The 62,163-nt window shown below is 38.9% G+C and overlaps 1 long non-coding RNA gene across 1 annotated transcript; it reads right to left on the reverse strand.

Annotated features, from left to right (window-relative positions):
* Window positions 1-24,187: 24,187 nt before the first annotated feature.
* Window positions 24,188-58,443, reverse strand: LOC129643141 (uncharacterized). The gene is made up of 3 exons (XR_008710105.1): window positions 56,518-58,443; window positions 31,043-31,110; window positions 24,188-29,295 (listed from the first exon to the last, which is right to left on the reverse strand). It is a non-coding gene; the product is annotated as an uncharacterized LOC129643141 (long non-coding RNA).
* Between the last annotated feature and the right edge of the window lie 3,720 nt (window positions 58,444-62,163).

The raw sequence follows: 62,163 nt of genomic DNA on the forward strand, positions 1-62,163 counted from the left end.
TTAAAAGTAAAACCCATGTGCAAAAAATCAGATCAGATCAGATCAGATCAGTCGCTCAGTCATGTCCGACTCTTTGCGACCCCATGAATCGCAGCACGCCAGGCCTCCCTGTCCATCACCAACTCCCGGAGTTCACTCAGACTCACGTCCATCGAGGAAGTGATGCCATCCAGCCATCTCATCCTCTGTCGTCCCCTTCTCCTCTTGTCCCCAATCTCTCCCAGCATCAGAGTCTTTTCCAATGAGTCAAAAAACGACAGAATGATCTCTGTTCATTTCCAAGGCAAACCATTCAATATCACAGTAATCCAAGTCTATGCCCCAACCAGTAACGCTCAAGAAGCTGAAGTTGAACAGTTCTATGAAGACCTACAAGACCTTTTAGAACTAACACTCAAAAGATGTCCTTTTCATTATAGGGGACTGGAATGCAAAAGTAGGAAGACAAGAAACACCTGGAGTAACAGGCAAATTTGGCCTTGGAATACGGAATGAAGCAGGGCAAAGACTAATAGAGTTTTGCCAAGAAAATGCACTGGTCATAACAAACACCCTCTTCCAACAACACAAGAGAAGACTCTACACATGAACATCACCAGATGGTCAACACCGAAATCAGATTGATTATATTCTTTGCAGCCAAAGATGGAGAAGCTCTATACAGTTAGCAAAAACAAGACCAGGAGCTGACTGTGGCTCAGACCATGAACTCCTTATTGCCAAATTCAGACTTAAATTGAAGAAAGTAGGGAAAACCACTAGACCATTCAGGTATGACCTAAATCAAATCCCTTATGATTATACAGTGGAAGTGAGAAATAGATTTAAGGGCCTAGATCTGATAGATAGAGTGCCTGATGAACTATGGAATGAGGTTCATGACATTGTACAGGAGACAAGGATCAAGACCATCCCCATGGAAAAGAAATGTGCAAAAAATAGATCATTAAATTAAATATAAATAAATGAAACTCTGATTGTATATATTTTGTGGCTTATGTTCATATTTAAACAGAGGTAAGGGAGGAAAAGTCCCCATATCCTTTGATATAGGGTTTCTTAAAATTTCTCCTATCTTCATGATAGTAGCTATTAAGTTAATGCCTTTACTCATTTAGGAGAGTGAATATCTTTCATGTGGTTGAGCTCACTAAGAATCTGTGTAACTTTCTCTAATTGCTTTTTCTCTTTACTTCTTGTTGTTTGGTTGCTAAGTCATGTCTGACTATTTGCGACCCCATGGACTGCAGCATGCCAGGTGTCCCCATCCTTCGCTATCTCCTGGAATTTGCTCAGACTCAAGTCCATTGAGTTGATGATGCCATCCCACTATTCTCCCTCGACAGGATATTTTTATTCTTTTATAGATTCTTTAGTCACTATGGTGTATTCTTGGATGTTTAAAATTACCTGTGTGGAAAATATATAATTTGATTCATGATGGAATTAATAGAATAGAAAGCGTTCTGCCTCAGGCTTGCCTGAAGTTTTTGATCACTAGAATCTTTAGTGACCCCCAACTCAGTAATCTAATTTTGGTCACTTGATCTGGTAGCCCATTCTACATTCTGAAGATGGTTCCTTGATTCTGGTAGCAGGAATACAACAGTACTTTCACAGCGACTGTTCTTTGAAATGGAAAAGGTGGCCACACAGAGGAATGAATGATGCAACTTCTCTGCCAGTGTCTGTGCTTATGTGATTTAGTTCTTCTCCTTTCTTTCTGATTTCAGCTTGAGATAATTTTTAGACTTTCACAAATACAGCCTTGTCTACAAAACTAGTCACAAAAATCACTCTTTTTCTCAGTGTAGAATCTTGCAATTTTTCGTAGAACTGGCTGGAACAGTTTCCAGGCTGTTGCATCCATGGCAGGTCAATGTGCTTTTTCTCATCTGCCCCAAATCTCTAGATTCTCATGGAAATGTGGGTTATCTCAGTTCCCCCAACTCCCATTGTGCCAACTTTGTTCTTTAAGTTTTTCTTACTGTGTTCATAGAAAAGTGAATGATTATTACTGTTAGCCTGGTGGGCTGCCATCCATGGGATCTTTATGTGGGTATGAGTCACATCTTCCTCTGCACTCGTTTAATTGGGTAAACTGATTTGTCTGCTCTGTAGCTTTAAAAATGCTTAGGAACTTATAAACTCTTATAAACTACTGCTCTTCCTTCTTAAACATCAGAAATTATAATAATGATAAAAACATTTTTGCAGTAGAAAGGGAAAAAAATATTTAAAGGATAATTTGGCAATTTTCCACTTAAGTAATGAAAATGAATTAAAATTATGCCTTAAATTACAAAAATTATAATTATAATATTAATTAACAGTTTCTACTATAGCCATAATCAAATGACTAAGTAGTTATTTCCTGAATCCAACAGTGTTCTTACAAAGAGGTGGAAAGTATTTCTTTTATGCAGGAGCAGTTATTAAATTCTTTCCTTTCACCTATTACGGAGCAAACTGTTCTGGAATTTTATGGCTTCTATTAAGTTACAAATGGAAAAAAAATCAGGTTCAAAACTTACAAAGTTGGATTTACTCCAAGTAAACAAATATATTATTAATTCATTTCATTTTGTAATAGCAAGAGTACCATATTGATAAGTTCTAATAATATGAACTTTATAATATTTCAGAGATATTTTTATGTTTACTCTGACACTTTCATTGGAAGTAGTAAAAGAAAACCTATAGCTTATGAAAAAATAAAGTCTTAAAAACTTACTGTTGCACTAAAAAATAACCAATTTCCATGTAAAGATGGGTATTACAGAGAAGCGAAAAAAAAAGCTATCAGTTGGGGGCTCCAGGCTTTTCAAACAGGATGGTATTTAATTCAGGGAACTTAAATGACTGAAGCGACTTAGCAGCAGCAGCAGCAGCAGCAATGTTTTCAAACTTCATGAGATGCTGGGAAAGTGAAGGCCAGGGCAATGTGTATGAACTCTTGGATCACTCTAAGCTTTTAGAGAACCAAGGGGTCACAGATTCAAGAAAGGAATGCCGATCATCGTATTTTTTCTCCAACATTTAGGAAAGTGATTTTCAGGAGCTCACTGGAGGCCACCACGAAAACCTCCTGTTTTCTGCATGCCTGCATATTTGCCTGCTGTGTCCAGAGACAGGTTCAGATGGCCTCTGCCTCTCTTCTCCATTCTGGATCCTTGCAAAGGCTTTTCATCAGCAGCTCTGCTAGGTGGGGATGTGGTGATGCTGGGAGGCTCTTAGGAGTAGCACAGGACTGTGTGGCCCAGAGGTAAACTACAGCAGGGGTATTATTATGAGCACTCTAGAATCTTTTAATACGGTCGAGTATCTCTCCGTTAGAGGGATCTGGCATTGCTTACAGAAGGAAATGGCATTAAAAAAAAAAGCAGTATCATTAACCCTGCATGGTACTGAATTCCTGGTGTTATTTAGTCGGAGAATGGGGAAGCCCACCCATTTCCGTATTGGGAGGTTTCACCATCTACATTTCTCATCACCTGTGGACACGCATTACTACAAGCCCTGCCTGCATCCTCCCATGCTGATTCACCTCCACACCACAGTTCTTGTGTGTATTGCATTTGGGTGAGCTTCCTATCCTGTTTCCTAATCATTTCTTCCTTCCTTTCTCTCACTCCTGCCTGCTATTTTTCCTATTTGTAGCACTTCTTACCACGGGAATTGGCTTAGCAGCGTGGCGATGGTAAAGATATTTACATCTAGAAAAGACCTGTAGAATCTTTTTCATCCCTTATTGGACTGATGGTTATTTTAATCGAGCAGTTGATGAGCTCAGCATCTTCCCCTCTTAATTGCAGCTTCTTCCTATCTTAGCCAAATTTGTTGTTGCTGTTCAGTCGCTCAGTTGTGTCTGACTCTTTGCAACCCCACGAACAGCTGCATGCCAGGCTCCCCTGTCCTTCACTGTCTTCCGGAGTTTGCTCAAATTCATGTTCATCAAGTTGATGATGCCAAATTTAGGGAAGAATAAAGACTAGGGTGGGATGTATCCTCTTCTGGTTTATCTTACATGCTTTCAGTTCACACTGATGAAGCACCCAGCACTTCTGCCTCAGTTCTTTAGATTCCTCTCATTTTACAGTCTTCATTCATGCTCTGTAACCACCACTCTCGCTTAGGCGTATCCTCTGGACTTGCTGTCACACAGAGTGGCTTAGTATCTGAAACGTGCTCTGACATTTTTTCCCACTGCCTTTTAGTGCCTGTATTCTCCCTCCTGACTGGCTTGTTTCCTGATCTCATCTCTACCTTCAGTTTCCTCACCCATCCTTGTCTTCTGACATATTATTTACTCGTGACTCTTCACAAATGCTATTTCACCTGTGTCTTGGATTATCTCAACTTTAATTTCACCGTATAAAGTTAATTTCTAAAGAAGAAACGACTGGAACCCAATGGATTTTTTTTTTTTTGAACCCCTAGTGGTAATCACACTTAGGGGAAACTCAATTGGTTAAATACACAAATGAACCTAACTCCTTATTTTCTCTACCTTTATTCCTGGGGTGCTGGGAAAAAGCATCATATAACTGTACCTACTAATTGAATGTACACTCATGATTTCTATATTCAACTGGGCCCTTCATTTGTAATTAATCTTTTTTCTAATTCCTAATTAGATAGTGTCTCTGCCTAGGTTTCTTAGAAAATAGTGCTTGAGACAAATATTAGGGGCTATGGTTCAGTACGAGTGCAAAGAAATAAACATTAGGGGAAAGGTGAGTCAGACTGAGAAAGAGGGAATAAAAATATAAGGGGGTTGTTACTGAGTTGGTCACAGCCATGTCATGTAGAATGTCATCAGCAAAGCTGCAAGAGGGGCTGCCTCTCCAAAGAGTCCATGCAAAAGCAGAAAGCACCAGGACTTACCTGCTTGTAGCTGTCTTCCATTGGTCAAATTTCACTCCCTGGGGCATCCTCTCCCTCATTTTTGGGTTCCAGATATATGGATGTTGAGAAAGCTCTGTGGCATCTTGCATCTTCGTATCAGCTGGGAAACCCTGACGGGGGAGGGAAGAGGTGGCTGGCGTAGGTATCAGGTGGCTGCCATCAGGTACAGTCACGGTTGACATGAGGCCGGGGTGCCCAGCACAGGACGTGCCTCTGGTTTTTACTGGCGGCAGTGACTGGCTCTAGAATCGAGGCACTGTCACAGGTTCTTGTCAGAGATTCCACGGCCAGAACACAAGCCACGTGCATGTATCTGGAAAGGCACATCGGTGAATCTGTCACTTTTCTTCTCTGGAGGTTTTCACAAGTTATTACTATTATCAGGTGACAGAGTAGTCCGTATGAGTGACACATTCATAATATTTTGATATTTCAATTTTTATTATTTTTCAAGGACAGAATATCTTATATGTATATTTTATATTATACTGTTATATGAATGTGTTGTATCAAAACAGCTCAATGAGTAGGCTTGGGTAGTGTTAAACCATTAAATTTAATAACGACAGAGACTCAGAAAAGGTAAAAGCCTTGTCCAAAAGTCACAGAGCTATGGTATTCTGGTAAAAAGAACTCTGGACTAGGAAGGAAAAAATGTAAATTTTCATTCTAGCTCCATATCTTCCTTTTACATTTGTTGTTGTTCATTCGCTTAGTTGTGTCTGAGTCTTTGCAGCCCCGTGGACTGTAGCCCACCAGGCTCCTTGGTCCATGGGATTCTCCAGGCAAGAATACTGGAGTGGGTTGCCGTTTCCTTCTCCAGGGGATCTTCCCCACCCAGGGGTGGAACCTGTGTCTCCTGCATTGGCAGGTGGATCCTTTACCATTGAGCCCCTGGGATGCCATTTCATCATTGTTTAACCTGGGAGCACTGATATCCAGACCAACCTGGAGAAATATGCTAAACAACCTCTGGTCTTGCACTGGGCTCCTATTAAATAGCTCACCAACGTTTTATGGAAGTCAGTGTCTGCACTGTTAAGATTGGGGTAGAAAGAGAATGAGAACTATGTGCATTACTTAGCTTATGACTTCTGTGCATTAGAATTAAGGGCAAGCCAGTTTTATCTGTTTATTAGAAAATGTCTTTTGGTTGGAATTAAAAATCTGGTTCCCACTAAAACAAAACATAAGAGAAAAGTTCTATTTCTCTCTCATTTTCTCTCTTTTGATAGTAAATAATTTTGGTTTTTACATTGTAACATTTCATGGTACTAAAGGTATTATTTTATAAACATAAGTCGTACTAATTTCTTTGAGGTTCAAATATGTAAATTAAGGTTAAGGATCAGGATTTTTGTTTCCTGCCAAGAATATGATTTTACATCCAATTTCACAACTAAATAGGCTTTCAGAAAATAACAAAGAACTATAATCAAAGGTAACAGAATTTGGGAAGCCTAATCTGCAATCACAAACAATTTTGGTCTTAAGGCTGAACAAGTAAAAAGAAATAAATGAATGGACCATCATGAATATGTTGGCCTCTTTCTGTTGCCAGGGGATGATATAGCTTTTATGTCTTAAAAATATGCAGGTTGCTTCTTCCTGGTGCAAACAGTCATTTAATAGCAGAGTTATTTCTGCATGTTCAAAGTTGATTGAATTAATCCTCTAGTTGGATTAGTTCAACTGGCTCAAGCTGGATGTTGCGAACCATTCATCCTGTTTGCTGTTTAGTTTCCTCACCATTTCTTTGCATTTACATCAGTCTTATAGCCTAACAGGTGGTGATCTCATACAACCAATTGTGTACATTGGTTATTTTAAGCATTTCTTAATAATAATATTCCAGAATATTTTTATTTCCTAATCAAAATACGAAGTAGCACAAAATAGTCCAGGCTCCTTGCCAGCATGAAATATGGATGTAAATGAAACTCGGTAGTTGGAAGCTGATTCAATGGTTTTTTCTTGATCAAGAAGAGATAATTAGCACATCTACAAAAAGGATATCATTTTTATTATCTGTGGAGATGTTGCCACAATGAACACATCAATACCTGTACAAATAAGAAAGAAGAATGCTACAATTCATTTTCTGAGCTGCTATGAATGGGGAAGAAAAACAATTTGACCTTATCTTTTTCTTTATAATTAGCATTGCTGGAACAACTCTAAAGGCAAAACCAAAAGCTGGTAAAAATATAGACTGGTAACAAGTTGAGAAGAATTTATTTTAAAAGAGACCTGTAATTATTTAAGGAATATACTATCTAGAAAGGCCTGTGCTTTGAAAGTGTGGAACATTGGGGAACAGAAAACTGATTCTTTAATAAGAAGTAACAGAAGGAACCAGAGAAGGCAATGGCACCCCACTCCAGTACTCTTGCCTGGAAAATCCCATGGATGGAAGAGCCTGGTAGGCTGCAGTCCATGGGGTCTCTAAGAGTCGGACACGACCGAACGACTTCACTTTCACTTTTCACTTTCATGCATCGGAGAAGGAAATGGCAACCCATTCCAATGTCCTTGCATGGAGAATCCCAGGGATGGGAGCCTGGTGGGCTGCCGTCTATGGGGTCACACAGAGTCGGACACGACTGAAGCGACTTAGCAGCTGCAGCAGCAGCAGCAGCAGAAGGAACATAAAGCAAGGGACTGGGCTCTCTTAGAAAAACTGAGCTGCCGGGAAAGGAATATATTAACAGCTTGACAATGAATTATGCAAAATGCATCTTTAAATTGCTGCTAAAGTTCACAAGGCCAAGCTCCACAAAGTGCAGAACCAGGGCCTTTGGGATATAACCTTTGATCTTGTGCCATTGTTTATATTCATAAAGATTCTTGGTTTTGTCATGTGTAAAATTATGATAAACCCTATGGCATTCTCCAGTTTGCCAGTGGGCTGTGTTCCAGGATTGTTTGGATCCTAAAACCTAATTAGAAGTACCTGTATAGAATCTCTCTATGTATTGACAGAGGGGGCCTGGAACACAGAAAACCGCCTTCCTAGGTAACCAGTGACCCCCATGGCCAAGAACTTCCCTGGTGGCCAAGGGGTAAAGAATCTGCTGACCAATGCAGGAGGTACAGATTTGACCCCTGGGACATGAAGACGCCTTGGGATAGGAAATGGCAACTCATCCAGTATTCTTGCCTGAAGAATCCCATGGACTGAGGATCCTGGAGGGCTGCAGTCCATGGGGTTGCAAATAGTTGGACATGACTGAGCACACACACACACACACACACGGACACACACACACACACACTTACACTCACATGTGTTCCTCAAGTGTTCCTCAGGGGAGTAGAGATGCTGAACCCTGCCAGTTTAGGGACTGAAGATCATGGGCAGATGGGATTTTCTTCGAATTAAAAATGCTCAGGGCTGTCTCTGAGTCTTGTGTCAGCTCCTTGCTGTCGTCCCAATCTGCCATTTTTTCTAATTAAAGGGACGTGGAACTAATTTGCCAGCTCTTGTTTTTTTTACCACTGCTACTGCAGCTTCCAGCAATGAACTCTCTACTCCTTGACCCACTGGAGGAAAGGGTGCAGTGAGTCACCTGCCCTTCTGTTGCTAAAGAAGCCTAAGGCTTATCTGAGGTTTTATAACATTCATTCTTTGAATGGGCTCTTTTTTACAGGACATATTATGTTTTGGACTCATGATTAGACATTAGCAACATACAGATGGAGAGGCTTAGTTCCCTCCCTGGAAGGAAGTCAGCGATAGACAACAGATAATTAAAATAGTATGTGGCAGTCACTGCACACCCATGAGATGGCTACTGTCAGAAAAGCCAGAACATGAAAGCGTTGGTAAAGACGTCAGAAAACTGGAATCCTTGTGTGCTGTTGATGGGAATGTAAAAGGTGTGGCCACTGTGGAAAACAATATGATGGTTCCTTAAAGAATTGGATCCGTGTGATACAGAAATTCCAATTTTGGATGTTTTCCAAGGTCTCAAAGAGATATTTGTATTCTCATGTTTCATAGCAGCATCATATAATAGCCAAAAGGTAGAAGCCACCTAAGTGTTCATTGATGGATGAATAATAAACAAAATATTACATACATACAATGAAATATTAAAGAAGAATGAAATTCTGACACACGCTGCCAGGTGGATGAACCTTGAGGATATTATGCTAAGTGAATAAGCCAGTTAGAAAAAGACAAGTACTACATTATTCGACTTATATGAAGTATCTGAACTAGTCAAATTTGAAGAAACAAAGAGTAGAATGGTTGCTGCTCGGCGGGTGAGGGGAAATCGGGAGAATTATTTAATGGGTGTATAATTTTAATTTTGCAAGATGAAAAAGTCCTGAAGATTTGTTGCACAACGATGTGAATGTGTTGTTGTTCAGTGGCTAAGTCATGTCTGAATCCTTGTGACCATCATGCAGTGTGGCATGCCAGGCTCTCTGTCCTCCACTGTCTCCCAGAGTTTGCCCAAATTCATGTCCACTGAGTCGGATGCTATCTAACCATCTCTACTCTGCTGCCCTCTTCTCCTTTGGCCTTCAATCTTTCCCAGCATCAGGGTCTTTTCAAACGAGTCAGTTCTTTGCATCAGGTGGCCAAAGTATTGGAGCTTCAGCTTCAGCATCAGTCCTTCCAATGAATATTCAGGGGTGATTTCCCTTAGAATTCATTGGTTTGATCTCTTCGTTGTCCAAGGGACTTTGAGAGTCTTGAGGAGTCTTCTCCAGCACTACAATTTGAAAACATTAATTCTTGGGCATGAATATATGTGAATGTATTGTGTTAATAGGTAACACGATTAAACTGTACCCTTAAAAATGGTCAAGCTGGTAAACTTTATGTTGTGCATTTTACCATAATTAAAAATAAAAATATATAACATATGGCAAATTCTATCATAGATGTATAATGTGGATTGTGAGGATAGAGAAAGACAATACCAACGGTTGCAGGGCTCGGGTGTATGTGTGGAAGAGCTGGCCTGTTAAACAGTGAATAAGAAGCTCCCCAGAGAACGGGCAGAAAGACATCCTGAGCAAAGGAACAAGCAGATCCAGGCAAGATGCAAATCCTGCTGCTCTCTATGGCTGGGATGAAAACAGAGGAGGGAAAAGACAAGAGGAAAGTCCAGATTGTCAAATTACTTAGAATGAATATCTGAACTTGGCATTAATTGGCCCTGCAACTGGAAGTGGATTTCAGTCTTTTCAAACCTCTCATTAGCTTTGATAGCCATATCTTCTTCTGCGCCAGTGAGGGTCACAGTGGAAAACTCGGATCAAAAGGGCATAGCCCCACATAGGCAGGCTCTGCAGAATGAAGTGGGAAGGGAGAAGAGCAGAGAAAGATTATCAGTGAAAATGCAATTCAGAGGGGCTCTGGCTGCCTCATTCAGCCACAAACTGCATTTCAGGCCCAGCAAGGAGGCAGGAGATACCTGTACAACATATTAGATTACTAAGAAAATATTTGCAATGTGGAGTTTTTGAAAGAGGTGGTTTTGTGAAATGGGAAGTTGACTAAAAGGTAATTGTCTTTTGAGACACAGAGTGTTGATCGGTAATATGACAAGACATTATCAGCAATACTGAGCTCAAGGCTGTCACATGATCTGTTTTTTTACTACCAGTTCCCAAAACATTTTGAGCCTGGCAGCTGCTTTCTCCTTCCAGGCTGCACTGCTTGTTGAACCCTTTCTTTCTCAACTTAGAGAGCAGATTCACCCCCTTCTTGTGGCTTACGTGTGGAGCATACACCTAGCCAAATTCAGCCTTTTTCATAACGTATAAGGCCAAGCATATTTCATAAATATGAGTTTTCAGGGAAATCATGGTAATTAATTACCTTAAAATTTTAATTAAAAAGATTCCATTTTAATGGTTATGGGAAAATAAGGTATAATACTTTTAAAGTAAGACATACAACAATGCAATTAAAAAAACACAACCTGAAAGTATAAACTAGCTTCATTCAGAGGTTCTTAGATTTCTCATCATCTCCTCGGTGGGTATTAGTTGAGCGCCTCTGATGGGCTTTCTAATTAGAAAGTTACATGAGTCTATTTCTTGTCTGGCTCAAGGGCTGAAACAGTCTTATGTCTCACTAGTTCTCTGTTCTTATCCTATTATCCTCCCCTTTCCTCATGGTGATCTGGCCATGCAGGTCTGCCTGTTCCTCAAACACACCAGGCCTGCTTCTGTTCAGAGGCTCTGCATAACTGTTCCCTGTGCCTGGACTCTGCCCTCCGATTGCTTTCTGGCTCCCTCCTTTGAATGCCATCATCCACATTCACCTTGTTAAAACTCTCTCTCTCTCTCTCACACACACACATAAATTCTAGGCTCTTGCCCTACTTTATTTCTAGAACACATATCCTCATTAAACATACTATACTAATTTAGATGTGCTTTTTATAATTTGTGTAATGACTTTCTCCTGGTTTCCAGAACTGGATCTCTGTGAGTTAGATGACTGTATGATGTATTATATAATCTAGGATACTTTGACAGTGCATTGCTTTTTATTTACAGTTATACTAAACAGCTGTTTTATGCATACAGGGGTGTGGTCATTATGTTTGTGAAAGCTGAGGTTTTGACTCTACCAGTACCGTTTTCAGTGTTTAGTTAGCTCATGGTGCCTAGTATAGGCTCACTGTCTAGCTAGATCATGGTTCCTAGTACAGGCTCATGGTGCCTAGTATAGGCTCAACTAATACTGTGTTGGGTGTTGAATTTGCCACTTCATGGCAAATAGATGGGGAAACAATGGAAACAGTGAGAGACTTTATTTTTTTGGTCTCCAAAATTACTGCAGATGGTAACTGCAGCCATGAAATTAAAAGACAATTGCTCCTTGGAAGAAAAGCTATGACCAACTTAGACAGCATATTAAAAAGCAGACACATTACTTTGCCAACAAAGGTCCATCTAGTCAAAGCTATGGTTTTTCCAGTGGTCATGTATGGATGTGAGAGTTGGGCTATAAAGAAAGTGGAGCACTGACGAATTGATGCTTTTGAACTGTGGTGTTGGAGAAGAATCTTGAGAGTCCCTTGGACTGCAAGGAGATCCAACCAGTCAGTCCTAAAGGAAATCAGTCCTGAATATTCATTGGAAGGACTGATGCTGAAATTGAAACTCCAATACTTTGGTCTCCTGATGTGAAGAACTGGTTCATTTGAAAAGACCCTGATGCTGGGAAAGATTGAAGGCAGGAGGAGAAGGGGACGACAGAGGATGAGATGGTTGGATGGCATCACTGACTCAACAGACATGAGTTTGAGTAAGATCCGGGAGTTGGTGATGGAGTGGGAAGCCTGGTGTGTTACAGTTCATGGGGTTGCAAAAAATCGGACATGACTAAGAGATTGAACTGAACTGAACTGGGTGTTAAATAGATGAATAAATTTTGAGAGAGACCTAGGTTCGAATCTACATCATTCCTTGCTTTTCATTGGTTTTCCTGACCCCTCCTTCCCTCTTCTATCCTTTCTTCTCATTGCTAATTAAGCAACAAGTCACTCTACTATCTAAAAAACTCCATTATCATCCCAGAAGTTAGAGTGGATGCTCCAAAAATGCTTAGTGTGACCTGCAAATCCTGCCACCATCTTGGTTACTTCAATCTTCTTTTCAGTACATTTCTGAAAGAGAATATACCACTCGAGATTCTTAACTTGTTCAAAACATCCTTGTTTCCCACAGTATCAAGCTCATTCACATAGACACTTTTGCACAGTGCTATCTCTTCTGCCTAAAATCTCTTTTCCTCCCTTAATTTTGCAAACTCATTGTTCATCTTTTAAAATCTCACTCATGGGTCACCTTGTCAAGTCCTTGAGACACCCAAGTATTTTGTTTGGTAATACATATATTACCTCTATATTTTAAAAGAATAACCTCTAGGTATCTCTCATATTTGTTACAAGATAATATATTTCAAAATATCATAGGATTTTACATCTCTCCCTCTTGTGTGTGTCTACATTAAATTCATTTCATATTCTAGTGTATTTGTATTTGAAAGACTTTAGTATTTAGTTTGTATTTGATAAAGACAAACTAAAGACTTTAGTTTGTATTTGAAAGACTTTAGTAAGAATTTCATACTCTAGTGGTATAAATGGCAAGCAGTTCAAGTATCACTCTAATGCCACAGCAGAGGGTTTGTTCATTAGCATAGAGAATACTCAAAATAGTTTTTTTTTTCCTTTGTTTAAATGTACAGTTCCCAAGATAAATAGCTAGCTAGAAAAAGATTTATGGACTTTGCTATCCCTTTGCAAATGAAGTGCTGGAACCTGGCAAATTCGGCAGGGTCATACCTTTAGTGTTGAGTCAAAGTTTTCAATGCCTATTTGGTCTTTTCACCCCACTCCTGTCAGGACTGTTCTGCCTAATCTAACTTAAAGGTTAGCCAATCTTGTCATTAGAATGTAACTGTGATTCTCTTAGAGTAAACCTTCCATTTCAAGTGCTTCTCAGAGTGGCTGGGGCAGAGAGCAGGACCTCACTGAATCTTTTCTTTATTTTAAGTGCATGACTATTTTGAAGCCCCTTTGCTTTTAAATGTTTGAATTTGCAGCAGGATTGGTTTGAAACTTGTCTTTAATTTTTGACCTGGTTAAAAAAAAAAGTTCCTACCTGCCACGTATTGCTGGAGAAAACAGATATATAACCCCATAGATGTTAGTAAACACATTTGTTAGGGTCAGTCTGAAGTGGTATTAGAGTGATTCAATTAGGGTTGGGGGGCAACTCTCACCACCAGGGTTGTGAACTCTTTGGATGTGAGCTCCATGGATCCTGACACATTGGTGAGCTGCCTCACAAATGCTTGTTGAGTGAATGAATGGAGACATACCACAGAGATTGTTAGGGTTCAGTTCCAGACACCACACTAATGCAAATATCTTTCAATAATGTGAGTTTCCCAGCACATTTAAAAGTTATGTTTACACTACATTATAATCTATTAAGTATACAATAGTATTATGTCTTAAAAAACAATGTACCTAACTTAATTACAAATAGTTTTATTGCTACAAAATGTATTACCTGTGAGTTGTACCTTCTGTGAGTTGTAACCTTTTTGATAGTGGAGGATTTGAAATATTCTAAGAATTACTAAAATGTGAACAGAGAGACAGAATGAGCAAATGCTGTTGGAAAAATGGCACCAACAGAGTTCCTCAATGCAGAGTTGCCGTGGACCTTCAATTTGTTAAAAATGAAATGCCTGCAAAGAGGAATAAAATGAAAAGCAATAAAGGGAGATATGCCTGTAAATGAAATTATTAGACCTTTAACATTAGAAACAGTGAAAGTCAATATAACTGAAAAGACTGAAAGATAACAAAATTAGTAGGGTCATAGTGGGAGCAACCAACAGGGAATCGAAGATTTCCAGGGTATGAGACTTTCGGTGCTAACACTGGTACAGTCCTGGGAAATAAAGGCTTGGTCACCCTGCTGTGCCTTTTTCTTGTTTTTATTTAAATATTTATTCACATTAAAGCATTTAAAAATATGCGAGGTAAAACTGAAGTGACTAATGATTTCCTGGTGCATATAAATTCTATCTAAAATTCTTAGAATTAAATCACAACAAGGAATTTCTGGATGTTATCAAACATTGTTTAATTTAGGTAGACACAAATGATTTTTTATATTCTCTAGTATCCTCTTAAATTGAAAGATGTTACAGATGGTTCTGTGACAGAACCATCTTATGTAATAAGACCCTTTTCTTTTGTAAAGATCTCTATGGTTTTTAAGACATTCCAAAAAAATGCAATTTCATCTTCACAATAAGCATTTAAGGCAGGAAATACAGGACTGTGAAGAAAGCTGAGCACCAAAGAATTGATACTTTTGAACTGTGGTGTTGGAGAAGACTCTTGAGAGTCCCTTGGACTGCAAGGAGATCCAACCAGTCCATTCTAAAGGAGATCAGTCCTGGGATTTCTTTGGAAGGAATGATGCTAAAGCTGAAACTCCAGAATTTGGCCACCTCATGCGAAGAGTTGACTCACTGGAAAAGACTCTGATGCTGGGAGGGGTTGGGGGCAAGAGGAGAAGGGGACGACAGAGGATGAGATGGCTGGATGGCATCACTGACTCGATGGACGTGAGTCTGAGTGAACTCCTGGAGTTGGTGATGGACAGGGAGGCCTGGCGTGCTGCGATTCATGGGGTTGCAAAGAGTCGGACACAACTGAGCGACTGAACTGAATACCGTTAGTCCATGGGAGTTACTGTGAGAATTCATCTAAGAACTTGGAACTCTGAAAGAGTTTAAGTCTCTAACATATAAAAAGACACGACTTCTATGAGACCCTAGGTATCAGTTTCCTAATTATAGATCAGCTATCAGTATTAATATATATCGGGAATGCTTTTACTAAAAACAAACAAAAACCAGAGTTTCACCTAGAAGTGGCCTAAAATGCCAATAAAGTCATTTAATGATCTATCACAAGTTTAGACTGGCAATTCAGGGTTAGGAGTGCCTTGATGATGCTACTAAAACCCAGCTTTCTTCCAGATTTATATTCTGTTTCAAGTGTATTGGCTTGACTCCTTTCTTCATAACTGAGTTTGCCTGCCCCTGGTATCAAGAATACAAACGTTTCCCCGGAAGAGTCCAGCAATCTTCAGCTCATATCTATCAACCAGAAGTGCGAGAAGCTATGCCTACTTCCAAGAGAGGACAGAGAAGCAGGTGTTTAACTTCTTTACTAGCAGTAGGCTAGTGAATGGGCTTGGAATTAGGCATCATCTTAGCCAGTCAAAAAACTAGGTTTTCTGTGTAATATTGATCAAACCTTTTAACCTCGTGTGTGAAAAAGATCATTATAATTTTATAGTGGACATCTGTTCTACTGCATGCCCAGCATCCCTTCTTTGCTTTTCAGGGGTCAAATCTTTCTCATTTTCAGTCCCTGTGGGTTGGGTGGAGCTGACCATCACTCCTGACCAACAGGAAATCCACGTAGCCCTGGCCACAGAGCTGGGTTGGGGATGGATTCACAACCCCAGCCTGACCACACCTTAGATTCTTACTGTAGCTCTCGGGAAAAAGGGGTTTTCTTACACCTCCGAGGTAGGTTTATTAAGTAGGAAGGCTGGTAGCCCACACTATTGGTGACCCTGATTGCTATCACACAGGGAGAAGGTAACTGAGAGTAAATACAGTGGAGAGACAAGAGACAGAGACAGAGAGATAGAGGGACTATATCCTGGTGCCATTATTTAGCATTAGAAGCCACCTCTGCCTGAAATTAGAAACTCCCTGTTTCTGGCATAATTGCATAACTTTCTATTTACTTGAGCTGGATTTTCTTCCACTTACAATCCAATCATCTTAGGGCTATTGTTAAAACTGCTGTCTACCACAACATATAATCATGAATGTAAATGATTTTTATAAACTCTAAAGTGCTATATAAAAGTGAGGGATCATTTCTCGAAAATAGAACATTTCTCCTGCTTAAAACTCTAAATCCGATGCCAGATGCATATTGAATCACAGAGGGGCAAGTCCTAGCCTCACATACAAACGAGTAATTTCTACTCTCAGTTTTCTTGAAATTCCACATAAGAAAACTCCTATTACAATGGCAACTGCCAGCTTTCCATGACTGTGAAGTAACAATGACTATTTTCTGCTTCTCCTGCCCTCTCGCTCTAAGAACTGTCTTCACTTTATTGAGCAGCATAGTTTTCCCAGGTGACTCAGTGGTAAAGAATCCACCTGCCAATGCAGGAGACTCAGGTTCAATCCTTGGGTCAGGAAGATTCCCTGGAAGAGGAAATGGCAACCCACTCCAGTATTCGTGCCTGGGAAATCCATGGACAGGGAACCCTGGTGGGCTACAGTCCATGGAGTCAAAAAAGAGATGGACATGACTGAGCACATAGTTTTCTTTGGCCTTACAGGGCCCCTGGGCAAATATCTTGTATTTTGAGATTTGTGAAAATGCCCAGATATGATACTTTCAGGCTCCCCATATGCAGAATTTTCTTCCTTGCCTGGTTTCTCATGGCCAGCTTCTATACTCAGATCACTCATTGGCCTGTGCTCTTCTGCTTCGGGTACCTGGATTCAGACTCCAAATCTTACCAGTGTTTTCCCAATTTAATGGTAACCTGGATGCTCAATACAAGCTAGTTCTTCAGCTTCATTCAAATAATTTCAATGGGAAAACTAGGTTTTAAAAAGGGACTACTCTGTCTCTTATCACTTACTATTTCCCATATAGAAATGTGAACTAACATGAATTGGAAAACCCAGAGCCAATTTGTATCACCTCAATATTTGTAACCCTCCTAGAAACCCAGGGATCTTATGAGGAAGCCTTTTCTGTGACCATTTTTGCACATATAAGGGTGACCTGGAAAGCTCCAATAGGTTGAAGAAGGTCTTGCCTGAAAACAGTTCCTGAGAGTCTGCTCTGTGGTGCAGCTTCTTGTCAGTAAATCTAGTTAGCCATCACTTTATCTATCTATCTATCTATCCTCTATCTATTCCTTTCATCTGCCTCTCACCTGTCTGAACTATCTCTATTATCATATCTGAATTTGGGACAGTTACGCTTTTAAAACCTTATAACTCAGAATTCTTGCTGATGCTTTTGGACGTGATGATATCTGATTGTATTTTAGGGAAACATAAGGGAAATCATTTTGGTTTTTTAGTATCTTAGGCTGAGATGTTTTTATTTTGTATCTTCCATCATTATTCAGCATTTAAAAGATTCCTAGAAAACTGTACTTCAAAATAGAAGCTTTCAAGCACATACTTAGTTTAGTATACTTGAAGAGAACTTTTTAGATCAGAATTAAATCAGGAAATTTATCAAGTGGTTAAAAATAAGGTAATTGAATTAGTTTTGAAAGAAATACATTGAGGTATTTAGTAGTTGCAATACATTTTTCTTGATGATTATGTCTTAGGCTTAAGAAATTTATCTTATTATAATAATATTATAGAGTAAAACATAAAAGCCTTAGATCTGAGCAGCAAGTATTATGCATTTAGCAATTGCTAAAGTAAAGGAATTACATGATAGATTCCAGCTCACATGTAAAAGGAGGAACACATATTTAAAAGTGCCCACAAGTATAATCTATACTCCAGATAGTAACAATGCTCCAGAAATTCAGAGTAGGTCTATTTTAGGTTCTTGTTACCAGAAATAACTGTTTCTGAAACAGCTTAGATTTCCTCCAGGTGAAAAGTTAAAAAGCCAAAGAAAGAAAGATTAAACATTTTGCTCACAGAAAGCAATGGGCGAAACTTACCCATTTCCAGGTTTGAGTGCGTGGAATTCTCAGACTGAATTCAGCAGGGGAGACCAGGCATGGTGGTTGGCTTCCAGCATTCCATCCCACTGGAATGAGCATTTTGACTTGACTTCCAGGGTTAAGGTTGTTATCTACTTATTATTTACTTTCTGGTTCAGAGTTGTGTCATAAAGACTGGCACCATGGTTTTCACTGATGTTAAGAAAGGCCTTCCAGAATCTCACAGGGTTAATAAAATCTGATGGGATATTTCTTATGCTAATGGCTATTTAGGCACATGGTATTTCTCACAGCCAGGAGACAAATGTTCCCTGAGGACAGAGGTGTGTGGTTAGCACAGACAATCAGTTAATCTGGCTTTCTAATCCTAAGGTTTGCACTGGATTTCCATACAACCTGCAGAGGGAGATTAAATTGTCAGCACTCTAATCAACCAGAATTTAAATATGGGCTAAGTCTAAAGAAATCATTTTTGTCCTGTGCTCTTAATTAATACCTGTCAAGAGTCTGGGGAAAGATTTGCTACTGAACATAAGGAATTATTTGGACATAAATCCATATGTTAATTTCTAACACATTTACCTGTGGATAAAAATATGGAAGCTAAGGTCCTGCTTCAGGGAATGACAAGCCAAATTATCTACTTTATTGCTATAATTATCATTAGTTAACTAATTAATTTTTTAAGTTTGTGGTAGGGGTTTGATATATAATTATGGTTTTAATAATATTTTTATTGATAAATGTATGTCTTTATTTTCAGAATATTAGCTAACATTTATATAATACCTCTTATTGCCAGGAGTTGTCCAAGATATATAGGTATATGGCATATAGAAATATGCATACATATCTCAATATATATGTATATATGTGTATACCTTTAGGTATGCATATATATGTATTTTTTTGTTCAGTTGCTCTGTTGTGTCCAACTCTTTGTGACCCCATGGACTGCAACACGCCAGGCTTCCCTGTCCTTCACCATCTCATGAAACTTGCCCAAACTCATGTCCATTGAGTTGGTGATGTCATCCAACCATCTCATCCTCTATCATCCCCTTCTCCTCCTGCCTTCAATCTTTCCCATCATGAGGGTCTTTTCTAGTGAGTCCGCTGTTTGCATCAGGTGGCCAAAGTGTTGGAGTTTCAGCTTAAGCATCAGTCCTTCCAGTGAATATTCAGGATTGATTTCCTTTAGGATTGACTGGTTGGATCTTCTTGCAGTCCAAAGGACTCTCAAGATTCTTTTCCAACACCACAGTTTAAAAGTATCAATCCTTCAGTGCTCAGCCTTCTTTATGGTCTAACTCTCACATCAATACATGGTTACTGAAAAAAATCATAGTTTTGACTATACGGACCTTTGTTGGGAAAGTAATGTCTCTGCTTTTTAATACACTAAGTTTGTCATATGCATATGTATATCTCAAGCCCTCTGAGGTTTATCATTGTATTCATTTTGCACATAATAAAATTGAGCCACAGAAATATATTGTCCAAAGTTACTGACTAAGTAAGAGGAAAGAAAAGTTGGGATTTAAGCCTGGTCAGTCTATTAGCAGTCTATAATATGATAATTAAAATACCCTTCAGTTCAGTTCAGTTCAGTTGCTCAGTCATGTCCAACTGTTTGCAACCCCATGGACTGTGGCATGCCAGACTTCCCTGTCCATCACCAACTCCCAGAGCCTACTCAAACTCATGTCCAGTGAGTCATTGATGCCATCCAACCATCTCATCCTCTGTCGTCCCTTCTTCCTCCTGCCTTCAATCTTTCCCAGCATCAGGGTCTTTTCAAATGAGTCAGTTCTTCCCATCAGGTGGCCAAAGCGTTGGAGTTTCAGCTTCAGCATCAGTCCTTCCAATGAATATTCAGGATTGATTTCCTTTAGGATCAATATGATAATTAAAATACCCATAGTTAATAATAATATAAAACACTTATTAAGGATTAATATGTAATAAACATTTCCTTGGGCACCAAAATCACTGCTGATGGTGACTGCAGCCATGAAATTAAAAGATGCTTACTCCTTATAAGGATAGCTATGACAAACCTAGACAATGTATTAAAAAGCAGAGACATTGTCTGTATAGTCAAAGCTATGGTTTTTCCAGTAGTCATATACAGATGTGGGAGCTGGACCATAAAGAAGGTTGAGCCGAAGAATTGTTTTCTTCAGCTTTTCAATTATGGTGCTAGAGCAGACTCTTGAGACTCCCTTGGATTACAAGGAGATCGAACCAGTCAACTCTAAAGGAAATCAACCCTTAATATTCATTGGAAGGGCTGATGCTGAAGCTGAAGCTCCAATAGTTTGGCCACCTGATGGGAAGAGCCAGCTCATTGGAAAAGACCCTGATGTCAGAAAGATTGAAGGCAAAAGGAGAAGGAGAAGGCAAAAGGAGAAGGGGGTGGCAGAAGATGAGATGGTTGGAAAACATCACCAACTCAATGGACATGAATTTGAGCAAACTCCAGGAGATAGTGGAGGACAGAGGAATGGAATAAGTTTGGCCTGCTGCAGTCCATGGGGTCAGAAAGAGTTGGGCATGACTTCGCGACTGAACAGCCATAACTTTCATAATTTTCTTTTGTTAATTCATTTAGTCCTCAAATCAAATCTATAAAATAGGTTTTATCATTATTGTTCTCAATTTATAAATAAAACAGTAACTTTCCCAAGGTTGCATAGTTAGTAGGTAGATGATCCAGGATTTGAACAGAGGCAGTCTGGCTTTAGAATCTATGGTCTTAATTGACATGATACTGCCTATTGTTAACAATAGTACTAAAATAGTATTAATACTGTATTTATCAAAATGGTAGCCATTAAGTGTATTCATAAGTATTATGTGCTGGGCTCCAAGTTCATATTTAAGCAAACTTATTCCATTTAAGTATTTTTAGAACTTCCAAAGTAGGTGTTTGAGGCTCATTTTAGAGATGAAGAAGAAGAGATTAGAGATTAAATATTCCCAAGATCTCACAGCTAATAGAGGGAAAACTAGAATTCAATTCTGTTCTTTCTGATTCCAAGGCCTATGTTATTTTGCCCACATTTCACATTGTCTGTCAAGTTTCTGCTGCTAACATGCTCTATTACAGTAATAGTTGCTGAGGGCTTTGTACAAAGAATAATGTATTGGGAATATGAAATGCTCAGAAACTGCAGGTCTACAAAGGAACAAAACTGAGCTAGCATTGTTTTTAAGAAGGGAAATTATAGAGTAGTAAAATTTGACTCTATTGAATGATATCAAGGAAAATAAAAATCAACTAGATAACCAAGTTATGAAAAAATAAACAAGAAACTAAACAATTAACAATTATAAGTGGCATCACTGATTTTATTTTCATTAAAACTATTTTTAAAGTAAGCATGTGTATATGCCTTTGTATCTGATACATATTATGTATTTACATACATTTTTGATACACATTCAAAATCTGTCTTTGATAAATGACTTCTCCAATTAATTTTCACTATAAATAATATTCAGTTCAGTTCAGTCACTCAGTCGTGTCTGACTCTGCGACCCCATGAATCACAGCACCCCAGGCCTCCCTGTCTATCACCAACTCCCAGAGTTCACTCAAACTCAAGTCCATCGAATTGGTGATGCCATCCAGCCATCTCATCCTCTGTCATCCCCTTCTCCTCCTGCCCTCAATCTTTACCAGCATCAGGGTCTTTTCAAATGAGTCAGCTCTTCACATCAGGTGGCCAAAGTATTGGAGTTTCAGCTTGAGCATCAGTCCTTCCAATGAACACCCAGGGCTGATCTCCTTTAGGATGGACTGGTTGGATCCCCTTGCAGTCCAAGGACCTCTCAAGAGTCTTTTCCAACACCACAGTTCAAAAGCATCAATTCTTTGGCATTCAGCTTTCTTCACAGTCCAACTCTTGCATCCATACATGACCACTGGAAAAACCATAGCCTTGACTAGATGGACCTTTGTTGGCAAAGTTATATCTCTGCTTTTGAATATGCTATATAGGTTGGTCATAACTTTCCTTCCAAGGAGTAAAGTGAAAGAAAGAAAGTGAAGTCACTCAGTCATGTCCAACTCTTTGCGACCCCATGGACTGTAGCCTTCCAGGCTCCTCTGTCCATGGGATTCTCCAGGCAATAGTCCTGGAGTGGGTTGCCATTTCCTTCTCCAGGGGATCTTCCCAACCCAGGGATTGAACCCATGTCTCCCGCATTGTAGACAGAGGCTTTATCGTCGAGCCACCAGGGACGCCTCCAAGGAGTAAGCGTCTTTTAATTTCATGGCTGCAGTCACCATCTGCAGTGATTTTTGATTCCACCTCCCCTCCCCTCAAATAAAGTCTGACACTGTTTCCCCTGTTTCCACAAGTTATATCTTACAGGTTTGAAAAGTATAGATTTAATTATTTTATGCTTTATGATTTAATGGACTTTCTTTTCTTAATAACACCCAAAGGTCATTCATTCATCTTTTTTTTTTTACATATGTTGTTAGTTGCTAACATGTGTACTTGTGACTTTGCATACATATGAGAAAGGTGGTAATGCCACTTATCCCAAGAGGTAACATATTTACCCATGACTTAAATGGACTTCAACACTTCATCAATCATCTTTTATTTTTCCAGCTGCCCCGTCATGAAAGGTGCTGAATCATATATTCTCAAATATTATTGTTTTGAACCTGGAGATCTTTAAAAAATAGCTAAAGCAATTTGTAATATAGAATGAATTAAATAAAGATGCATATTTAATGACAACTTGAGGAAAATGAGATATAAGTTGGGCATCATTTTTTAAAATATGCATAGTCCCTAGATAAGGATTCAAAAAGTAATGTAAATGGGACCATAGTAACTTTAACTATTTTATTAATTCCCAGAGATTTTGTGTATTAAGTCATGTTTGTTTATTAGTACTTGCTGGTCTTTAGACTAGGAGGGTCAGAAGTGGTTAAACCCTCAGACTTTGAGGGTTTTGTGTATATTCTTAGGAATAAAGTGTAATTGGCTTATGTGTGTGCTTATTCAGTCATGTCCAACTCTTTGTGACCCCATGAACTGTAGCCCACTAGGCTCCACTGTCCATAGAATTTTCCAGGCAAAAATAATGGAGTGGGTTGCCATTTTCTACTCCAGGGCATCTTCCAGACTCAGGGGTTGAACCCTTGTCTCTTGTGTCTTCTTCATTGACAGGTGAATGCTTTACTACTGAGCCTCCTGGGAAGCCCAATTGGCTCATGGGAATTCATAAATATAATCACTTTCAGTATGGCCTTTTATATATTAATTATTGCCTTTATTTGAAAATACTCATTGAGCTTGTATGTGAGTTATTTTAAAATTAATATATATACCTTTTAAATATTTACTTGTTATATCTGTGAATAAATCATTAACTTTTTTTATTATTACTACTACTTTTATTGCTGTCACTACTAACCCTTCCCTACCTAGTATCTGTTCTTTAAATGCCATTTTTCCCTATCTTTTTCTTTTTTTAAATTGAAATATAGATGATTTAAATATTGTGTTAGGTTTAGGTGTACAACAAAGTGATTCAGTTATATGTACATATATAGCTATTTTTTTCAGATCCTTTCCTCTTATAGATTATTACAAAACATTAAGTATAGTGCCCTGTGCTATATAGTAGATCCTTGTTGGTTATCTATTTTATATATAGTAGTACATGATTGTTAATCTCACACTCCTAATTAATCCCTTCCCCTCCTTTCCCCTTTGGTAACTGTAAGTTTGTTTTCACCACCTAGTGTCTTGAAGGAAATAATAGACCATCCTCAGTACTTTATTTTGAAATTTGAATGTTTCTTAGGATGACATTTTTTAAAAGGAATTTCTGTTTTGAAGTCATTTAGTCATTTGTGATCATTACTATTGGAAAAATAATGAGCAAATGTTCCTGGATGACAGAATGGTTGTCAGAGTCAGGTTTCTGTCAAAACAAAACTTTATTTCCAAATTGAAAAATAGAATAATCTTGATTTGGAAAATGTTTATGCTGTACCTATATTTCAGGTTTATGCAAGAAAAATGTCAAGGCAAAAAGGAGAACATTTCTCCCTGCGAGCAAAGATTTTGTGAGCTGATAGAACACTCTAAGAAAATTACATACCAAAGATAAGTAGGGGAGCATGCAGCTTGATGTCTGGCAGGCACCATGGTTTAGTATATTTTACATGAATCAAAGCTTTAGCTCTGTGATCTGGTAATAGTTAAGACTTTAGCCTGTTGATAGCTTGAATGACAATGACTGGCATCTACTGTACTGATTCTAGGAGGTAGTTTGGCAACTCGAAGAATACAACTTTGATTCTAAGCCTTCCCAGAAAATGTATGCTCTCTGAAGCATGTGCGGTGCTGTAATGTCTGCTGTTAATTCTTCACACACCAGCTTTCAGGATAATTGTACCTTATATCTCCATGACACAATATCGATTATCCAGCTTGTGGATTATCGAGGTCTTGTATCAGACTTGGTGCCCTTATTTTGGCTCTTTCACTTTATAGATCCTACCTTGGAACGCACTGAGGTGGAGAGGCACAGCAAAAGTTGAAAATGTCACTTTTGCAATAATTTGCAGTATTTTAAGATTGTATGTCAAAAGCTTAATTTAGTAGGAGTAAAACAATGGTTGCAATCCACTCCAAACTACAACAATCATTTATACTATTCATAAATTTGTAATATGGACAGAGCTGGTAAGGCCAGCTTGTCTTTGTTCTAAGTATCATCTGTTGGAACATATTGACTGTGCCCTGGAGGATTCATTTCCAATATGGCACCCACATAACTGGCAAGTTTGGGATGGCTGGTTGCTGGAAGCTCAGTTTGGGCTATGGGATAGGGTCTCTGTTTCTCTTCACATGTTTTCCCACAGACCACTTGGACTTTCTCTCACTGCATGGTGGCTTGGTTCTGAGAGTGAGTCGTTTGTAGAGACGTGGATGGATCTAGAGTTTGTCATACAGAGTGAAGTAAGTCAGAAAGAGAAAAACAAGTATTGTATATTAACACATATATGTAGAATCTAGAAAAATGGTACAGATGAAACTATTTACAAGGCAAGAATATAGATGCAGATGAAGAGAACAGATATGTGGACAGAATCGGGGCAAGTGAGGGTGGAACAAACTGGGAGATTAGGATTGACGTAGATACACTACCATGTGTAAAACAGCTAATAGAAAGCTGCTGTACAGCATAGGAAGCTCAGCTCTGTGCTCTGTGATGACCTAGATGGATGGAATGGAGGAGGGTGGGAGGAAGGTCCAAGAGGCAGGTGATATATGTATACATATAGCTGATACATGTTATTGTACAGCAAAAGCCAACACAACATTATAGAGTAACTATACCCCAATTAAAAAAAATGGAAGTGAAGATGTCTGAGTCATCACTGATTATACACTATTCTATTAATCAAGCAGTCAGATACCTCAAATTCAGGGAAGAGGACATAGACCCACTTCTTGACAGGAGGTGTGTCTGGAAATTTAGGTCCATGTTTCAATACTGCTACATAAACTGACCTAAAAAAAAAAGCAAACCCTAACTTTCAGATATCCAGTTTATTCATATATTTGAAGTCCCTAATGGAGCTAACTTCTCATTGCAGCACCAAACCCAGATGAGAGATTTCAGTACAGACGCTAAAATTCTTGCTATGATTTTTCCTGTTCTGGTTTCCTCACTACTCCCTGAAGGCCACCAAATATTCAAACAATAATGAAAATGCAGAGTAAATGTAAACGTCCCCTTCTTCTGAAAGCTGCACCTGAATGAAATAAATAGGGGTCCTTACTGATCTCTAATGAACCCTCAATTTCCTCTGAAATAAGCCAAGACCAGGCAAGCACAGAGCTTCTGCCTGCATGTACATTACTCCTTTCTCCTCCGTAAAATAGCTTGAGTTTTTGTTAAGTAATTCTACTTTCCTACCACATGTCTTTTCTCTGGAAAGTCACCTCACCCTCAATTCCAAACATATATCTCAAAAAATTGTTTACAAAAGATCATAAATGATATTGGATCCCATCTTTTCTTCTACATACGTAAATGACACATGTACATGTTTTGTTCCTTAAAAGGAATCACAGGGCCAATGATGAGAGAATTCAAAGAATCCATGCCCAGTGATGCCTCTGGATAAAAGGCCTGTGATGAGCAGTGAAACTGGGTAAATCTAAATAAGGATAGCAAATACAACCAGTGTGATTTCCTTCATATTTTCTACATTTGGCCTTCAGAGGCAGGGTAATGAACTTTGGAATCAGACTATGTTAATTTGGATCCTAGCTCTGTAGTGCTGTACTATTGGGAGACCTTAAGACAATGACAATTTCTCTGAGAATTGATTTCTTAATTTGTAAAATAAAGCTAATATTACCTAATTCATAGGCTTGTAATGAAAATTATATCAAATAATACATAAAAACATTTAGCATAATTATAGTATATAACAGTATATAAACAGTGCTCAATAAATACCATTTCTAATAACAAGTTATGCTTCAGTTAATAGACATTAAATGAAAATATTTAAGTTTAATTCATATCAGAGGCAAGAATATGTATGTTGTTCAAATTACTACTGCAAAAGAGGAGTAGACATATACTCTACTTGCGTCTAATTTTATGAATGAGAAAGTACATTTTTGTTATATATTCTGTTCATTTAATAACTAAGTATTGAGCACCACATTTGGGCCTGGTACAGATCTAGCACTAAAGATATAAAAATGAATGAAAGAGTAAAAAATAAAAAGAAAGTTTTGCTCTTTGTATTACATCATAAAGTAATAAATGCTATGGTGAAAAATACTAGAAGGAAGGCCAACAGGGAATGTTGCAGGGAAGGATGTCGCAATTTAAACACAGCAGGAAGGGCAGGCTTGACTTGAGAAGGTGATATTTGGTGAAAGGTCTGAAGGATATGAGAGACTGACACGTGTGTAATACCTGAAAGAAAAGCATTCCAAGCTGGGGGAACACTAAATGCTAAGTACCTGAGATGGGAAGGCCCAGAGGCCAAGAGGGCTGAACAGACAGAGAGAGGGGAAAATTAATTTAGAGGAGATTACAATTGTAAGGAGATCTACAATTATAGGCCCTTTCTAGGTATTGTAATAACTTTGGATTTTATCTAGTATGAAACAGAACCCATTGAAAGGCTTTAGGCAGGGTAGAAGTGAAGTATTAGTCACTCAGTCACATTCAACTCTTTGTGACTGTCTGGACTATAGGCCCATCAAGCTCCTATGTCCATGGAATTCTCCAAGCAAGAATACTGGAGTGGGTTGCCATTCTCTTCTCCTGGGGATCTTCCCGACCCAGGGATAGAACTCAGGTCTCCTGAATTGTGGGCAGATTCTTTATCATCTGAGCCACCAGGGAAGCCCTAGGCAGGGTAGAAGCATGATTTAATGTAAATTTAAACCAAGAAAGAAATGATACAGTTTACGTTCTACATTAGAACCACCAATTAAAATATGACCTGCCATTGATTTTAAGTCATATGCCAATCTCAGAGAATCCTAAAGTGTGAAAAATAGTATATCTTAGAGATGGAACTCAGTATTTAGGAAGTAGATTTGTTGATGAGTGGGATGAGCACGAAAACGGAGAAGTCAAGGGCAGTGCTACAAGATGATTTTAACTTTGCTTGGGCAACAGAAAGGATGGAATCACTTTTTATTTAGACAGAACCATTTCAGAAGGATCTTTGGAAGGCCATTATGATTAGACCTGGATCTTAAGACTAAGACCTGAGGACCTCCAGTGTTTGGAGATCACAAATGGTGCAGATCAGCAAAGGAGGATAAGTGGCCATTGAACTAGACGGAAAACCAGGATCGTGTGGCAAACTGGAGGTCAAGAGAGCAGTCAGCCTTTTTCAGAATGGGGCAGTGACTCAAGTGTTAGAGGGGAACTGGCTAGTTTAGTCCAATCACATGAGATTCAAATCCTAGTATTTATAGGGAGAAGGGGAGGAGAAAAATTCAGAAGCAGCAATGAGGCTGAGGAAGATGCCTATTTAATTTCCAAAGAAAGATGCATAAGAACCAGTGTCTTCAGAGAAAAAAGTAAAGGAAGTTACTTTTAAAACAGATTGAGGATATAGGGGATTAAATGAGATTTAGATTGAATGAGCTTCTGGAGTTAGAAATTAGAGATGGAAAAGTATATTAAGAAAAAGTTAAGGGGAGAGAGAGGCTTCCTGGGTAGCTCAGTCAGTAAAGAATCCACCTGTGACTGTCTGTGTTGCAGGAGACCCAGGTTCAATCCCTGGATTGGGGAGATTCTCTTCCCAAGGAGAGGAGGAAATGGCAACCCCTCCAGTATTCTTGCCTGGGAAATCCCATGGACATTGGAGCCTGGTGGGCTACAGTCCATGGGTTCACAAGAGTTGGACACGACTTAGAGACTAAACCACCACCACCAAGGAGAGAGAGAGAGGATATTCAGAAACGGATTAGTGGCTAGGGTACTAGAAAAAAATAGGAAAGGCTGGGCTTCCCGTGTGTCTGAAATAAATAGGGATATAAGACACAAAGATAATTAGTCATGATGGAGCAAGGCACACAGTGGGGCTGAGATCTCTGGAGTCTGCACGGCTCTGAGTGTCCCGTTTCACTTGTACTAGTAAAGACCTGGAGCTCAGTGGAGAGGTGGTCAGCTTACTTTTGACTTTTTCTGCCTTGGCCCCTCTCCATGGAAGCTAGCAAAACAAAGGTCTTATTCTCAGCATGTTCACGTCTTCTCCACCCTGTGTTAGATAAACTTAAAAACATCATGGTGGTGCTGGGGAGAGATCATTGGAGAGACTACACAAAACATTCCTAGAGATTCTCTGAGTGGTAAAATCATAGACTGTGTTTTCTTCTTGGGCTTCCTTTGTGGCTCAGAGTATAAACAATCCACCAGAAATGTAGGAGACTGGGTTCAACCCCTAGGTTGGGAAGATCCCCTGGAGGAGAGCATGGCAACCCACTCCAGTATTCTGGCCTGGAGAATCCTCATGGACAGAGGAGCCTGGCAGTTTTCTTCTTAGACATGTCTCTGTGAAAAGGAATTATGTATATAAATCAGCATGAAATGATTATGGTTGACATAAATAAAATAAACATTATGGAAGGCATGGAGGAGGGTTGCATATAATCCCCTTCTCTTTTTAAACCTAATTCTGGATTTCTTGGTTATTAGCTTCTGAAGGGCAAAGTGGTTTTCTTTTCAATTCTGTGTCTCAACCCCTAGTGTGAAATAACCACCCAATAAACACTTGTTGAATGAATGAGGTGGGATGCATGCCTTGAAGTGTGAGAAACCATCAAACAGAAAGGCAGTGTAGGGCTACGTAAAAAGATGTACTACTTTTGCACAGTCTAGTTCAATTATGGAGCTCATTACTCAGGATAAAATGTAAATTTATGTAGGAAGGGTGTGATAACAGATATCGTATCCAGACAGAGGCTGGGTGTGATTGAGGGTGTAGCTCCAAGTTTTTAAGAAAGATATAAAGTATGAGACAGTTCTACTTATTACATCACAAGCCTTAATGATGTTTCTCAGACAGGATAAAGAATTTGAGTGACCACGTCCCTGAAGGCATTTTTATTCACTGACACTAATCACATTCTTAACTTTGGGGGACATTTTATTGTTCATAGAGTATTATATGTTATTTATTGTCATCATGGTTTTGACTCATTCTGACTCATTTACCTTTATTCTAGGCATTCAGGCTTTAAAATTCATAATCAGGTCCTCAATTGTCAAATTAGTTTAATATAATGAATTGCTTATACTACCCATTTGCATGCTGGATATACCATTTATTTTCTAAACTAGAACATTCTGGGACATCTCAAGAAAAAGGCACTAAATTTTAAAGTTTTCTGGCCTTCTGAAATCTTTTATGTGCTTTATTTCAGTGAAAAGGACCATTTAAGCCTTGGACCCAGCACATTTGTATTCCTTGAAAATGTTTCCAAAATCTATATCAATGTATTATGTATACATTTGAAATGAGGTTCCACACTTCGTAAACCTATGTTCTGTATTAAACTTCATCTGGGGAAGTCTGTATCAGTTTTCTAGGGTGTAAAGTGATGGAAAAAATGAATCTTGTTTGAATTGATGTTAGCTTGCTTATGAAATAGCCTCTTGGGGCATGAAGGAGAGTGGCTGGAAATTTGTGTCTGCAAAGTAGACGGCAATCTGTTAAAAATTACCTCCAGATAAGAGGAATGAGCTGGGTAATGAAATGATTTCAATAGTATGAAACATTTGTTTTTAATGTAGAAGTCATTGGACACGAGAATTGTCTGCCTATAGCTTTTTTCCTCCCTGACAAGGGATTTCCTGCTCTTAAAAATATCCTTTCTAAATTTCTGTTGAATTGTTTGCCAATGCAATCCAGAAATCTTGTTAGTCTAAGGTGAGAAAATCGGTATTAACTTTCCTTGTGCTAACATTTCCACTATTGACCTAGGATTAAGAAGCCAAAAGCGTTTATCCCAGAAACGCACTTGAAAATGACTGACACCTGCATCCAGATGAAGAGATATTTTAGTAAATGCCCAAAACAGAAATCCAGCTAAATTGTGAACAGTGATTTGATTTTCATTGTGAATATCATAGGTTTGCCTTATATTCTGAATTTAAAATATGTAATATTGTTCTATACAAAATACCTGTAACCGTGTTAACTCACTCTAAATGAGTTAAACATTTCTTTTCAACTTGCGCATTAAAGAACTCACTAATCCCTGAAAGAAGTAGATTGATTTTAAGACCCTTAACTTACCTTCTGTTTCTTTCCTCTGTACTTTTCCTAGTGCTTCTCTATGAGGTGGCCTCTATTGTGTGTAGAATCTGGGTAAACAGAAAAAAAAAAAAAGCATATGCCTGGTCACCAAGGGAATATTTAAAAAATATTTTCTCAGTTTAATTGGCAGATTCATTTGCAATCAATTTGCATTTTCTTTACTCTGAAAAATGAATTCAGAAGTTAGGTAAGAAAAACAATGTCTCATCTTGAATGCCATTTGCATAAAATACGTCCTAATGTTCATGGTGATTTTACATTGAAAATCACATCATTAGCAAAGAAAAAAATAGGCAAACTTCCAATAGAGTGTGTGTAAATCCTCCTGTTCATCACCCCTGCTCTTTTTCAGAAGACTCTGAATGGCAGGATCTGGTTTTGCTGATGCACCGTTCTCACCAATAGTCTTGTCCAGGAAGAAAACCTTTTATTTCTACTTTCTTACATTGGAGCACTATAATTCCCAACCCAATTTCAAGCCCACCCTAAAGGATTCAGCCAATATCTTCCTTTAACATAACCTTTCTATATTAATATAGACACTTCTGGTACAATTTTGTTTTCAGGGAAAGAGAGAGAGGAAGAGAAGACAGAAGAAGTAGAGAAGGAGGAGAAAGAAAAAATGAGGAGAGGAAGAGGAAGACCATAGGAGAGAAGAGAAAAAAGAGAAATGGGAAGAAGGAAGGAGGAAAATCATGTCTTATTTGCAAAAGATAAAAGAACAACCAACAATGTGATATAAAAATGTCCCAGGAGTAAGAGAAATCATAGAACCCCCCCCCCCACCCCCGCCCCCCTGCAAATGGATACATATTATACTAGTTCTTTAAATATCAAATTCTCCAAAAGCTGAAGAATTGATGCTTTTGAACTGTGGTGTTGGAGAAGACTCTGGAGAGTCCCTTGGACTGCAAAGAGATCTAACAGTCCATCCTAAAGAAATCAGTCCTGAATATTCATTGGAAGGACTGATGCTGAAGCTGAAGCTACAATACTTTGGCCACCTGATACGAAGAGCTGATTCATTGGAAAAGACCCTGATGCTGGGAAAGATTGAAGGCGGGAGGAGAAAAGGATGACAGAGGATAAGATGGTTGGATGGCATCACCGATTCCATGGACTTGAGTTTAAGTAAGCTCTGGGAGTTGGTGATGGACAGGGAAGCCTGGCCTGCTCCAGTCCATAGGGTTGCAGAATCAGACAGAGCTGAGTGACTGAACTGAACTGAACTGATTGGAGAATATCCAGTTCTCCAAACTTAGCCTTGCAAACCTTTCCTTTGCAAGTGTGGGTCTTCTTGGCACTCTGAGCACTCAAAGCAAAATATGAAATAGGGTGTCACATTGGTCATTCAGTTTGTATAGTTCCTTAGTGTTCATTTAGGTATTGGACCTCTAGTTTTTATTCTTGTTTTTATTTTAATGTCTATTTATTTGGCTGGGGCAAGTCTTAGTTGTGGCACATGGGGTCTTTAGTTGTGGCATGTGGGATATAGGTTTCTGACCAGGGATTGAATGCAGGCTCCCTGCCTTGAGAATCAGCCACTGGACCACCAGGGAAGGCCCTCTCATTTTCAAAAGATAGTTTCTTTTTAAAAGATCTGTGTTTTTAAAATTTGCAAATGAGATGGAATATCTGACTGGCTTTGAATGTCTCATGAACTGTATTTTTTCTTTGAATGTCCAGTGTTCATCAAATGACATTGATATATCAATATTTAATTAGTTGTGCCTCTTATTTTGTATCCTGTTCAAATTCTTTCTCTCAATTACATCTTCTTCTAATAATTCTAGTCTCTTTTCTCTGTGTCTCCGATGTGTACCAGGGTCAAAAATGGAAACTTGAAAATGTTTTAACCATTAGGACCTAAAATGAATGGTAATTTCTGGCTAATCCTTTAATAAAACTACTATTCATTATATTTGAATTTTTTTGGTAGCTCAGTACTGTTATATGTCAAATATGTGTATGTGTGTGTGTGTGTGTGTGTGTATATATATATTCAAATGGTCTCACTGATTTGGGTCCTATTGATTCCTTGTCCTATGATAAAAATGAAATCCTTCTGATTATCTTAAATTGATTCTTTTTCTTCTTAAGAAAGAGACTAATTTAGCTTTAGACATGCAAGGCTGGTGAAATTATTTGCATTTATCTCCTCTTTTTGCTTTATGTTTCAAAATCATAGGATGTTTTTGATGATTATAAATGATTGTTTTTTGAGTTACTTTTACCACCTATCATCTCAATATGTGATTATTCTGTTTAGCTGACTCACTTGAAAGTGTATAAAAGGAAACAGCAGCATCCAAAGAAAAACAATAAGAGGCATTACCGACAAAATGAAAATGACATATTTGAGTTGGAAAAACTTGTCTGATTATATCTGAGCTTGAAATTATAATAAGCACCTTTTCATCAAACTCACAACCAATGAGTTGTGAGAAAATAACTCACATTTTCCACCTTTAAGTTTTCTTGGAAGAGAGTTTTTTTCAAAAATATTTTCATAGATTAGATAGTTCAGTTGCTAACTTCTAAGTGAGGGAATAACAGAATAAATTAATGTAAACAAAGCTGGAAACAAAGTAAAGGTCCAACAAAAGGAAAATGGTGCAAGAAATGGTAGTATAACCAAAATAGAAGGCAGTGATTAGAAATCCTGTTATTACAAAGTGTAATGGCAAAGGAAAATTCAAGTAAAAAGGTCACATCTTAAGGATATAGAGATATATACATATATATGTATAAAAACACATTAATTGGTACATACATACATATACCTAGAAAGAGGAGAACAGATACTGAAATGTACACTTTGATTATACCTGCATAGCAGCATTTCCATTTTTCTTTCCATTGCACAGTTTTGCTTATTTTTTCTAGTATAGGTTTTTAATAATCAGAAAAAATTATTGGAAATGCCAAAAATAGCAAGAGAAGAGGCTTAGTGTATTCTATTAATCCCCAAACTAAAACATGTATGTATGCATGCTCCGTCATTCAGTCGTGCCTGACTCTTTGCGACCCCACGGACTGTAGCCCACCAGGCTCCTCTGTCCATGGGACTTCTCAGGCAAGAGTACTGGAGTGGGTTGCCATTTCCTTCTCCAGGGGATCTTCCCAAACCAGGGATTGAACCTGTGTCTCCTGCACTGTAGGCGGACTCTTTACCTGCTGAGTCATCACGGAAGCCCTCCAAACTAAGATACTACAATTCAAAACAAAGCCAAAGGTGTTCATTCAAGGATGAGAGAAAGAGGATGGTTTGACTGAATCACACTGGGCTGTGTCATTACAAAAACCTAGTTCTGATCTTTTGTTGAATGGCCTTGTAGGAGAGTGATAGCTTATGGTGAATGATGTTGGATTCATGATCTACGAAGAAGATTTAGCTTCAGGACCAAGGACTGGGCTTGATCACTCAGAGCTTTTGTGTGGCAGAAGTTTTATTAGAGTGATGAAGGACAGAGAAATCTTCTGACAAAGACATAGAAGGGGGATGGATAGTGCCCCACTTGCTAGTCTTATCAATGTCTTATATACTTGATCCCTTGGAAGGCAAGGAGATCCAACCAGTCAATCCTAAAGGAAATCAGTCCTGAATATTCACTGGAAGGACTGATGCTGAAGCTGAAACTTCAATACTTTGCCCACCTGATGTGAAGAGCTGACTCATTAGAAAAGACCCTGATGCTGGGAAAGATTGAAGGCAGGAGGAGAAGAGGATAACAGAGGATGAGATGGTTGGATGCCTTCACTGACGCAATGAACATGAGTTTGAGCAAGCTCTGGGAGCTGGTGATGAACAAGGTAGCCTGGCGTGCTGCAGTCCATGGGGTTGCAAAGAGTCAGACACGACTGAGCAACTGGAAACATAAGGAAAAACATACCCTTGAGCAAGATGAGTGGTTTTGTTGTGTAATCATTAGCTCTAGGCTTAAGGAAAGTTAAAGATTGTTGTCATAACAACTCAGAGTTTAAGAAAAAATGTCTTATGTGACTAAGACAAAACAATTTAGGAAAAAAAATGTTTGTCACTTTCTCCTCCTCGAGAGCCCCAGATCCCTTTCTCCTCCTCCTCAAGGGCCCCAAACTCCTTATCTAAGAATTAACTCTCTCAAGAGGTGCTTGATATTTCTGGGCCTTTTTGTGACTATTAATGAGAGTTCATAGAAAGAGCCCCAAATGGTAATTCTTGTTTTTAAAATTGTGTTCATTTCATTGTAGGGAGTAATTCCTTCACATTTTGTTTTGGAGATTCATGATGCTACAACTTGTCTCCTTCTAGTCACTATCATCTTTGGGAGCCCCCTTCCTATCATTTACTAAAAAGTTCGGTGCTCATTTCATTTTTAAAAATTTTAGTTACTTATTTAGTTAGTTATTTTTGGCTGCTCAGGGTCTTGGCAGGCTTTCTCTAGTTGTGGCCAGCGGGGGTTTCTCTTCCTTATGGTGCACAGGCTTTTCATTGCAGTGGCTTCTCTCATTACGGAGCATGGACTGTAGGGTGCACGTGGGCTTGCTAGTGGCAATTCACAGGCTCTAGACCATGGGCACAGTAGTTGTGGCACAGGGGCTTAGTCGCTCCTCAGCATGTGGGATCTTCCCGGATCAGGGATGGAACTCATGTCCTCCGAACTGCAAGGTGGATTCTTAACTATTGGGCCACTCTCTCTCACTTAAGAGAGACCCTTAGGTGCTTATTTCTTGCTTTCCTCTACTAGTAAAATATTTGGAGAGCCTCTCTGGTAGCTCACTTGGTAAAAAATCTGCCTGCAATATGGACCCAGATTCAATCCCTGGCTTAGGAAGATCCCCTGGAGAAGGGAACAGCTACCCACTCCAGTATTCTTGCCTGGAGAATTTCATGGACAGAGGAGACTGGCAGGCTACAGTCCAATTTTGCTGTTTGCAACTCTAGCAATGAAAAACAAATTCTTTTTATATATGATTTATGCCTTTTTAAAAAAGTCTTTATTGACTTTGTTACAATATTGCTTCTCTTTTTATGTTTTGGCTTTTTTGTCTCCAAGGCTTTATGACCAGGGGTTGAATCAGCCCTCTGCTACATTGAAAGGCAAAGTCTTGACCCCTGGACTGCCAGGGAAGTCCCTATGCTTTATACCTTTGAAAATTTTTATTAAAGAAACTTATTTGCTCATGTTTTAATCTGGAGCAGAACATATTTCCCATAATTTAAATAAATACACTTATTTTAGTGACTAATGACTATAGAATTAATTCTACAATATTTATATTAGTAATATTTTACATTTTATTTTTTTTGCCTGTGTAATCAAAGCCTTTGCCTTTATTAAACGTAATTGAAATATTTAACCAGCAGTTTCCAAAGCTACAAGGGACAGGGAAAGAAAAAGACTCTGAGTTCTTTAATCCCTGATATTATACCACCATGGTGGCTATATATTGCAACTTTTATAAAGTGAGCATGTGAATATTTCTACCACAGACAACAAGGAGTATTTTAAAGGTATTAGAGACTTTTCCTGTGGCTATAAATATGAGTAATAGTGTCTGTGGACACACTGTTGAAGAGCCACTATATGAACTAACCTGTTGCATAATAAAAATCACTAATGGGGTGCCATTCTTAATTACTCCTGTGATGTTTTGACCAGACATTATTTTCTCATTGATAAATACACTGATTGATTTGGCAAATATTTATCCAATATCTATTCAGTTGTAGACACTATTCTTTACATCTTAGTTAAACCAAAGTAGATAAAAAACTGATCATTTAATTAGTATTTTAATAGCTGGTAAGCTTTCCCCATCCGTACTCTTAATACTTACTACTTTTATTTGGTAACAATTGACAGTTAAGAATATATACCAACATATATGTTTGACTCTAATGAAACCTAAATAGATAGAGGGATACCAGATAAGATAAGGCATATGGAGTGTTATACACATGGAACAGATTTCAGAAACTTTTACTGAGAGGGCAACCAAGGCTGAAAGATACTAAGCAGCTTCTCTTATGTAACATGTTGCTTACCTATGATTAACAATCTATGATCTGATGTTGATGACATCAGCAGCCCTGGGCAAGGTCAAGTAGACCAGGCTTTGATACAATTTCTTTCTTTCTTTTTTATTTTTTTTGCAATTCCAACTTGTAGCAATACTTCCATTATTCTTAGACACACTTCTACTTTCACATTTTCTCACACACTGGAGGGGTTTGATGTGTGGTGTGAATGAACCTACATCTCCACACGTGTTTTAACCAACAGTGGGAGGCATCCTGGAATCTGTTGCCTGTCATTGACACAGAGGGAATCCCTTGTGCAAACTCAGACTCCTGTTAGGGACAGCACTTGGCCTTCTGGGAGTTGAGTCAGATAATGAATGGTTGTGTAAAATGGCTTTAAGAAACAGAAGTGTTGAAAAAAGAAAAAGAGAGGAAGGAAGAAAGAAAAGGAGAGGAAGGAAGAAAGAAAAGAAAGAATCATTTTTTGCTTTGAGAGAAGAAAGCATTCAGTCTTCAGCTGCTAGCCTATAAAAATGCAGGTGGTTTAGTATTAGTTTTTGACCTCAGAGTTTATTTTGTGAATACGAGGTACCTTAATCACTTTTAGGGGCATGGTTTCGGTCATAGAACCTAGTTTATTCAATTCTCACTTTCTAACATATTTTCACTATGTTGACCTCCTTGGAACACGGCTTTAAAGACAGATAAGAAATCAGTGTAAGAGTAATGGTGAGATTAATGCAGCTTTGCTTCCCTAATGAACACCTACCTCTTTTCAGAGTGGCTATTTCCTGGGATACAGTTAAGCACAATTTAAATACAGCAGGATTTAAATTAGGCTTATAAATAGAAATTTACCTTCTCTAAAGCTTGTAGCAATTGAATTATTTTATTGCAGCGAACTAGTTCACATGGCATATTTCTTGAAAGAAATGGGTAACTGGCTGTAGCACAGACATAGTTCTACTATATAATTCTTTGAGATAACTAGCTGTACTTCTATACTAAGCCTATAGACATAATAATTATAATGATAATAAATACCATTCTTCACCTTTTACATTGTTGTTGCTTTAGTCACTAGGTCCTGTCTGACTCTTTGTGACTCCCATGGACTGTAGCCCACCAGGCTCCTCTGTCCTTGGGATTATATGGGCAAGAATACTGGAGTGGGTTGCCATTTCCTTCTCCAGGGGATCTTCCCGACTCAGGGATCGAAGCTGAGGCCCCTGCACTGGAAGGCACTGGCAGGCAGATAGTGTACCAGTGAGCCATCAGGGAAGCCCATCTTTTACGTTACTTAGAGCTTATAAGTAGTTCCACATAGATTTCTTTAAAATAGATTTAAAAAACTATAATTTTTTATATAGATAAAAACATAGATTCTCAAACAACTATAAAACATGGATAGTCCTAATTTTGGTAGTAAGGAAACAGAGGTCAGGTGATGAAGAAGCATCCCATGACCTCACAGTTTGTAATGACAGAGCCAAGACTTAGACCTGGCCTGTCAGGCTTTCTGTCCTGCACTGGTCCCATTATTATACTATGCGCTCTTTAATTAATACTGACCAAGTCAGGTGGGTTGTCTAGAGAAAGGCAGCCCAGTGGGATAATTCATGTACAGTGTTAAAGTCTAGTATTTTGCTTACTGAAGCATGGGGGAAATCCTAATGCTCTTAGATTTGGTACTCTGTGCACTGCCTGGAATGATGGCAGACTGGTTACGAGAAATACAGAGAAGTCAAGTCTGGCTATTCATTTTGGAAGTTTCAATGATAACTTATCTGCTTGTGGCAAGGTGTAATTTAGTGAGAAAGACTTGCAAAAAAAGTTCCCATGGAGAGTTATCAGTCAGCCTTGGATCAATGTATTAACTAGGAATTAATACTTTCAAACCATTGGATTAAATCCTAATAGATAGGGAAAGGAAGAGTCAAGGAAAGCCCAGAACTCACTAATAAGACTAATACCTGATATGTAATTGGCCATCTGTATGTCTGAAAAGTAATTTGAAATCTTCTTTCAATTAGAAAATGATTTAACCCCTGGTTCATTTAAATAGAATTCTCATTTGGATAACTGGAAATGTGTTTTGATTTTCACGAAACTATTCAGTAACAGATCTCTTGGGAAAAAACAATATATGTATGTAAATATAGGCAAGAATAGACCGGTTGCCCAGAAACAATAATCTACCTTTCTCATGAGAACATAGGATAAATACAGATGTGTTCTTTTTATTTCTGTGTTTAAGGTTAGAAATTCTTGTGTCTAAGCCTTCTTTCACCCTAGTTCTGGAAGAAATTTATTTGTACTTCAAGCCCTCTGTTTGGTCTGAGAATGAACTAGGCAGATTGCCCACTTCTAAATGAAACATGGATGATTCGTGCAAATTTTTATTGGTAGGAGGACCATTAACTAGCAAATATACTTAGTTTTGCTGGAAGTAAGGACGAGGTGGTGGTGGTGGTTTAGTCGCTAAGTCGTGTCTGACTCTTTTGTGACCCCAAGGACTGCAGCCCTCCTCTGTGCATGGGATTTCCCAGGTAAGAATACTGGAGTGGTTGCCATTTCCTCCTCCAGGGGCTCTTCCCGACCCAGGGATCGCACCTGGGTCTCCAGCACTGCAGGCAGATTCTTTACTGACTGAGCCTCCAAGGAAGACCAAGGAATAGGTAAAGTCCCTCTGATAACAAAATGTATTATCCTGGATAGCAATATTTAATTCTAATCAGAAAATGTCTTATAATCACAAAATAATGACAAGGTAAATTGGAATTTGCTTTAGTGAAATTTAGTGGATACATATCATGGGGGATGGGGGTACATGTGCGATGCTTTTCCAGGAGGGAGACAGAGGCAGGAGGTTTGCTCTTGTCTCCGATTCCACTGAGGTCCATGTTTCAAAAGAACAAAATTATATATAAGTTTTCTCAAATAAGGTAGCATGTAAAAAAATTTTTTTTTTACTTATATAGTGATAATATTGTGTTTTTACTGTCTTTTTTAAAAGAGGATGGTAGGGAAGAAGAACAAACTTGCTCATTTGCTCTTGGTAGTACTACCCACTCAAGGAAAGTCTGTTTTCACAAATAATGCTAAATTTGAATATGATAGAGGCCTGCATTTTTAGCTATGATAGAATAGCACGGAGCATATCAAAGGCCCTTCTGGGAACAACTGGAAAATCTGAATAAATTTTAAAAATCCATCTCTTTGAAAGGCACCAGAGTGCCTCTGAGACAGCCAGGCTTTGAGGAGTAGGATCCAGACAAACTAGAGCTCTTTGAGTGTGAATTTAACATTCCGTGTGCTTCATTTACCCTTTACGTCATTTGCTGATAGGAACAGAGAAGGGATCTGAGAGGGAGTGAAGGGAGGAGGGCAGGAAATGTGGAAGGGCTGAGAGTCCTGAAGAAGGTGGCCGCTGAGAAGTAGTGAGAAAGTCGCTCAGTCATGTCTGACTCATTGTGACCCCATGGACTAGAGAGTCCATGGAATTCTCCAGGCCAGAATAGGGAGTGGGTAGCCTTTCCCTTCGCCAGGGTTTCTCCCTAACCCAGGTATCGAACCCAGGTCTCCTGTATTGCAGACGCATTCTTTACCAGCTGATCCACGAGGGAAGCTGAGAAATAGAGAATTTAGCGGTTTTAAGCAATCTCGTGGAAATTAATTGAAAGGAAGATATAAAAGCTGAAGTTTGAGGCTGTCAAAGTAGCCAGAAATAGAGAGGCCAAGAACTCTGAGAGAAAGGAGCACAGAGAAGTAAGTTTGATACTTGTTTTTTTCCACTGAGGCTTTTGCTGAATTCTTAGTATGTATAGGGCAGAAATATGAAGAGTCAATCATAAAGCAATTGAATATGAATAGAGTTTTTGCAGCCTTATGGCGTTAAGGAAAGTTAAATTGAAATTTGGGAACTTCTTGGTTGGGACTTTTAGTGGGGTTCCATTAAAGACAGGAGAAGGAAATGGCAACCCACTCCAGTATTCTTGTCTGGAGAATCCCATGGACCAAGGAGCCTGGTGGGCTACAGTCCATGGGGTCGCAAAAGACTGAGCGAACTTTTCAGACAGGACTGAGCAACTAACACACACACACACACACATTAAAGACTGAAACCGTATCTTAAGACAGCGTGCTCTGTCTATGATGAAGTTGATGTGATTGTTGTACGTGTTTTATATCAGCTGTTGGCTAGATGACAGGGAAAATCCTCTTGGGTGGAAAATATTCAAAGCCACTATAATTTTCACATGTAAAATGTCCACATTCAATAAAAATTAGCACACCTCAATGAACAGGGCAAGATAAAAAAATAAACAGTAATATATCCAAAGGTGATTAAGATACTAACATTATCAGACATGAATTTTAAAGTAACTGTGATCAACATGTTTAAGAAAATAGGAAATAAGATGGAGAATTTCACATGAGAACACAAATCAATAACATGGATCAAATAGAAATTCTGTAATTGGGACTTCCCTCATGAGCCCAGAGGTTAAGACTTTACCTTCCAATGTAGGGGCTGCGGGTTTGATCCCTGGTTGGGGAACTAAGATTCCACATGCCTTGGGGCCAAAGGAAAAAAAAAACAAAACAAGAAAATAAAACAAGTGATATTGTAACAAAATCAATAAAGACTACTTTTTTTTAAAAAAAGAAATTCTATAACTGAAAAACACAATAATTGAAATTAAGAACACCAGAGATGTATTTAACAGCCTATTGACACAGATAAAGACAGAAATAGTGAACTGGAAGACAGGTTTATAAAAAAAAAAAAAATCCAGATTGAAGCATGGAGAGAAGAAAGGATGGGAAGTAGAGATGCTTGTAAGGAGACATATGAAATGGTAAGAGAATATGAAATATATATATATTGTTGGATTTGCAGAAAGGGGAGGGAGAGAATGTAACTGGAACAGTGTTTAAAGAGAGAATGCCTGGGAATTTTCAGAATTGATGAAAGGAAAACTTAGCCACAGATTCCAGAAATTCTATAAACCTCAAACAAAATAAATACTAATAAAATTATTCCTTAGCTCTACTGAAAAGCAAAGGCAAGAAAAATTTAATAAGCCATCAGAGAATAAAAGTAGTATCATCAAAAGAACAATAAGACTGACTGATTTTTCAAAAGAAATGAAAATGGATATCATTTTAAAGAGATAAAAGAGAACATCTGTCAATTCTATTCCTGGCAAAATATTCCCCCAAAATGTGAGCAAAATGAATACAGTTACAGAGAAGCAAAAACAAAGGGATTTTGTTACTAGTCATTAAGTTGTGTCTGATTCTGTGACCCCATGGATTGTAGCCCTCCAGGATCCTTTGTCCATAGGATTTCCCAGGAAAGAACACTGGAGTGAGTTGCCATATCCATCTCCAGGGGATCGTTTAGTAGACTGGCATTAAAAGGATGTTCTTCAAAAAAGTGGAAATTTCCCCAACAGAAAAAAACAAAAATGAATGAGGAAAGGGAGCAAGAAAAATTGTAAAAATGTGTATAAATATAAATGAAAGCATATTGACTGTATTAAACAATGCCAATTAAGCATTGTGGGAATATTTAATATATTCTGATATTGTAAGGTACTTGTAGCATCAATTTGAATGACAGAATCACACAAAGTGGGAGAATGTAGTGGACTGCAATAAAGAACTCTAAGAACCTAAGCTTGTCTGAAAAGTCCTAGAAGCACTAATTAATAATTGACTGTAACAAGCCAAGGATGTCTGTTTTAACCTCTCCAGTAACCACTAAAAGAATAAGAATTCATAATTCACAGCCTAATGTGTTTGGAAATGCAATAGTAAAAGAATAAAACTGATTACTCAGAATGCTTTCTTTGAAATGAATTTCTGTGTTTCCCCTCAGGATCATTTTTCTCTAGCCTTAACATACTGACTCACTTTATTATTATTATTTCAGTGCAGGTTAAACACAGATTAATTACTTTTAGGTGTATACAATTTGTGTGTGTGTGTGTGTGTGTGTGCCTGAAAGCACCTCCATTTCACTTTTAAACTTAAGAAATATATATATATATATATATATATATATTTTTTTTTTACTGGACACTGAATACTAACTAGGCAGTTATTTGGTACAAAGCATTTCAAAGAAAGCTTTCTGTTCTTTTCTGCCTTCTATTAACATCTATGGAGAAGGCAGCTCCAGTCCTGTTCTTCTCCACTGAGAGTTAAGTATTTTTCCTTTTGTTGTTTACAATTCACTACCTTTCCCCTCATTTTAGCCACTTTAGTGTGATCTGTCTAGGTGTATTTCCCTTTGAAATTATCCTGTATGTGCTTCTTGTATCAGTGAGCTGAGGTTTTGTTTTTTTTTTCAGGTTTAGAAAATTATTGGCAATGTTTCTTTAAATATTGCCATTTTCCTGATTCTTTTTCTCCTCCTCTGGAATTTTGTTCACAGTTTCTTCTCTGTCTCTTATACTTGATTCTATATTTTTATTCCTTCTTCCCCTATAGTTTCTTATCCATCTCTTACACTTGGTTCTATATTTTTTATTCCTTTTTTTCTTTGTTTAGTTTATGATGGCCAGTGTTTTAGTTTTCTAGTTCTGTTTTCTTCTATATCAAATGTATGAACTTATTTATTAAGGATTTCATATTAGTTATGCAAGGAGATCTAACCAGTCCATTCTGAAGGAGATCAACCCTGGGATTTCTTTGGAAAGAATGATGCTAAAGCTGAAACTCCAGTACTTTGGCCACCTCATGCGAAGAGTTGACTCATTGGAAAAGACTCTGATGCTGGGAGGGATTGGGGGCAGGAGGAGAAGGGGACGACAGAGGATGAGATGGCTGGATGGCATCACTGACTCAATGGACGTGAGTCTGAGTGAACTCCGGGAGTTGGTGAGGGACAGGGAGGCCTGGCGTGCTGCGATTTGTGGGATCGCAAAGAGTCGGACACGACTGAGAGACTGATCTGATCTGATCTGATCTGATGGTATTAATATTTTTCAATTCTAGAATTTATATTGTGTTTTTTATTAGTGACTCCTAGCTCAGACGGTAAAGCGTCTGTCTACAATGTGGGAGACCCGGGTTCGATCCCTGGGTTGGGAAGATTCCCTGGAGAAGGAAATGGCAATCCACTCCAGTACTCTTGCCTGGAAAATCCCATGGACAGAGGAGCCTACTAGGCTACAGTCCATGGGATCACAAAGAGTCGACTGAGCGACTTCACTTTCACTTTCACAATCTGAAGAAATTCATCTTTTATTTCCATCATCTTGTCCTCTATTTTCTACACATAATAATTACAGTTATTTTAGATTTTTCATAGTTTAAGCCCAACATCTCATTTAAATGTAGGTCTATTTATTTTTTTTAATTTTTTAATTTTTTTTGGATTTTAGCTGTAAAATCCTGTTTCTTGTCTTTCCTAGTATTTTTTAAATTGAATGCCACTTATTGTGTATAAAATAATTATAGCATCTCCATACGATGGTATCTCCATCCAAAAATGATTACTCTTCCTTCTGCTGGTGAAATAAGCTATGGTAGGGACAAGAAAAGCATTGATTCAGAATGTTTTCTCATCATAGAACCGGGAGGATTTGATACTGGGTGAGTGATGGGTTAGGTGTCCAGGTGCAGGACAGCGTGAGGAACTGAAGCTGACTTGCCAGAACGGTGGTTCGGGAGGCTTGGTAGCTTATGGTGCTATTGCCTGAGCTGGGCGACACTGAGGATGGACTTGTGTGAAAGGTGGTGTGAACAAGAGTTCACCTCTGTATGTGCGAATTTAAGGTGGCACTGCCATCTGAGCAGAGGCCGTGTCGTATGCAGTTTCTTGTCTGAGTCTGTGTCAGCTTTGCCTTGGGCTTGGCTTTCCAAAGTCACTCCGCTCTTTCAATCTTGCTTCAGAGAAAGGGTAGATAGTGCAACAATTAAAAGTTACTATGTTTTGGCAAGTATGTTTTTCTTCAATTAGTGCAATCTGGCTCCTTGCCTTCATTTTAATGATTATGGAGAAATCTGTTAACTACTACCATCTGTGCCCTCACAAAACGGCATGATAACTGTTATTTGATTTAAAAAGGAGGACTTATTGTCCACATCTATTTTCTTAGTTTGCAGTTCTTAAATGTACTTGAGCTGATGTTGAAAGCAGAGCTGTGAGCAGCAAACTTGGCATAGCTATCCATGAGGGCAACATACTCTGGGCACAGGGTGAATTTGATGGACAAGCTTGTGTTCTAATCATGTATTACAACCCCCACAACCTCTGAATAACCTGAAGATTTTCTCTTTGACATTTTTCTCTGCAGGAATGGCAATTAAAACACTCCCTGGATTTCAGCTAACTTAACATTTTAATGTATAAATAACAACTCACCTCCTGGCTGTTGATAGACTATTGCTTATTGTTCTAGAAACTTTGATTGAAGAAAATAGTTCTCAACTCATTAAAACCAGTATTCTTATTCCTGAATATGTTTCAAATACTAAATTTCTCAGTGTTCAGCCTGATCCTTAAGTATTCTCTTCATGGGTAGTGTTTTGACTGAGACTATTGATTTTGTATAAAATGTATCTACAGAATAGCCTTTTTTTCCCCCTGAAAAGGCTGCTATTTTTTTTCTGAACTTTCTCTTTTCTTAGTTTTTTTTTTTTTTTTTAAAGAAAGCATGAGAGAAGAAATCCTGCCTGCTTCTCATGTTCAAGCTATTTTTTCTCTTCTTTATATTTTGTATGCCCTAATTTTGACAGTATTTTTCAGAACCTTAACTATCAGGTTCTTGAAATCCAAATCGAGATCTTGAAGCCAAACATGCATCAGAAAACCAAGCTTCCCTTTTATTTACTACTGTATCCTTGGCCCCAGTAGCAGTGCATAGCACATAGTAGGCATTCAATTTTTGAATAAATGAGTAAAGGATAAATGGATATAGTGGCCTCTGATCGCTCATTAACAAGGGAAAACTGTACTCTGGTACTTACACCTCTAAGACATGGGCCAACCAGCACCACAGCTCAAGCTCAGTCTATTTTTTGAATCATTTGCAAAAGACAAACGAGTCTTTCTTCAAGTTTAGAGTAAAGAGGTCATGTAACATAAAGATAGTGACACAAACTACAGGCTAATTCAGGATAGCATTACTCTTTATTTTTTATTGCACCCATAATCTACTCAAGGAAAAGAAACAAGCTTGAGTCATTGTCTGTACAGAAAATATATTTTTGAGTTCTACTCTAGGCAGGTTATAGGTTTTCCTGGGATTGGCCATAATCTATTTATTATGGGGTCATTAACAATTTTATATTTCATAATGTTTGTTCCTGAAGCTAATTATAATCATTAGATATCTTAAATCCTTTTCTGATGGATACAAATTTACGTTTTGAATAAATAGGTTCTTTCACAATATGTTTGGAGAAGGAAATGGCAATCTACTCCAGTACTATTGCCTGGAAAATCCCATGGACAGAGAAGCCTGGTAGGCTACAGTCCATGGGGTCGCAAAGAGTCGGACACTACTGAGGACTTCACGTTCACGTTCACAATATGTGTCCTTATATAACACTAGAGCCTCCTAGACTGTTACAACTCTTCTTGCAAGATAAATTTGTAAGCTTGACTCCTGGACAGCCTTTTATTCCCATCTAGCAACCAATACTCTTGCCTGGAAAATCCCAAGGACGGAGGAGCCTGGTAGGCCGCAGTCCATGGGGTCGCTAAGGGTCAGACATGACTGATCGACTTCACTTTCACTTTTCGCTTTCCTGCATTGGAGAAGGAAATGGCAACCCACTCCAGTGTTCTTGCCTGGAGAATCCCAGGGACGCGGGAGCCTGGTGGGCTGCCGTCTATGGGGTCGCCCAGAGTTGAACACGACTGAAGTTGCTTAGCAGCAGCAGCAATCGTATTAATACAAAGGCTTTGCAGTCACTCTTAGTATGTGGCTTAAAACTGAAAAAATCTTGACTGTGAAGGATTGAGGCTTTTTTCCCCATAGTGCTCACATCTCCTAGTCTTTTACAATTTCAGGGTTTGGTCCTGACCCAGTATTACCTTTTCTCTATAATCCAAGGACAGCTTGTGCTTCATCACTTGCTTTTTACTGATGAAGTCCTTCTCCGCCATAAGATACTTTGTCCCCAGTAGACTGGGATGACAGTGAAGACTATGACAGACAGAAAGCCTTTATCTAAGCTTGGTGGGCCCAGTTGTGTCAGCAAAGAAGGAAGGATGCGATGGTGGTCAAAGTTTTAGTCATGCCTGATGGTGCTAGGAGAAAGATAATTCTGGAAACCATGTGACTTCAGTAGTAGAAGGTTCTGTTATTACAGTAAGATATTGTGCTGTGCTTCAGTTCAGTCGCTCAGTCGTGTCTGACTCTTTGTGACCCCATGGACTGTAGCATACCAGGCTTCCCTGTCCATCACCACCTCCTGGAGCCTACCCAAACTCATGTCCATTGAGTTGGTGATGCCACCCAACCATCTCATCGTCTGTCATCCCCTTCTCCTCCTGCCTTCAATCTTTCCCAGCATCAGGGTCTTTTCCAATGAGTCAGTTCTTCTCATCAGCTTCAGCTTTAGCATCCATCAGTCCTTCCAATAAATATTCAGGACTGATTTCCTTTAGGATTGACTGGTTTGATCTTCTTGCAGTCCAAGGGACTCTCAAGCATCTTCTCCAAGACCACAGTTCAAAAGCATCAATTCTTCGGTGCTCAGCTTTCTTTACAGTCCATTTCTTTACTTCTTTATGGTGCTGTGCTTAGTCAATGGCACCCCACTCCAGTACTCTTGCCTGGAAAATCCCATGGATGGAGGAGTCTGGTAGGCTACAGTCCATGGGGTTGCGAAGAGTCAGACATGACTGAGCGACTTTACTTTCACTTTTCACTTTCATGCATTGAAGAAGGAAATGGCAACCACTCCAGTGTTCTTGCCTGGAGAATCCCAGGGACGGGGGAGCCTGGTGGGCTGATGTCTATGGGGTCGCACAGAGTCAGACATGACTGAAGCGATTTAGCAGCAGCAGCAGCTTAGTCATTAGTTGTGTCTGACTCTGTTACCCCATGTCTGTAGCCAACAAAACTCCTCTATCTATGGAAATTTTCCAGGCAAGAATACTGGAGAGTATTTGCTATTTCCTCCTCTACGGGATATTCCTGATCCAAGGATTGAACCCATATCTCCTGCGGATCCTGCATTGACAGGCAGATTCTTTACCACTGAGCCACCTGGGAAGCCAATATATTGTAACAAAATTCAAATACAACCTTTCCTAAGACAATGAACATTTATTACTAATTACATATTTCTTTCACTCATAGATAAGGAAACATATAACTGGTAGATAGTTTCCATCTATTGTAATTTCCAGGCTCCTTTTGCCCTTACATTTGACCATTTTTAGATGGAAATGTCTTACAATTAAAGTAGATCTTTAATTTGGTACCTTATTTTTCCTTGTAAAGTTGTTATTTAATTCACTGTATTATAATTCTTCTATTTCTAAATTTGATTTCTATTTCTAAATTTTAAAGTGCTAAGGAGAAGGAAAATAATAAGGAAGGAGAAATTATATAGATGGAGATCAAAATATCTGTATATGCTGACTAATCTGGACTGGCGGCTACATTTAAGATGTATGTGGTCTGGAGTCCATGCCTACTTTCCGTATATGGCAGCAGGGGCAGAGAAGTCTACCATTGCTTGGTAGTTTGTCGTGCTATTTCCTGAGCTGGGGAACACGAAGCAAGGGACTTCTCTGAAAGATGGTGTGACTACGAGTTCACGTTTGTACCTGTGAATTTGCGGTGTCTTTCTGTCTGAGCAGAGGCAATGTCGTGTGCAGTTTTCTGTATGAGCCTGTGTCAGCCTTGTGTTTGGCTTTCTACAGTCACTCAGCTCTTTCAATCTTGCTTCTGAGAAAGAGCAGATAGTGTAACAGTTAAAAGTTACTATGTTTTAGCAAGCATCTTTTTCTTCAATCAGTGAGAGTTCCTCCTTTGAGCAAGGTAATTTGAGAAAAAAGCAAACCCAGACTTTCTTTTCTAGGGCCCTAGTAATTAGTCATTCCTGTTTCCTTGGGGAAGGTAGTAAGTTTGAGAAAGAGGAGCAATGTTCCTCCTCCATTTTTTCTCAGCTGGGAGTTGGGTAGAAGCTTTCACCATTCTTGTAAGACCTCTAGAAGTGAGGAATTATCATCTCTATTGTTAGAATTGAGGAAAAGTTATGGAATATACAAAATATTGCCTCTAATAGTTAAAAGCATGCGAGCTCAGTTGTGTCCGACTCTTTGCAACCCCATGGACTGTAGCCTGCCAGGCTCTGTCCATGGGATTTTCCCTGCGAGACTACTGGAGTGGGTTGCCATTTCCTTCTCTAGGGTATCTTCCCCACCCAGTGGTCAAACCTGCGTCTCTTGCACCTCCTGCATCGGCAGATGAATTCTTCACCACTGCGCCACCTGGGAAGCCCAAATCAGGATAAACAGAAAAAAATTATGATATTGTTATTCTAAGAGATCTTCAAACCAAGATGTAGAATTTATAAACATTGAAGGAGCAAGAGAGGTTTTCTTCTATAGGTTAGGGAAAAGCATCTAAATATTTTGTCTCTGTCTGCCAACCCATGCTGACAGCCAGTTAAATGCATTCAGGCATCAAACAATTAACATTTTAGAGGCATTTACTGAGGCTTGATTAGAGGTCACTTTGGAAGTAGAATAAAACCAAGACACATATTTAAAATACACTGTGTACTCAATTAATGAAACTTTCTATTTAAGCTTTATCTAAAAGTCACCATCTAAGGTGACTGCTATCGCTTACAGTGATTGTTCTTGAAGAGGTGTGGTTATTCAGCAGAAGGTATAATCTGGCAATTAGAAGAAGCTACAATATTGGTTACTTGTAGGTATGCAAATCTCCCAGAAGCTCTGCAGAATTGGCTCAAGGTTTCATTGCTATATTTTTATTCTAAGAACTGACCTCTTGAAGTTAAGTACTAGTAATACAAAGTTCCCAGAAAGAAAGAAGGGCTGAAATCTTACACCCATGGTAGATATGGTAGTTCATCACTAATACAAGTATTTCAAATAGAACCAAATATGTTAGATTTAATATCCTAGCTCCATGGTTGCTGTTCACAGATTTATTTTTTCTATTCAATATTTTCTATATTTGTAGGAAATATTCTCTTGATGTCTCAAAATCTTGTGATTGGAAAACGTCAGATTGACATTTTTTGTTATGTAACTATGAAAATCTAGTTAGCCTTTTTAGGAAGTGTCTATAAACATTTTCACAGAATTTAGAATTTTCTGTAGGGATTGGTTTTGAGATTGAACTGGAGTCTTGTTTTAAAAAACTAGATGCCGTTCACCAACATTCAGTATGGGCAGCACATATTCCCATGAAGATCGATCATTTTCCAAGTACAGGATTAAGTGGTATTTAAAAAGATTGAATGACCACATATTAGAACCCCGAGGCATAGATGTATCTTCAAGGAATTTAACTAATTTAGAGAAGTAATTACATATGAAGTTATTAGCTGTTTGTATGACCTTGTTAAAAATGCCTTCAACTTTCTCTCTTCAAATCCCTCCAATGAGAAATGAGAGGGTTGGCCCAAATAGCTGCCAAGGTTTGATTCAGCGCTATGATTCAGGTTGAGAGTAATTTCAGAGTAATATGGTCACAGTAATCATAAGGCAGATTATGTACTTATATGCTAAAGACTATGAAGAATTGTATTGCTCTGAGTCTTGCAGAAAGCAGGAGACATGGATTGGCAGACAAGGAAGAAGGGCTGTGATACCTTCTGCTGAGACAGCTAGGGTAACCTTCCAAACTGTGCTGTTACCTGTTGAATCCATTTTATCTGTTGTCTCTCTGAGCATGTACTTTCTCCAAGCCAAAGAGATCAGTGGCTCTGCACTCCCTACAGCCTGGGTTTCAACTGCACAGAATGGTTAACCACACAACCCCACCCACCATGGATTCTGACCTAGGAACCCTGTGCTTCTCCAGTTCTGGCATCTACTTACCATTATTCCTCATCTACCCTTTCTAAACTGTTTTCTGTTTCTATTCCTCTTCCATGCTATATCGTCTGTCTCTTCCACATCAACATTTATAAAAACAACTGGTGCTTCTAGATAGCTGACATTTTCCTTGGGCAAGCTTTGGGATGCCAGCTGCAAGCCACTTTTAGTGTGTGTATGTGTTAGAGATGGCATGGAGGATGCTTCTCTTCCTCTCCCTACCTTCCACCTGAGGTCACAGAGAAAGGACTTGCTGCCACTACCTTTAGTCCATAGTGGAAGTGCTGTGAAGTTGTTCCTGTCGCCTTTCTCCCGTTTCTATTGGAGGCCTCTTGAGCTTGACAATTCTTCACTGTTTAAGACTGTGACTCTCAGAACAGTGTGGCTTCCCTATGATTGTACGAACCCAAAGCACTCTCTTTATTTAAACCCTTTCTTTCCCCAGTGGTTCTGTCTGAGCCCATTGAGAATCAGAGTCTCCTTACTTGCTCCCCTTCTTGCGAGATGGACTGATGAGCCTAGAGAGGTTGATGAAAGCTCAACATTCATTAGCCATGGTTCTCTAATGGGCAGGGCTGAGATGGTGAAATTCCCTTTTCTCCCCAACCCATCTTAATGATGTACAGCTGACAAATAAAAACTAAATATATTTAGAATGTGCAATGTGATAATTTAATATGCATATACAATATGAAATAATTACCAGTTATGTTAATAAACATATCCATCACTTCACACACTTACATTTCTATGCGTGGTAAGAGCACTTCAGATTTGCTCTTAGCAGACTTTAAGTATACGTCAAGTATACTTGAATTAACTTTATCATTAACATATATTGAATTAACAATATCATTAACTACAGTTACTTCATGGCATGGACAGGGAGGCTTGGCGTGCTGCGATTCATGGGGTCGCAAAGAGTCGGACACGACTGAGTGACTGAACTGAACTGCATGGTATATTAGATCCCCAGAATTTATTAATCTTATAACTGATAAAGTATAGTTTTTAACCAACTTCTTTCTACTACCACCCCTCCCCTCCCCCCATCCCTGGCAACCACTGTTATACTTACTCTCTGGTTCTGTGAGCTTGACGTTTTTAGATTAGACATATAAGTGAGATCATACAGTGTTTATCTTTCTCTGTCTGGTTTATTTTACCGTTTCCCTTAGCATAATGTTTTCCAGGTTCATTCATGTTGTTGTAAGTGGCAGGATTTCCTTTTTTTAAAAGACTGAATAATATTCCATTGTATATATAAAAACACTTGTTATTTAATCATTCATCTTTTCTCATTTTTTAAAAGTTATGACTTTATTACTGAGTGTGATTGATGAAATATATGGTAAGGGTACACTCAGCTTTTTTTTTTTTTTTAAGAAAGCACCAAAGTCTTCCAAAGTGACTGCACTACTTTGCATTCTTACCAGCTAAGCCACACTTTGCAGGCAGGACCTATTTGTTTTTCTTTTTCTTGCTCTATGCTTTGGTGCAGCAGGCTGACAGCGTCTCTGCGGGCTCATACAGGTCCTGTTGACAGGCTTGTGGAGAGAATGCAGAAGGCTCCCATTCTATATTCTAGTATATCAGAGCCCGCAGCCCAGGAGCAGTTAAGCTCTTGCCTGTCATTATTAATGAAATGGACCCTGGAATTACATTTAGCATCTTGTGTCTGTCTTCTTCTCTTTCAGTTTGGTCAAAATAAATTAATGGATATTTTGAGTATCTTGAGCCTCATAAGACTTAGAAACTCTTCTTCAGCTCTGTAAGTGCTTATAAGTTAAGCTCTCACATGGGTTTTCTAGAAATGTTGAAAATTTTGTGTGGGTTAGGATTTTGTATTATTGATTCTCTTTACTGCCTAAAACTCTTAGTGCGTTGTTCATTTTAAGTACTTGGTTTATTGAACTGAATAATATTAGCTACACTTATTGAGTGTTCACTATATGCCAGGCTCTGTTTTAAAGTTTCTGTATGTATTAACATATTTAAAACAAAAACTTTAAGAAGGTATTACATTTATTAAACCACTTTATCCATGAGGACAAACAGGCTCAGACATGTTAAGTAATTTCTTCAAGGGCATCCAGTTAAGTTTTGGAATCAGGCAGTCTGACTTCAGAGTGTGAACCATTGGATTGTGCCTTCAGAGAGGAAACTAACATTGACAATGATAAAATAAAATGACACTTGAAAAGCTTTTGTTGTTCAGTTGCTAAGTTGTGTCCAACTTTTTGTGACCTCTTGGATAGCTTGTCAGGCTTCCCTGTCCTTCACTACTTCCTGGAGTTTGCTCAAACTCATGTCCATTGAGTTGGTGATACCATCCAACTATCTCATCCTCTGTTGCCCCCTTCTTTCCCTCAATCTTTCCCAGCATCAGGGTCTTTTCCAATAAATCAGCTCTTTGCATCAGGTGGCCAAAGTATTGGAGCTTTAGCATCAGTCCTTCCAATGAATATCCAGGGTTGATTTCCTTGCTGTTCAAGGGACTCTCAAGAGTCTTCTCCAGCACCAAGTACTGTCCTTTTATCTTAAAAATGGACAGTAATATTTTTTTAGCCTTAGTGGCACCTTAGGAAAAAGTATTGTGTGTGTGTGTGTGTGTGTGTGTGTGTGTGTGTGTGTGTGTGTGTAGAGGGTTCATTACAAGCCCTGGAGAAGAATGGGGTAGGCCTTGACCTTATTTTTTATCACTTCTATACACTAGAGTCCCATGTGTGATTTCAGTTGAAAAAAAGTCTCCAAGCTGCTAAAATAACTTGTTTGAAAACTACACAGAGGGCTTCCCAGGTGGCTCAGTGGTAAAGAATCCACCTGCCAATGCAGGAGACACGGGTTCAATCCCTGGGTCAGGAAGATCCCCTGGAGAAAGAAATGGCAAGGCCCTCCAGCGTTCTTGCCTGGGAAATCCCATGGACAGATAAACCTGGTGGGTTACAGTCCATGGGGTCACAAAGAGCTGGACACATGCACAAAAACTACAGAGTACACCACCCACATTTCCGAGGGTGACTGGAATTCTATTGGTTTCCATACTTTATCAGGTGGTTTTTAAAAAATTTATTTTTAATTGGAGGATAATTGTTTTACAATGTTGTGTTGGTTTCTGCCCTACAACAACATGAATCAACCTTAAGCATATCTATGCTCCCTCCCTCCTGAACCTCCCTCCAACCATCCCACCCTTCTAAGCTGCCACAGAACTCCCTGTGTTATACAGCAACTTCTGGCATGAATATTAATCGTTTACTCTGTTAAATAAACCAGAGAACTAAAAACACTTTGTTACTTCTTCAATAGCTCACTTAAAAATATTAGAGCATTTTCTTACTAGGTTAATAGACAATCTACTCAATTGTCAATAACATGGAAATACAATAAATCTGAGGTACAGAAAATGTTTTCCAAGTAAGGCAGTTACGATGCCAGATATTAGCAGCAAAGGTATGCTTTGTGGTAGCTACAAATCACAGTTCTGCTTTGTCTTCCATACCTTAAATGCTCAGGCTATAAAATCAGGCTATGTCCTTGCTAGTTCCTTCCCCTTCCATAGATCAGAACCTACATTCACATATTCTCTTTGCATCTATGCCCACTTCAAGGTTCTTTTCCTTTCCTGTGCTTTACCTGATGCTGTCTGGGCCCCTTCAGTAGAAAGCCCATAGCTTTTGGTGTATTATATATACCACCACTTCTGTTTCTATAATGTGCTTGAATGTAATGTAAGGGTAATGACCATTTTTCTGGATCTTGAATTCGTGGGCTCATAACAAATAAAAGTTGTCAAAACTTCAAGGTCAAATGAATAATTACCTAGATGCCTTGAGAGAATTAAAAGGAAGAGTGTAGAGAAAAGAGACACTGTTTAATAGCTAGGTAGCTTTAAATTCACAGCAAGTAAGTTTTCAAAACAGATATTTAATTTTATTTCAACAGGCTGAAAAAAAGACAAAAAAGGATACAGAGTAAGTTACTTAAAGATTAGAAACAAAAGGAAAATCAGCAAATATATAAGTAATTCAGTTCTCAGTAATAGCTGAACCTCAAAGTTCTGTAGTACTCATTTAATTTATGTTAATTGCAAATTATCATAAAATAGGTTTGACAGCTTTATTTCACCTTTAAATTTTCAGTTCAAATCAACTTGCATTTGGGAAAACAGATAAAACATAGATGGTTGCTTCTGCCCTGAGATTTAAGGAAATGACTTAAGTAAATACCTAACCAATTAATTAAAGGGAATTATACTTGGAAGAATGAACTCTGAGAGATACTTGAAGTATGTTTTTTATTTCCTGTTCCAAGCCTACAGTAATTTAATTGCTGTTTAATTTGACAGGCATATACTTGTGTTCATACTAAATTCTAGCAAATTATAGTACATTCATAGTTTCAGACTGTAAGGGCCAATATTTTTCCATACTAGAAGTTGATTACTTAATAAATAACCAAGCCTCATTGAAACTAGGGGTTAGGATTTATGCATAAAAAAGAGGAAGAATAAAACAAGAATTATGAACACAAGTTTTCAATGATCTGGAAGATTGAATCACAATTAACCTTTTGGTCTGAGGCAAAAGGTAAACACAGGTAGAAATAGTTAAAATGATACTTAAAAAACTGGTCATTTCTTTTCTTTCTAGAAAACCTTGTCTCATATACAGGAGTATCAATGTAGGTTTTAGCTCTCGGGCAATATATGATTTGTCTGGAAACTGAGTTATGACCCAAGGTAGATACAACCATTTTGCTACTTTCAAATCAGCTGGCATCAAATGATGACTAGTAATTGAGCAAGAAAGGTCATTTCTATTTTATCTTACTTTGTGATACAGTAATTTCCAAGCCATCTGCTCTTTGGAATATCTATGCAGAGGAAATGAAGAATTCCGAGATTTATGCAGAAACCTTAGAATCCATCTAGAGCTCACCCATAAGCCTTCAGAGGACGTCAGACAGACATTAGATACCCCAAGACAAAGGCAAACCAGAAACACCTAAGAAGGAAGTGGTCCAGATGGTACAGCTCCCCTGAATACCTGGCTCTGTTCTTATGTATCTGATCTTTATTTTCTTCAGTAGGGAATTCTTAACCATCATAAATTAACTTGCAGAATCACACTATTAATGATAATACTATAATTCTAATTCTACCTGAAAACCAAACCAGTTTAGAAACTATAGACCCTCTCCCCTACGAAAATACTAAAACATGATGAAAGATGAAGTAAAGAATTCCTATTTTTCTCAAGGGACCAAAAAAAAAAAAAAACCAAAACAGGAAAAGACAAAATCAGACGACTGGAACTTCTCTTCTGGAGCTAATTGTGGTTCATTATCTCATGTTTTATGATCAGCAATTCAGACTGGGGGTTGACAAACACCACTTACCCAAAAGCAGTCGGCTGTGTCGGCTGAAGCAGAGGTTGCCTGGGAGATTTCTGAGTCAGTTATGCTTCGAATCAACATTTGGCCAACGTTGAAATGCCAGGAGGGAGTGCAGCTGTGAATGAGACCGGTTTTGCTGGTGCATCCGGCAGACCCATAAGCTGTGTTTTTATGACAGGGCCTGGCTTTAATTTTCTTGGTTTGACAAAATCTGACTATCTCTGGCAGAGCCATCTGTCCATTTGACACATTTTGGCCTCAGCAGAATAGGAGGAGCAGGTCATGCATTGAGGGACTCTGAGTGTGCTTCAGTAAAGGAGAGACCTTCCACCAACATGTGTGGCGGTCTGGGGAGAAGGATTTCAAGGGCCTTTTTTATGCTGGATCAGAGAACACATTTGGTGTTTAAGGTGAGGTCTCACCTCCCATTGCTTCACACGTTGGTGGGAAAGGGGCCCTTTTGGTCCATGGAAATATGAATTGGGGCTCCTCACAAACACACAGCCCTAAGCCTAGAAATTCTGTTATTAAATAATATCCATTATTTCTTCCCTTTGAGAATCTGTGAAACCAAGTGGCCTTAAGAGAGTTTTGTCAGTCTTTGCCCAGGGATCTTCACTTATTTTCCAGCAGCATCCCTTCATCCAGTTTCAGTTACCCACAGTCAACCCTGGTCTATTCCATCAGAAAAGAACAATTCACACGTGTGCACCTTCTGAGTAGGATGAGGAAATCTCGCGTGAAGACATCTCGCGTGAAGACATCTCGCGTGGTCTGGCTCAGCCGTGACTCCTCCCTTTCTTCAGCAAACCCCAACTATTAGAAACTTACCAGTCAACTTGGTAGTCAGGCCCGCAGTCTTCATATCAGCAGGGTTTATGTTCAAATGACCCTTACTTACTTAATAACGGCGCCAAAACTCTAGAGTAATGACTTGTTAATTGGGGTATGCCAAAGCGAAGTCGTGAAGTGCTTCCTCCAAGTGAAAAGGTGACTTAAGGAAAGAAGTCCTACGAGGAGGTTGCTAAGACCTATGGTTTAAGAACAGATCTTTTATTCTTGAAATTGCAAGCAAAGAACAAGAAATCTGTGCTAGTTTTGCTGTCGCACCTCAGACTGCAAGTTATAAAACTGCTTAAGATGAAAAAAGCCTTACACTTGTCAAATAAAATATTTCGAGAGAGACTGAATTGCTGAAACTCAGCCTCTGTTCACTGGTGCTGAACAGAAACACAGAGACAAGGGTTTTGGGTGAAGTAGAAAGAAATAGCTTGACTGCTTTGCCAGGCAAAGAGGGGCACAGAGGGCTGCTGTGGTCAAGACTGTGCGTCCTGTCCTGGAGGGGGTAGTGCCCTGTCTTAAAGTGTTCAACAAGCAATGCAGCATCAGCTGGTGCACGTTCTTCTGATTGGTTGGTGGTCAGGTAATCAGGAGTCAACACCATCAACCTGGTTCCAACCACATGGGTCTACCTGCTTGTGGGCAGATACAGTTAACTTTTCCCACCTGGTGTTTCAGTATCTGCGAAACAGTTCAAAGGATATGGCTGAGAGTATTCTCTAGTCCTTGAGGAAGAACTAAAGGTCCTTGATTTTAATGGCTAAAGTAGTAGTATTTTGACTTGCTTGACTGTTTTCCTTTCTTTCTGCATTTTCTCATTCCTCTGTTTAATTTTATTCTTTGAATAAAGTTTCTCTGACTTCCCTGGTGGCTCAGACGGTAAAGCGTCTGTCTACAATGTGGGAGTCCTGGGTTTGATCCCTGGGTTGGGAAGATTCCCTGGAGGAGGAAATGGCAACCCACTCCAGTACCCTTGCCTAGAAAATCCCATGGACGGAGGAGCCTGGTGCAGGCTACTGCTCATGGGGTCGCAAAGAGTTGGACATGACTGAGCGACTTCACTTTCAAAGTTTCTCTGTAGCAAAAGGCAGGCAGAGGACATGGGTGGGGGCTCTTCCTGGGAAGGCCTCACAGGGTCCTGCTCAGATACACACATTCAAATAACTTTTATTACAGGATATTATAATCTATATTATTATTGGTTATTATTGTTAATCTCTTATTGTACCTGATTTATAAATTAAGCTCTATCATAGGTATGTATGCATAACAAGAAACATAGAACATATATGGTTTGATGTGGTCCATAGTTTTAAGCATCTGCTGGAGTCTTGAAATGTGTCCTCCAAGGCTGGGAGGGGGTACTACTGTATAAAGTATTTTGCCACAAAGTATACAGATATACAGAATATAAACTGTGGATAAGTGGTTTTAATTTTGGAATTGAAATTGAGAATTCAGCATTTCTACTTGTTCTGATTAATTTCCTCTTAGTATCTAGACTCTGTTGGGTTATGAATATGAGGTTTATCAACATCTCACAATGAGTCTGAGAGTGAAATAGATCATTTAAACAAATAAAGTAGACGATAGGTGTTTGTTAGCTTTAAAATTAGCATGACTGTGCTCATGCAGAGATGATTAAAGGGGATTGTGTTTACTAGACCCTCAAGATTTGGAATCTGTGAAACGAAACTGAAACTAAAAACAACTCTTTTCATTTTATCACCCCTAATAAAATTTTCTAATTATTGTTGTTTACCTGATATCAAGATGTAAATTACTCATGGTTAATGCTGCTTCCCATATGATCTACCACTGTACTGGTTTCAAAACTCCACCTGTCATAGGTGAGTTGGTTTTTTGGAAAGCTGTAAAATGAAGTAATAAAAATAGCCAGTGCATCTAATTGCAGAGAGCTCAGTATGTCAGTGGAGTATGCACTTTTGTTAAATATCAAGACAGCATTTGTTGTGATGAGGATTGTAGTGAGAAAGAAGGGAAAATTGGATGATGACACTTTCTCATGCCAGCCATGGACACAGCCTGAGACATTACCAGAATTTCTTCCATTCTCATTAGATTCATTTCAGTTTAAGCCTTCTCTGGTGTTTCAATCACAGGGATGTGAACATACAACATAATTTAAAGGTGATTCTTATTGTTAAAGTGTTCCAGGTGTAGGCTATTCACTGCTGCTGCTGCTACTGCTAAGTCGCTTCAGTCGTGTCCGACTCTGTGCGACCCCATAGATGGAAGCCCACAAGGCTCCCCGGTCCCTGGGATTCTCCAGGCAAGAACACTGGAGTGGGTTGCCATTTCCTTCTCCAATGCATGAAAGTGAAAAGTGAAAGTGAAGCCGTTCAGTCGTATCTGACTCTTAGCGACCCCATGGACTGCAGCCTACCAGGCTCCTCTGTCCATGGGATTTTCCAGACAAGAGTACTGGAGTGGGTTGCCATTGCCTTCTCCAATTGCTATTCACTAGAAGTCCTTTCTCCAGGTTTTTTGTTTGATTTTTGTTTTTAAATCATTCCTTGGGTATACTAAGAGGCAGTGCTATGAGCTGGGGTCTTGAGCAAAGATGTTTCAGTCAAGATACTTTATTAATTGTCCTTTGTAATAAGCAATGTCCAAATGCTTGGTAACATATCAGTAGGATGGCCTCATAAAACTCATAGGTAAGCAGAGATTAAAACTGTTTTCTCAGGAAAAACAAAAATGTTGCCAAACCCAAGAGGTTTCATAAGAATCATGGGGATTGAGAGCTGAAATGTCCTTGGAAATGATCCTTGTGTTCAGATGAAAAGCCAGAGGTCCACAGAGGTGAAATGAATTGGCTGAGATCAAACAGATACATTGTGGAAGTGATCTTTTCCTCCCAGCACTCTTCACATGTTTCAAGGTGGCGGGTGTGGGGTTAGTGAAGCGAAAGTGAAGTCTACCAGTTAAAGTAGCAGGAAAAAGACTAGGTGTCAGAGGCGATCTCTAACCTATGCCTCTGTACTCTGTCATTTGCGAACTGGACAAGCTGATGTGTATATGTGTGTGTGTGCATATTAAAATATTTCTCCTGGCAGATATCTAGAAGTTTCCTTTTAGGATGCTATAAATCAATGAAAAACTTTCCTTTTTAGACTTGTCTCAAGTCCTGATTCTGTGCAATTTATAATATGGGAGAATCTTCAATGTCATTCTGAGATCAGTCAGTCATACCATTTTCAGAAATCTAGTTGGTAATAAAACTGTCTTCAGTGAGTATTATACTTTTCCATTAAAGGCTAAAAAATTATCTTTTTAACAGGTTTCTTTGAAATCTGGCAAAAGAACATCCAGCTCACTGGTCTGGTCTGTGATTCTTTGGTCCCCTTTTCAGCTATAGAATATTTTCAGTTTTTCTTCAGTTTTTCCTTGAAGAACTGCTTGAAGTGCTCTGAAAGCTGCTCAGAAGTCTTACCAACAGGGCTCTGGGCACATTGCTGTGGTGGATTCTGTGGGCTGGCCCACCCAGGCAGATACCCCCATGGGAGACTTGGAAGAATTAAAGGATGTAACTGAGGCAGTGGCCACAAGGGGGCAGCATGCTGGAGAGATTTTGTTTCTCTGGGATGCTCTGGTAGAGGTTTAAGTGGCAGAATCATGTGTGTTAAGTCACTTCAGTCCAACTCTTTGCAATCTGATGGATGGTTGCCTGCCAGGCTCCTCTGTCCATGAGATTCTTCAGGCAAGAATACTGGAGTGGGTTTCCATGCTTTCCTGCAGTGGATCTTCCTGACCTGGAGATTGAACTTGTGTCTCTTGGCTCTCCTGCTTGGTCAGGTGGGTTCTTTACCACAAGGGCCACCTGAGAAGCCCATGAAGGGCAACCAAAATTGGTTTGCTTGCCCTGCCAGAGATTCTGTTAGCCATCTAGTACCCTATAATTAAGCAGTTTCAGTTCGTATTACTCTGCTCAGACTTCCTTAACAAAATGTTATAAACTAGGTGGCTTAAACAGCAGAAATCTATTTTCTTGTAGTTTTGGAGCCTGGGAGGTTCCAGCTGAAGGTCCAGCAGGGTTTCTATCTGGGAAGAGGTCTCGTACTGGCCTGCAGATGGCCACATTACTGCATCCTCATGCGGCAAAGAAAGGGAGCAAGCTCTCTGGTGTCTCTTCTTGTAAGGACACTAATTGTGTTGGATCAGGGCCATACTCTTGTGACCTTAATTACTTCTAAATATAAAGGCTTCATGTTGAAATAGTCACATTAGAGGTTAGGGCTTCAGCGTAGGAATTTGGGGGCACAGAATTCAGTCCATAGAATGGCTTAACTTATTTGAATGGATTCTGCTTTTGGAAAATTTTTGACCCCAAAATACATGGGGTATAATTTCTGTGTTTTAAAACTTGAATTTATTTAGAAGAACTAGATAGTTTTGGGCAATCTTTTTGTAGAACTTTTATTCTTTTCCATCAATGTTAAATATATTAAGTGTCCCTTAATAGTAAGAGTAGAAACAAAATAGAGTGTGAGTGTTTCTCTTTTCTCTCCATTTTCAGTTAATATGTGATTTAAAATACATGCACCCAAGGACATTATTTACAATTGCTAATGTGGAAACAACCTAAGTGTTCATCAACAGATGAATGGATAAGGAAGATGTGGTATATGTATGTATACATACACACACACACACATACATACATACATGGAATGGAATACTACTCAGTCATAAAAAATGAAGTCTTGCCATTTGCAGCACTATAGGAGCATTTGGTGGAGAAGGCAATGGCAACCCACTCCAGCACTCTTGCCTGGAAAATCCCAT

This window comes from Bubalus kerabau, chromosome 2, assembly GCF_029407905.1.
Source record: "Bubalus kerabau isolate K-KA32 ecotype Philippines breed swamp buffalo chromosome 2, PCC_UOA_SB_1v2, whole genome shotgun sequence".
NCBI lineage: Eukaryota > Metazoa > Chordata > Mammalia > Artiodactyla > Bovidae > Bubalus > Bubalus kerabau.